We start from the raw sequence: 72,089 nt of genomic DNA, 5'->3' as shown, positions 1-72,089 counted from the left end.
AGAGAGATACAATCGAAAATGCAAGAGCCAGAGAGATATAGCACAAATCACAAGAGCAAAAAATTCAACAGAAAACATAAGAACGATATTGAGACAGCTGAAATTACAGGCAAGAGGGAGAGCGTTAAGATTGCAAGCCCAATCAGAGAGAGAATGTCAAGATTGCAAGCCCAATCGTGAGTGCAGATTGTGAGTGCAGATCGCAAGTGCAGATTGTGAGTGCAAATCGTGAGTGCAGAGATTGTCAACACCAGGATCGCAAATGCCAAGATCATGTACCACAAGATCCCCAATCACCTTTCTCTTTTCATAACCAATATTTCTTTCTATTTTGTGCCTATTCCTATATTTTGCAAATTCTTACTATTTTTACTAAAATTCCCCTGCAATGCTTAACATAACAGTTACTTCTTGTTGAGGGTAAAATATAAAGAATATAAAATTGAGATGAAGTAATAAGATGTTTTTTAAAATACAATTTTCATTTACTTTAAGCATCAAAATAAAAATATACTTTTCGTGTATACCTTTGCCCATCAAGTTAAATTCATCAAAATTCCTAAACCTTAATCTTGACTTCGACCCTGTATTAAATTCATCAAAATTCCTAAATGAAGATTTATGCTTATAGATCTATCTTCAAAATGGAGAGAGGTAATGGAAAGTGGTATGGTGAGTGGGATGAAATGGTATGGAATTATGAATGAGATTACCTGGGGTTACAATAGTACAAACGAGTCTGGAATTAGGTGACTAAATAATGTGGAAGTTTGTGGAAAGGCCAATTATATAAAATAGGTAAATAAAATATAAACTCTATGCCTTCTTTAGAGGAGTTGGAGTGGTAGGTAATCCCTACGCTAAGTAGGTTCGGCTATCATAAAGGTAGGAAGAAATCCTCACATCTCTCAAATAATACAACATAATACTCCTATAGCAAGTCAATCCGTAGAGACTGACTTCAAAGAGACAACTACTAATCACTCTAGATCTCAGAATTAGTGCAATAAACAAAGTCAACTATCACCCCTTCACTGACAAGGATCTCAAATCCTACCTATCTCCAAGGTAAACATAGGGGATTCTAAAGAATTCATATTAAATGTGTAGATTTAATTTTACAACATGCATAAAATCCTAGCTATTCTTTAACTTATGAATTATCTCCCTTCCAACTAAGGCATGCATTGACCCCGATGCATAGGATGATTGGATAAAGAATTCAAAGTCCAAGAATTGCAAATAGTGGGCACGCACAATTGCACATTAGAAATAACTCAAGCAAACAAAATAAATAGAAAAATTAAAAGGAACATCTACCAATCATGAGAATTGTTGTGGTGCGAGATGCTTTGATGGCTCCTCAAGAGAGATGGATATGGGCTGAGGTAGTGAAGACGATTCGATGTAGGGTTTTAGCCGTTGCCCGTTGACTTTGAACTCTGTGCTAGTCTGGGGATCAAATTTTGACCGCGCCATTTTCAAAGATCTCAACAATTTTGAAAGACACATCGCATCACAACTTTAGTTTCCCTGGAAAAAGTTTCAAACATGAATCGTAAAGCCAAACCTGTTGACCAGCTTTGAAATCTTGTCGGTTGAGGTACGTGTCATGAAAGGCCTACATTTTGTCTTTCTAAATTTGCTACAGCATTCTCTACATAAAATTTTTGATATCTATATCCTTGATATCAATATCAAATTCTTGTATAAGCAAGATCCACCTCATTAACCTAGGTTAAGTCTGATTTTTAGAAAGTAAAAGCTTTAAAGCAGAATGATCGCTATAAATAACTACTTTACTACTTAATAAATACAATTTAATTTTTCTAGGGCAAAAATAATTGCTAGAAATTCCTTTTCAATAGTAGTTAAATTGATGTGAGCTCTACCAAAGGTCTTGCTAGCATATTAGATGACCTAAAACTGCTTGCACTATGAAGTCAGAAGCATCTCAAAAGCTCAAATGGTAGACTAAAATTGGGTGCTTGTAAAACTGGAGCAAGATTGAGAGGTTCCTTAATCTAAAAGAAGGATCTTTTAGCACAATCATCTAAAGTAAAATCAACATCTTTATCAAGAAGATGGGTCAAAGGTTTGGACATTGTAGTGAAGTTTCTAATAAATATCCTATAGAATCCAGCGTGGCCAAATAATCGTCTAAGTTGCTTGTATTGTTGGAAGAGGAAGGCCATTGATCACTTTGACCTTGGCCTTGTCCACTTCTACGAAACTCTTTCTGACGATGAAACTTTTCTCAACTGAGGACTAACTTGGTCTCCATGCATATCTGTAAAGCTTTAGCTAAATTAGCTAAACATGCATCAAAAGAAGAACCAAACACAGAGAACTCATCCATAAAAATGTCTAAACAATCCCCCGTTAATTCTGAAAAAGTCACATTCATACATTGTTGAAATGTAGTGGTGCATTGCCTAGATTGAAAGGCATGTGCCTGAATGAAAATGTACCTATTGGACATGTAAATGTGGTTTTCTTTTGATCGTTCTCATGGAAATGTGTCGAATTATTGCCTGTGTTTGACATGACAACCTGTTAAGGATTTCGTCTATGAAGGGGAGGGGATAGTGGTCTTACTTTGTAATGGAGTTAAGCTTCCTATAATTGATGCAACCTCTCCAACTTGAAGCTACACTAGTCTGAACCTTATCTCCCTCTGATACTTACTTACTGTAATCGATGAATTCTTAGATACTACATGAATAGGACTTACCCAAGGACTATCAGAAATCACATAGATCAGACCAGCTTTTAACCACTTACGAATTTCTTTCCTCACTACCTTTTAATCGCATAGATAGACAATGAGGTTGTGTAGAAGGTTTGGAATCCTCCTTTATCAACAACTAGTGTTGCGCCACATGTCCCTATAAGAAAAAAGACAAAAGACAAGAATAACATTATATCATAAATAATAATAAAATACATGTGATGCCAGCAAACACCAGGTCAACAAGCTTTTTGTCAAATACCAACGCTTTCACAACACATCCGTACCATCTGTACACATGGCACCATGTGTTTTGTGACAAGCAGGGTAAGCACTAGCTTTGTTGACCTGTCAAGTTAATTAAATATGGTAAAAAAATGATGAAATGCACCTCATTGGTCCACTCAAAGCATTTACTAAGAATAAAAAGATGTCCTTTTCTTGGGTCATTGTACTGCCTATAATTGTTTTAAAATAGAAAACTATTAGTAATCATTAGCTGTTATGGCATCCTAATTTATGATGCCATAATGGAAGTTTTTGACAATCATTACCAACCTAATCATTGTGGAAAGTTTGGATTCATCACCTTTCATCAATTTTATTTTATTGATGTGGCATGGCATACGATAGACGCTAAAAGTATATAAGTTATTCATATAAAATAAAATATAAGTTCAAAAGATAAGTAATTCTTCTATCATAATTAATTCTTTTATAAGATATACCTCTATCACATCACTAGTGGCGATTCCCCTGTTGGGTTCTATAGGCCTAGATCTGGATGAACAGAACAAAACGATGCACTGCGGAAGTCTTTTGCGAATCGAACGGCATCAACGAAAACATTGAAACAATGTACCTTTGCACGAATTTCATTCGTGATTTCTTCGATCCCGGAGCGAGACGAGTTGAGCTGCTCAAGTGTGCAGCCTCTAGACGTATCAACGCGGCCCTCGACACGTCGGATCTCCTCCTTCTCGTTGACGAGCCCCGTTCTTTCTCCGTCGGCGTTGTTACGTCGTCCCGATCACATCAGGGATGGAGAGGGGGTGTGGGGAGAGTGGAGAAGAAGGGGAAAGGCCCCTGAAAAATTCTGGCCTGGGTGAATTTCGTTCAGGGCCTTCCCCTATTTATACTAAGTGAGTATTTTTCATAAAAACCCCCAAAACTTAAGTATATCTTCCAACGTCCAAAAGACCATTTGCGTGTGACCCTCTAGGCCCATGTATCAGTCTAGTTAACGACTCCAACGACCCAATAACCTTTATTGACCTTCCAAATTAATTAAATATATCATCATATAGATTAATTAACGTCGGATCGATTTAACCCAATCGATAGGTCGAGACTCCGACACGTGGAGTGCCAAGCTACACCTCGTGTCCTAGAAGATACAAAGGAGTGTGTATCGACTCACTCATGGAAGCTGTTCGTCATCGGTTACTGTGTATGTATAATCCCTCATCCACTTGACGCTCCTTGGACAACTTAGGGTATGGTCAACTGTCAAACCCTAATCGATCATCCAAGTTAGTACTGATGCATTCGGAAATCATCGGAGAACTCTTCTCCGATATTTCACTGCCTTGGCCATGGACTTCGTTGCATCGTCTTCCTTGAGCTGTCACCTCTTATACCGAAGGTGGACGATCCCATCTTGACCACTCAATCGCCTCCGTGTACTTCTTGATGCACCCGAACTAAGACCGTTTAGAATCCCATGATTAGAGACTCGTTGGCCATAGCCAAAGTACAACCGTCCGTCCACAAGACGTCTTTGGTGTCTCAGGTCTAAGGACCACTTACACAACCGTGACGTGAATCAACCTGATTGACAGTTCGGTATAATACCATTCAGGGATTCGTACGGATCAATTCAGTGAGCTCTTTCCACTAAAGAGCACCCACTATCTATCCTTAGTGTCGCCACACTAATGGCTACGAGACTGGCCATACTCATATAATGAGTGAGGCTAGATAGTGCTATTCTATCTGGATACTTCGATGTCCTTCTCGTGTATCCTTCGAATAGGAGTGTTTAGAACACATGCTTAAAGACTAGTGATCTCCGCATTACGATCTCATCATAATTCACTAAGTCCGATCATGTATTCATGGACTTCATTATACGCATCACACGTGCACTATAATGAATATGTTCTATTAATGAATATGGAACGAGATGTGGAATGTGTGATTGGCTTGACGGCCACATATATTTCCATCATCCCCCACTAACAGTTGTTACGTAAGGTGCTAACATGATGAAGTCTAAAATTATCACAAATTGGTGAAATTTGATATTTCACCAGACCCCTTCATGGTGGACAATGAGGGTTTATGGTAGAGTTACATACAATACATTACACAAAACCACAAAATAGGATATATTTATTATTGAAACCTATTAAATTAAAAAAGCAAAATACTAAATAATTTATTTTTATATAATTTATTTACAGTGTATAAGGTCTTCATCAGCTCAATTACTTCAACACTTGAATGTCATTAGTATCTTGATGCTCTCTCCCATCAACCTAGAACGGTTATAGTTGATGATGACATAATCAGCGGATAAGATTTGTTCTAAGTGTGTACTCGTCATTGACACCAATATGCAGTCCTTTGTAATATTTACTAACCTTGGATTGGATGGTTTCACCTTTTATCTTTCACCCATACAATGTCTGTGGTCGCTTGATAGGAGGGGAGTTTATGGACAAATTAAACTCATATCCTAGATCAATTGTCTCAAATGGTTTCCTCGTTGAGTTTACCCAATGCAAATCGCTTTCCAAAAGGCACTCTTGTTCTACAAAGTCTACAAATCAAGCATGCACAACATTGGCCAATTTTTCTCATATTGTCTTCTTCATCTCCTTGTTTAAAAATTCTGCATTTTCCTTAACTGATCTCACTTCTGGAGGGATATCTCTTCGTGTGACAGAATGTTCCGTGACAAATAATCCATACATAAGAATCATACTATTTCATATTTTTTCTTCATTCAGTCTGCCCTATTAAAGAGATATGATCCTAACCAGTTAGTTACCCTCAAATCCATTTCCCCTTAAGGCCATCATACACTTTTAATGTTTAAAGATGTCTCCAAGCTGGAGTGTTGGTTTGATATTTTTCTATTTGACATTGGTAATGCAAATGTTACAGATGAACTTACTTCATCATACCGATATAAGAAATATGAATAATCATGTGCTGCTTTTTTTGTAAAATCAAACTAGTATTTATTTTTCCGTATTTTTTCTCCTCCTATTCAAGTCATTTTCTGAGAGATACATGTACAGAATTTGTTCGTTGGGACGAAACCTTGATGCATCCTATAATGTTATAAGCATTCTCCCTCAATTTTTCAATAAATAATTAATGTATTAACACCAAGGCATGAAACATCAAGGATTGATGGAGCACACCCAAACGACATTGGCAGAACAACATCGCAGCCATCCTCGCCGTCAACAACATGACCATCGGTCTGTGTCCAGCCCAACCAGCATGCCAAAGCATCATTGAAGATACCCGCATTTAAATACCCTAGGTACTGCATGTCCGCGCACGTGCTCGTGTTTGAACTCTCCGCTTTTTCGTTGGTTCGATTTCATGTTTTGTGTTTGTCACGGCGAGTACATTGATTTCTTGCATTGTTCTTTTCAGATCTGGATTTCTTGCATTGGCAGTTATTTCTCGTCCAGGTCTCACCATAAAGAGAGGAGGAGGAGAAGTGAGGAGAGGAAGAAGAAGGAAGAAGGAGAGGAAAGTGTGGAAGGAAAGTGGGAGAGGGCTTTGATTCTTCTGACAGCCCTCCTCCACGACCTGTCAAGTCGTCCACATTTTTTGAATGCTGCCACCATCGTGCGATCAATCAAGTCCACGGTGAGACACCCTTGGTCTTCCCGCGCAAACATCTGGCTTGCCACCTACCGAAACCCTTGTCAACCCAGAGACGTCGACTAGCCAGTCTCATTCTTCTATACGCGCGGGGCTGGTAAGAATTCCATCTCTTCAACTACGGAATTCTCTTTGTGATTCACCGAAGTGCTCCATTGCCCGCCGTCAAGTCCCGTGGGGTAGTTCCGCCCACGTTGCAAAGTGAGGGATTCTCTTTTATGCGCGTGGACCCGCTGGGTTGACCGACTCGTATTGAAAAGGGGGGGCGGGTTGTGATCCTTCCTCCTTTAGCATGCCGGGCCCATACGCCTCCTGGACGGTTGAAATTTCAGCCGCTAGTAGTACCGTGGGTCAAGTTCTGTTTCTGTTCAACGCACGAGCCCCTTATGCCTCCTGGTCGGTTGGATCTCGGTTGTTGGTTGCACCGCGAGAAGAGTCCTGATCAGCGTGCGATGGAACCCTGCGTTTACTTGGACGGGATTGCCAGCATTGCGCCGCCCATTTCTTGTGTTGCCCTGGACCATTCTTGTCACACCACGCCATGCCCCTGGAACCATGAGGCACTTGTGGACCCCTGTTTGGTCATTTTTTGCCCAGTGATAGTATGATGTAATACGATAACGCCGGGATCGACGGCTCGTATTACGTCACAGCAATGCGGGATGCGTGTTCAGATTTGATAATGAATGCGCCTTCAAAAATTCCTTAAGAGCGAAAGTACGGGCCGGCGGAGGGGCGCCGACTCAGTAAGTCCTACAAAGACGAACAGATCTGGATCGACTCCAAGTGACCCACCGAACCCCACGAGCGAGCACAATGAGAGGGGGCGTTTAACGGCCCCGGCGGAGTTCACCCTCGACGGGTATGACCGGGTCGTCAATCTCAAAGAAAATCCTATCTCTCGTGAGATGGTGGCTAGCCTAACCAAAACGTGACGATAACAAACGGCAGAGGAATAGATAGTGGGTGACAGCACTGCAAGAAGTAATTTTACTGTAAGGGTAGAGGGGCGGGAGTGCACCTGGGTACGCTTCGTCAGTAAGGAATAATCGGGGAAGATCGGCGCCAATTGCACGAGTTAAGCAGCTGCCGGGGAGTGAGACGTCACGACTCCGGGAGCGCCCAAGATCGATCGGCGCTGCTCAGCAGCCGAGGGTTCTATCGCGGGCGGCAGCGCTGGCGACACCGTCCGCAAGGGCTAGCGCACGGGGCGGCCTCGGGCAGCACAGGATGGCAGATGGGTAACACGGGGCCGTAAGGGGCACTCAAGGGATGGCAGACGGGCAGCACGTGTGTGGCCCGAGGGGTGGCAAGCAGCGCCCAACAGCGAGGACGGCCGGCCACGAGCGCAGATGGGCAAGACTGTGAGCCGAGCGGTGGGAGGGAGCGCGCGATACACGGAGATGCACTTGGGTGCGCGTGCAGCTACGAGCCAGTACGGACCAGCGGTGCTGGAAGACCAAGGGCACGCGAGCGGGTGCGCTCGGGCAGGGCGAGTGGCGTACATCCGCCGCACACGCGAGGACGGGTGGAGCAACGGTCGGAGCTCCTTGCGCGGGAACGACCTGGAGGTCACGCGAGAGGGCAGGCGACCTCAAGGGCGGCCGGCGGTGATCGTGGCTAGCAGCGGACAGGCCGGGGAATTCGACGGTCGCCGGTGGGAGCTGGACGGGCTGCTGGAGCTGGCGAGAGGTAGGGGATAATCCCCTGCTATTTTTGATACTAACAAAAATGAAAGAAAATGAACGGAAATTGAACTAAGCAAACTGGGTGTTTTTCTCAAAGACTCTCCGCTCGCCCTTGGGCATGCCTTCCCCTTATATAGGGGGGGGAAGGGTGCCAAGAGGCCATAAGAGAGGAGGGGTCTGTCGCATGACGTGGCCCTCCTCTTTACACATAACGAAAGAGAACGAGACGTAAAAAGGAACGGACGAGGCCTAACACACGACCCAATCCGAATGTCTATCACGAATAAGAAAATAATAAAGACTTACGAAGAGTACTTAAATTCGGGGTCGCGTGCGTCGGCACGAGCGGCTCGGAGTGGTCGAACGCATCCTGTGGCGGTGTCGTGATGATGGTCCCCCATCATAGTATCCCCTGCATCGCTAGAACAACGTGTTGAGTCCAGGTTTGTCTACTCCTGCTCGCCCTCACTGTCGGATTCGCCACGCCTAACTACTCAAGGGCGCGCCTCCTGGAATCGGTCGACACTTTGAAGTTCCTCGCCGACACCATCTTTTCCTTGTCTCATTCTCACCTTCAACCTGTGACATCTTGCTCCTACACAACGACACTGTCACCAATCAAGCCATCTCCGTGCTCATCTACGACACGCATCCATCTCTTTGCTCACACCGATCGTGCATCACCGCAGATGCCACCAACGAAGGGCATCACTAACGAGGTACGTCGTTCCCCTTTGCTCGACTATTATATTCCTTTCTACAGTATACTTTCGACTGCACTCCACCGCGCTCAAGTTAGAGATTAGGTGAGAGAAAATTACTGAGAAAACTATGATTTGAGCGAATTCCCAGGTACAAGTCAAGCCTGTCCGTTACATGCGAGCCCCAACAGAATTATTCCATTCAGCACCGTAGTCGCCATCGTCGTTCTGAGGATGGTCAGAAGGTTACCGTCATCGTCATCGGTCACCCACCCGGGAGCTTGGGACTCGGCCAAACCCACAAGTCAGACCTGCATGTACTCCCATCTAGGGTTTCATCGCATCACGTAGTTACATTTACCTAGGGAATTTTCCCATCTGACGATGCCATCGACGACGTCCGACATCATACATGTACAGAATTTGTTCTTTGGGACCAAACTTTGATGCATCCTTTAATGTTATAAGCATTCTCCTTCAAGTTTTCAAAAACACTTACTGTTAGGGCTCGCCCGTCCCGATGCCGGTATCGAATGCCGGTGTCGGGACGGATGCTGAACCGGATACCGGAAATGAATTTTCCGGTATTCATTTTTTTCGATATACGGATACCGGATATCGGTATCAGATATCGGTTGCTATAGTGCCGATATCTGATACCGGTATCCGTCCGATACCCGCATCCGTCTCCGTCTCAGTGGGACAGATGACGATACCCGATATTCGATGCGGATAACGGTTTTCGATATCTGCATCGAATAATTTATCTCTCTCTCTTTCACTCGTTCTCGCTCTCGTTCTCTCTCTATCTCTCTCTCTTCTCTCCCTCTCCCCTTGATGGGGGACCATTGCGACGACACCGCCACGGGGCGCGCCCGACCTCTCCGAGCCGCTCGCACCGACGCCCGCGACCCTGAGTTTAGATACTCGGCGTAAGTCTCCTTTTATTATTTTATGATTTTGTTGTTTGTGATGAATATTCGGACGGCCAGGTGTTAGGCCTTGTCCCCCCCCTTTTTTCCTTTTTGTCCGTCTCATCGTTTTGAGTAACGAGGAGGGTCACGTCAGGCGACGTACCCCTCCTCCCCCCCCTTTTGGGCTCTTGGCACCCTTCCTCCCCCCTATATAAGGGGAAGGCATGCCCCAAGAGCAAGGGGCCTTTTGAAACCCTGACTCTCATAATGTCTTTTTTTTTCTCTTACGCCCGTTTCTTTTGAGTGAAATTAGGAGGGGTCTTCCTCCCCCCCGTCGCCCTACCCAGGTCATTCGGCTGCCTCTCCTGCCGCCCGCCTAGCCGCTGCCGACCCTTCTAGAGAATACAGTCTCTCTTCTCGGTCGTCGGTTGCCTTCCGCTGAAGAATCCGACCAGGGGTTCCGGATCGATTCTCTTCAGGCTGCGCCAGGAGTTTGTTGCCCGCCCTGCCCCTGCCGATCTGTCCAGAGCTTACTGTCTCTTTTCCCGGCCAACGTCCTCTCTCTGCTGAAGAATCCGGCAGCAGGTCCTGGGTCGATCTCCTCCGGTTACGCCAGGAACGTGTTGCCCGCATTGCCCCTGTCGTCCTTCCAGAAGCATCGCCTCTCCTCTCGACAGTCGACCATCTTTCCGCGGAAGACTCAGCCGTAGGCTTCGGATCGACCCTCCTCAGGTTCTTGCGGGGAGATTCCGACCTACACGGTCGTTCTTCTGTGATTGCAGGCGGCCATAGCCGTCGGGTCCGCCCAGGATTCTCGGGTCCCATTTATATGTTCTTCCCCGAGCGGGACCGCACCGATCGATCCCGACATTTTCTTCTCCTGGGAAGCCTCTTCGCGCCGGTCCTGCCTACCCGTGTTCTTACGCGATCAGCGGACGATCTCCCGCGCCCTGCCGGTCGCCCAGGCCCTCAAGGCCAGCACACTCCTAGGCTAACGCCTTATAGCTCCTGCGCCCCGTGAGCACGTCCACGACTCGACGTCGCCCGCGTTCACCCGGCGCTCTCGGTCCCGCCTTCCCCGCACCCTCCGTGCGCGGGCGAATTCCTGACGGGCACCTCCCATCTCAGAGTGAGGGTGCTCTCTCCCCGGTCTTCCCAGGTCGCTGCAGCCTCCAACGCGCCGCCTTGCGCGCTCCACGCCCCGTGCAACCTTCCTAGTCAACCACTGCCATATTGAGGTTCCTTCTCTCTTCCCCGCCCATTTTACAGTATTATTACATTTTGCAGTGCTGTCTTCTGCTATCAGTTCCTTGCTGCTTTGTGTTGTCGAAATTGCGATTAGGCATAGCCACCTACGTTGAGTGATTGGGTTTCCCTTGCGATTGACGACCCGATTACAGTCAGAGAGGCTGAACTCTCGCGGGTTGTTACGGGCCTCTCTCGACGGGCACGATCGTGTGATCTAGCGGGTCACTTGGAGTCTTTCGGTTCTAGTCATCTCCTTGGAGTCTACTGGTCGTCGACCCCTGTCGCCCGTCCTCGTCACTCTAAGAGGGGACTTTTAAACGTGCATTCATCCGCTTTATTGGCACACATCATTGTATCGCTGTGACGTAACACGAGCCGTCGATCCCCGCATTACCGTTTTACATCACCCCCTCCCTCCCTCTCGCTCTAACTTTTCATGTCTCTCTCTCTTAAAATTTGAGAAGCACATTTAATCCAGGTTTCTCTCTCCTAAAATTTTGATCGACTGGGATCTCACACATCGCAGAAATAACGTGGGCAAGGGGGTACCACAGGATATTATTACTTAATCATACAACTTAGTTATTATATACAAGCGACTATTTTGATTTGTTCCATAAGGGATAGAGGGATTCTGATTTTGTGTTAAATTCGGAATCCCTTTATCCCATATGGAAGAAAAAAAATATTTGCAACCTATATAATAACAAGTATTGAATATATATCAAAATCGAATAATACGATGTAAAGTACAAGCATAATGTCTGAAGGTTGATTATTTTATCGGTCGATATCCGGATATTGAAAACCGGTATCCGGCATCCGGTATCCGTCTCCGACATCCGGATATCGGAAAACTGATATCCGGTATCCGATATCGTATTCATCCTCAACCCCCCGATATCCGGTACCGATATCCGTGTAACCCCTGATAGACAGATATCGCCCGATATCCGATATCTGATATCCGGAACCATCCGATTTTTTTCCGGATATTGGATATCGGTTGTCCGATACCGGATATCGGACGGATATCGGGACGGGTGAACCCTACTTACTGTATTAACACTAAGGCATGCAAAATCTATCAAAAGAACATGCCATCCCTAATTCTTAAGAAAATGAAACCATAGAATGATAGGCGCAGTAACAATAGAAGAATAATACAGTAATAAAATACAGAAAATAAAAGACAAATTGCATAAAAGAATTAAAGAGAAGAAAAATAAAGATAATGCTAAAATAAGTAATTAATATGATAAAAGTGCAAAAGAAAGAAAGTCAAAGAAGAAAAGAGAAAAAATAGAAGAAAGTAGAAAAAGAAAACAATAAAAAGTAATGACAAATTAACTAGAAAAATTAAACATGAGTAAGAAAATACAAAGAAGAAAAAACAACACAACAAAAAATTAAAGGACGAGGAAAAAAGAAAAAATGTATGAAAATAAAAAAGGCCAAAAATAGTAAAAAAACATAAAAGATGTAAAACAAGAACAAAAAATACAACAAGACGAATAAAGCATGATAAAAACAAAAGAGACAAAGAAAATAAGATTAAATATAAAGAAAAGGGAGATAAACACAAATATTGAAAGAAGTAGAAAAGAAGCAGAAAAGAAGAACAACAAAATAATGAAAATAAATAAATAAATAAGTAAATAAATAAAAAAACAAAAAGAAAAAAGAAAAAGGTAAAAATCAAGAAGAAATGAACATTAAAAAGATATAAAAATAAAATTAATAAACGCAAAAGAGAATGAAAAGGAAAAAATGCAAAGATGAAAAAACCAATAAAATATGAATAAATTATAAAGATATGAGGAATAAAAGATAAAGAGAAGAAATAAAAAGGCAAATAACAAAAGAAGAAAAAAAAAGAAAAGAAGAAAAGACGTTAGAAAAAGAAGAAGAACGAGCAAGAAAAAGTTAGAAAACAATGAAAAAGGATGATAATGGGAAAAATAAAGAAGATAAAGACAAAAAGAGAAACAAAAAATAAGATAGAGAAAATAAAATTTTAAAAGAAAACAGGAACAAAAAGTAGAACAAGACAAGAAGAAGAAAACAAGAAAAAAGTGATCAAAATAATGATAAAGGCAAACAAGAAAAAAATGGAGAAAAATAAAAAGTAACCAAACAAAAAATAAGAAACCTAAAAGATGAGGAACAACAGTACAAAGAACAAAAAGGTGAAGAAAAGGAGACAGAGAAGAGCAGTAAATAACTAGACATTTAGAAGAGGAGAAGAAAAAAATCTAGAATAAAGCAACAAGAAAAGAAGAGGAAAGCGGAAAAAGAGAAGAAACAATAATATCAAAAGACAAAAATAAATCATATGAAACAAAAAATAAGACAAAACAGAAAAGGAGAAAAGAAGAAAGATGGAATGAATCAGATAAAAGCGGAAAACATAAATAAAAAATAAAATAAAAAAGAAAGAAAAGACGAAAAAATGATAACAAAGAATAACAAAATAATAACAAAAGTGAAAGAAAAGGATGAGACCAGGAAACATGAAAATGAAGGGAAAGTAAATAATTAAAGAACGAAAAAAGACAATAAGAGAAGAAGAAAAGAAAAGAGTATAATAGGAACAATATAAATGAAGGAAAATAAAAGAAGGAAAAAATAAAGGTATGGAAGTGGCGAAGAACAAATCAAGAAGAAAATAGGAAGTAAAGCGGAAAAAGGTGCAGAAGCAAAGAAAAAGAAAACAAAAGAAAAAAGAAGAAAAATGAAAGAGAAAGAATAATAAGGAAAAAAGACACGCATGAAAGAATACCGTAAAAGAAGGAAAGTTGAAAAAAGATAAAAAAATAGAACAACAAACTAAAAGAAGGAAATAATATAATCATAAGGCGAGAAATAATATAATTGAATGAAAGGAAGAAAAGGAGAACTAAAGAAGAAGAAACATAGAAGACAAAGGAGAATACACAAAGAAGGGAAGGATAAGAAAGCAGAAGGAGAGAAAATAAGAAAAAAAGTAAATTAACAAGAGAAGAAAGAATAACCAAACAAGAAAAAAATAATAAGAAAAGAAAAAGTGGAAGAAAATAAAAATAAGAATATAATTGTAGATAAAATAAAAAAGATACAAATAATACAAAACAAGAAAAAAATAGTAAGAAGATAGCAGAATGAAATAAAATTAATTAAATACGAAGGAAAGAAAAAAAGTAACATAATAAGAACGAGAGAATAAGAAAAGAGGAAAAAAATGAAGAAAAAGAACAACAAGAAAAATGAAAATAATCAAGAAAATAATAAGAAAATAAGAAGATGAAAGAAGAGAAGTAAAAGAGAGAAAATGAAAGAAGAAACAAAAATAGAGGATAAAAGTAGAATAAAAACATGAACAGTAAAAATTTAAAGTAAAACAAAATCAGTAGGAAGCAAAGTAAGAAAAGGTTAAGAAGAAGTGAAAGGTACAATGACAAAAGGAAAGTTAGAGGCATCAAATAAAAGTTAGAAGTGAATTAACGTAAGAACATCGAAAACAGGAACAGAAGAATCAAAGAAAGAAAAGAAGAACAAAGGAAGATCAAGACAAACAAGAAAAGACAAAAATATCAGGAAAGAATGATAAAAAAATATAAAGGAAGAAACAACATTGATACGAAAAGTAAATCAAGAAAAAACAATTTAAAAAAGAAGAGAACAAGACCAAAACCAAGAACAGTGAAAAAAGGCAAAGAATAAGAAATGTAGAACAAAAGAAGTAAAAAAAGAAAGCAAGAAAAATAAATGCATAAGTGGAGGATAATTAAGCAGGAGAAAAAATAAATAAAAACTAACCCAAAAAACAGGAGAGGAACAAAAAGTGGAGGATAATTAAGCAGACAAAGATCAACAAAACAAGATGAAAATGAGCAGAAATAAAGACGAAAGAAACAAACAGAGGAAGAACAACATAAAAATAACAACAAACGGCAAATAACACTAAAGAAGAAAGAAACACAAAGAAATAAAAAAGAACAAAAAGTCATATGCAAAAAAGATGAACCAAAAGGCAAGAACCAATGGAGAACAAAAATAAGAAAAATACGTAAAATATGAAGAAAATAAAAAACAAAGAAAAGTTAAATGTTAAAAAGGCCAATAAAAACAATAAAGAAACAAAATAAGAAAAAGAAGAAGAAAAGAAGAAAAAGTCGAAGTCTAAAAAACGGAACAAGAAAATTATAACAAAAAAACAATAAATAACATTAAGAAAAAAATAATAGAAGAAAAGAAGAATAAGTAAAATAAAAAAATAAGGAAAACAAGAAAAGAGGAAGAAAATGAAAAAAGACAAGAAAAATAAAAAGGTGAAAAAAAGAACCAGAAAGGAAAAAAAAACAATACAGGAGGAAGAAGTTGATGAAAAGGCAAAAAAATAAAAGATGAAAATGCAGAAAAGAATAATACAGAAGCAATTAAGAATGCAAACATATGAAAAAAAGAACAAGGAAAGAAAAGACAAAAAAGTACAAGAAGAAGAAAATGCGTTTTTCATATTGGAAGGAAGGGGTTTAGACTCTAATTACTCAGTGGGCATAGATATGTAGTCACGCATGATAGCACACTCCTTTCCTTCTCCTTCGTCGTCTTCCTCTTCAAGGGTACTATCCTCTACGACCAACATATCATAAATCATATTTAATATGGATTCTTCATCATCATCTTCTAAAAAACATGTATAGACATCTTCTTGGCTTCTATCAGGACATTTCATCAATTGGGAAATTGGTAGTTCAATCTCCTTTTTTCCCATTCTCAATTTAATTTTACTTTCATTCCAAACGGTGTTCACTCTTGTTGTAGCCAAAAATGGGCGTCCCATAATACTAGGCGCATGACTAATTACCCTGAGATTTTTACATCTACCACGATAAAATCCACTGAAAATGAGTATTTTTTTACTTTCATAACTATATCCACTAATCTCCCACATGGCGTTTGAAATGATCCATCCGCTAATTGCAATTCTAAATTCACAGGTTGCAATTCTCTAAACATATAACTTTCAGCTAGGGTCTTAGGCATAATATTAACACTTGCCACTGAATCAAGCAAGGTTTGCTGAATATTTCACCTCTAATTTCGCATTTGATCACCAGTGCCCCTAGATCTTTGCGCTTTTGAGGCAATTCATTTAAAAAAACTGAAGTTATGTTCTCTGAAAGTTGAATCCTCTTTTATATCCTAGGAGGTGTACATAGATTTTTCACAAATTTGGAATAATGAGGGAGGTATTGAATTGCATCTAACAAAGGGATTTCAAAAATGGCATCCTTAAAATATTCAAGAAGTGGACTCTCTTTTGATTTTTTTTTCTTAGAGTTCAAAGAACAATGGAAAGGTATGGGTGGACAGTATGCTTTTGGGTTAGGTTCCGTCTCATGATCTTCCTCCCCTACAAGTTCATCGTGGTTTTCTTGTTTATCTTGATTTTCTTCAACTAATTTTTGTTTTTCTCTGGCCACATACAGATCGGGTAATTCTCTCCCACTCCTAAGTTTGGACGCTGCATTTATATTTTTTTCTTCATTATCTTCTAAAGTATCACTCACATCAGGAGTGTGTTTACTATCTATGCTACACATATTATCAACATAAAGTAAATTACTTGGATTAACACAAGCTTAGGTAGAGATTTTTGTAGAGTAAATAGTACCTTGTGGTGCTCCACCTTGCATAATTGGTTGACTTGTTTGATGCCCCATCTTCGCCTTGAGATTGACCATCTCCCGTTGATGCCTTCCCTCCATTTCTTCAATAATATTGAGCATCTTCTTCTTTCCCTCTTGGAGTTTTTCAGTCACCCAGGTGATTGCATTGGTTGGATCTAAAAAGTTGTTGTAAGGTTGATAAGGCGGTTGTTGAGGTTGGTGGTTCGCTCTTGGTTGAAAGTGTTGTTGAGGTCGGCGGTTGTTGTGGTTCCATTCCTGCCCCCTGAAATTACCTCTTGGAGTCCATTGAGTATTTTTCATCTCCTGCCTACCTACTGCATTAACTTCTGAGATCATTGAGAGACTTGTCCAGTGTGGTCACCACTCCAACATATATCACACGGGCTTATTGGATTAGCCAAAGATTGGTTGTGTGATCCTCTTCTACTGTCCTTACCATAGAGAAATTATTTTTTCATTCATATTTTCCACAGCTTTTCCCATCATGAGCCCAATCTGTTTTTCAAGTCTGTCCATGGTAATCTGAGGTTCGACTCCTCTAACATCCAAAAATCCACTTTTCCAAGGAGTGACCCGTACATGATCAAAAGCATCTTGGTGGTAGGCTAAATTGTTTGACATTTTCTAGAGGAGGGCCATAGCTTCATCTTCATACATGTCTCCTAGTGCACCTCCGCTAGAAATATCCACTCTTCCCTTTTCAACATCATTCAACCTTTCATAAAAGATCTGCACCAATTCCCATGTGAGAATGCCCTGCTGTGGGCATTTTCATATGATCCCCATCAATATCTCCCAAGCTTCACTAAAGCTGTCATTGCCCCGCTGAAAATATCTGATTTCTCTTCTAAATGAATTTGTCTTTGCCACTGAATAATATTTCTTCTAGAAACTTTTTTCCATCTTTCTCCATGATTAAACGTTTGTTACCAATGTTCTAAAGTAATCCTTGGCTCCATCCTTCGGGGCATGAGGGAATAATTTAATTCTCACTGCCTCTTTTGAAATCCTAGGGTAACTACAACGATCACAGGCTTCATAAAATATTTTGAGGAAATCATATGGTTCCTCATTGGCTTTCCCCAAAAGGATGGTAGCAGTTGGAATTGGTGGGGATCTGTTCTAAACATCACATCATCTTCAATGGGGGCATATATCCTGGTCAAGATTAAAGTTTCAGATGGGGTTAAGTATTCTTTAATCCTCCTCCTTCCTTTATTGACTACTTCAGGATTTCATACGCTGTTTCCTGCAAGGTCCATTGGTGGGATTATAGTGATTGTCGCTTCTACGGGTGCGGGTGAAGTGAGATGTAATTTGGTTGAGTCGGCATTTTTTATTGGCTCAGTTCTGTCACTATTATCTGATTCAAACCCTGACCTAAGGTTCATACAGAATCACTAATTCAAAAGCAACGCACCAGTTAGTCGCTAGCCACAAGAAAATTTTGTAGTATTAGATTAATAATAATTGTCTATTATAAGAATAAAATGCAGTGCAAGAATATATTAGATTAATAAGTAGCACTCTCTAAAAAATTATTCAAGAATTTGAAATACATCCAAGAATACTCAATTGATATAAAAGAAAATGAATTGAAATTCATTAGTGTTGCTTCCCCGGCAACGACGCCAATTGATAAGTTAAAAATAGGGGTGAATTGTCCAATTAACATCCCTTATCATTGTTAATTTTAGCTTAATACAAGAAAATTTATAAAACTCTAACTTAAGATGTATAGTGATAAGTATGGGTATCGTCCAAGGGAGGCTAGTAAGCCAATTCAATTAGTGATCTACTTGAATAATTTAACCCTAATTAGAGTTAATTTCATCTTCAATGAAGATAAAATCACCCTAGTTAGATTAAGAATTTGGAAAGGAGGGTAGAAGAGATGGGAAGAATGTATAAATCAGGGATCTCTAAATTGACTTCTTTGATCCAATAAAAAGGATCAAAGGAGTCAAGTAGAGGGGTTAAGAATAGAAGATGATTTTAGTTTGTTTGGGGTAATTGGGTATCCAAATTTACTTATTACCATCTCATAAACACAATATAGTCTTTCCTAGAAATAAAGCTTCCTTTTTTATTTTTTAGTTATTAAATTGGAAGTGGAATGGTTAGATAAATTCAATAATCGCTGCTCTTAATTCTCATGAGGGTTTGTACATGCCACTCAAGCCAAGCAATTTAGAACAACAAAGAAACCCATAAAATTTGAGCTCAATCTGACTTCAGGGTTAAAAGTTATGAATAAATGAACATTGACCAATCATAGCCTTCGTATTAATATTCATTTATTTAATTAAAATTTTTCATTACACGCAATCGCATGTTGCCTCATGATTGGCTGGCAAATTTAAAGTCCTTTGGGCACCTTCTCTCTTGGCGCGCCACACACCCCTGTCTTGAATTTAAAAGATAGAAAAAATAACCAAAAAAAAAATTTTAAACGCATTTACGTGCGCATTTTACTAACGCCACCCACTCACAAGCTGCGACGTCACCTCCCGTGCATGCGCATTGTATGCGCAGCATGGGCGGTGCACTTACCGCCCAAAAGAGAGATTCTGTGGATGTATTCAATCCCTCAGATTCTTTTTTCGACGGACGAGATCATGCTACATCTCCTTGTGAAATCAACTTCTTGAAAAATCTAGATTATTTCAATATAAGCCTCAAACTATTTTTAATTGGGTCTTTACGCCTGCAATGCGCGACTGAGACCCGTTTAAAGGGCATATTTACAACCCAAATCTCACAAAAGTCCCTCCGCCTTTAGACATCGATTTAAAGTACTATTTTGTTTATAATTATATCCTCTTTCAATTTTATTTCTTCGTTGAAAAATTCCCAAAAAATTTAATAAATTTCTATAAAAATCTAAAAAATTTTGTAAATCATCCCAACATTAATTAAAATTAAAATTAATTTTTAAACTTGCTATTTCCATTTCAATAGTTTTATTCCAAGCTTTATAAATTTCATACAATTCATAAATCAACAGATAATTAGGGTAAAAATCAGAATTCACTTGGAATATTAATTATCAGGTTAATATATGATAACAAGCAGGCTTTAAACTCTTTAATAGATTAAATTGTGCTCATTACTTGAATTAAGCACATAGTTTAGGGTGTTATCATTCATTTCCACAAGGAAATACGTTAGGGAAGGAATTCTCTCAACTCGGTGAAGTCTCGAGGATCGAGATGGATGTGAATCAAGAGGAGAATGAATGGAAATTAAGGTTTTATTTGGGTTTATGATAGATGAGGATGGAGAGATGGGACGTGATCTTGACGGTGGCAGTGGTAGTGACGTGGACTGTAGTAGATGGGGGGATGGAAGTAGTGAGAATAAGGTAGAATGACGGTATATATCGTAATAGATTTTTTCTGAAAGAGAAAGAAAAAGATAGATGATGAGACCATGATGGGGAAGGAAGAGACACTAAGTGGATGATAGTGGATGTTAGATAGAGTTGATAATGGATGAAGATAAAGGCAGATGAGTGATGCTAATAGTTATAGGTGATAGCTGATGATGATGAATGATCTACTTAAGTGTGTTGGAGAAGACTCAATGTAAGGCAAGAGGTTAAGCTTATATCCCTATATTCCACCAGGATCAAGGAATCTTCGAAATGCAAATCAACCTCCTCACTCCTCTATTGATCCTCTCCAAACACTAGAGAGACCAACGAACATGTGATGCACCTTAAAATTTTCACTTTCTTTTAATCTGCCTCTCCTAGAGGAAGTGAGCTTAAAGATGTTTTTTACAAAGATTGGGGGCTCAATTTTTAAATCCAACAATATGGATGAATGTATGACATAAAAACAAAGCTCCCCTTAAAGTTTCAGCTCAATATGAGTTTTGGATCTTCGGATATGAAGCTTGGAAGTTGGATGATTCTAGTCATTGGTTTAATTCAAATGTTTCTCTCTTCTCATTCTCGTCAGCGTCGTCACGGCATTTAGTAATGGTTTAGTCTCATCAAAGCATTTAATGAGATGATTGGCTGACATTCTTCCTCCTCATCTGTGATTGATGGCTCTCTTCATGCCACATGTCACCATGGGAAAAGAGGCAAAAAGAGAATACATATAGTACATTTTTAAAATATATTATAAAATAACTCACTCGCAGATGACTTGGTACCATGTCAGTGAGCGCCACATAACCTCCTTACCTTTTTAATCCAATCATGATCTGACAAATGCACGCTGCATGTACATGTGGCCCCACGTGTCCCGTGACACATCAGTACCCGCCGCAATTTGGGAGGCTGAATAGAAAAATCAAAACTCCAAAAGTCATGCCTCGATCATCGTGCATCATTTATTACAAAGAAAATAGTTCCCTTTTTTATTGGGCCATGTCACCTTGCCATAGAAAAGGTGAAAAGAAAATCATTTGTCTTAAATCCCATTATGGCATTGTGATTAGCGATGCCATAACGGCTTAGTTAAATGATTAGTTGTTGTCAATCATTATCCCTATTTCTAATGTTGTGGCGTCGCAAAATTATGACAGTAAAAAATATTCTTAAATTCATATTTAATAAAATAAAGGCCCAAAAATATAAATTTATATATATATTAACTTAGAAAAGTCATATATTTATGAATTTAATGTCAAAAAAATCCATAAATATCATATTCTGAGTCAAAAATTATATTCTTTCAGAACTTAATGTCATAAAAATCCCCAAAAATACATAAAAATTGAGAAAATTTAGAATAAAATTTTATAATAAATTTACATTTTTACCATGATAACATGCATATAATTAATTTAATGCAAAAAATATGACAATATGGTCAAATTAAGCTACTAATACTACATGTTATCAGTCATATAAGGTTACTCATGATTGAGTTAATGAGTAGACAAACCCAGTAAAGATGTGATTAGAGTATGTACGGATGCGACAGAATGGTAGGATGTGACAATTAAATTAAACACCTTCCCCCTCATATGCATCTGCATCCATGCCATCCTTAGCTCTTGTGGGCCTATTGTTGGGTTCTAGAGGCCTAGATCTGGATGAAGATTTCAAAACGATCCACAACCGAAGACTTAAACAAAATTGCAACGACATTGATAAAATCATTAAATGAAGAATCTGTGCATGGTTGGCATCTCTGATTTATTAGAATTCGGGTCGAGACGAGTCGCACTGCTCAAGTGTGCAGCCTCTAGACGTATCCACGGGGTCCTTGGCATGTCAGATCTCCTCCTTCTTGTTGATTAGCCCAGTTCACACTCCATCGTCGCTGTTACGCCTTCCCGATCGCATTGGGAGTGGAGAGGTGGTGTGGCGAAAAGGAGAAGAAGGTGAAGGCCCTGATTAATTCTGGCCTCGGTGAATTTAGTTTAAAGCTTTTCCCTATTTATACTAAGTGGGTGTTTTTTCATAAAAAACCCTCAAAACTTAAGTATATCTTCTAACGTCCAAAGACCATTTGCCTGTGACATCTAGGCCCATGTATTAGTCTAGTTAACGACTCAAGCAACCCAATAACCTGTATTGGCCTTACAAATTAATTAACTATATCATCATATAGATTAATCAATGTCATATTGATTTAACCCAATCGAGAGGTTGAGTCTCCACCACGTGGGGTGCCAAGCTACACCTCGTGCTTGAGAAGATACAAAGGAGTGTGTATTGACTCACTCATGGAACCTGTTCATCATCGGTTACCTTGTATGTATAATTCCTCATCCACTTGATGCTCCTAGGAAAACTTTGAATAAGGTCAATTTTTGAACCCTAATTAATAATCCGAGTTAGTACTGATGCGTTTGAAAATCATCGAGGAACTCTTCTTTGATATTTCATTACCTTGGCCAAGGACTTCATCACATCGTCTTCCTTGAGTTTTCACCTCTCATATCGAGGGTGGAAAATATCATTTGGAACACTCACCTTCGTGAACTTCTTGATGTACCCAAACTAAGACTATTTAGAATTCCCTGATGACGAACACGTAGGTCATAGTCAAAGTACAAGTGTCCGTCCGCAAATCGTCTTTGGTGTCTCAAGTTTAAGGACCGCTTACACAACTATGGCATGAATTAGTTTGATGACAGTTCAGTATAATACCATTCAGAGATTTGTACATATCAATTGAGTGAACTCTTTCCACTAAAGAGCACCCGCTATCTATCTTTAGTGTCTCCACACTAATGGCTACGGGAGTCGACATATTCATCATATGAGTGACAGCAGATATTGTTGTTCTATCCGGATACTTCAATGTCCGTATCGAGTATCCTTTGAATAGAAATATTTAGACCACATACTTAAACACTAGTGATCTTGCTATTATGATCTCATCATAATTCACTAAGTCAGATCATGCATTCATGGACTTCATCATAAGCGTCACATGCACACTATAATGTAAATGTTTGATTAATGAACATGTAACGAGATATGGAAACCATATGGTGGCCCATTTGGTTAAGTATTCTCCTTCAATAAGGAGAGACCCGAGTTCAATACCCAGCGGGTCCAAATTAAGAAAAAAAAACGAGATATGGAATGTGTGATTGGCTTGCTGGCCACATATATTTATGTCACCTATGTGGGATCCTTCTGGGCTTGCGTGTGGGCTCACTGATGTCTCTCACTTCTCACTTGTAAGTTCTTCATATCTAGGAATGTTATAAGTTTTTTGAGAATTCCTTTCCTTTTACAATTATCAGTAAAAGTATTCAAGGTCAGGGATTACTTGGATCCTTTTAATGTGATCCTATATACACCTGTTTAGCTAGTACAACATCAACAATGAATGTTAAAGTAGCTACAACCCATAGCAATGAACTCTAGTTGCTTCAAACCCAACTCTAGAATTAGTGAATGATACTGATAACCAAACTTTGATGAATGTTTCACCAAACACTCCTTAGGAGGTTCGAAATTTGACCCCAATAATCCTAAAAAATCTAAACTACATATCATGGAGACATCTTAAAAACTAAAACATTTAAGGACATTTATCTATAAGAAGATGACTACCTCACATGTGTAACCAATGACCATACAATCAAAAAAACCCCTCAACATTTACTTTTGACTAGCATTCACTACCACACTGGTTTACTACTAATGTTGTCAACAATGAAGAACCTCTTACCTAGAAAGTATTAATTGAGATGTGAGAAGATTGAGCGAGTGCAAGGATGAAGTGAGGATTACATGAATAATGATGCTAAGGTAAAGAGTAAGTTAACGGCAAGACAGTGACGTGAAGATGCTAAGACCTGATTATAGTTTATACAGATGCGATATGATAATTCTTATGATGATACGATGATAAGATGTAACAGTTAAATCAACTAATATTGATAAAGAACAACATAAGGTGATAATACTTACCGCAGATCCTTATGTTCCACTAGGAAAATGGCAAATTGTAGGGACAGGTGAGGTCCCCCTCTTCTGTGATCACCCACTTTCAAATTGCTATGTGATCTTGATGTCGGCCGTCGTTGGGGACGTCGTCCGGTCGTCACCGAGTATGATGGCTCGGTGCCAATAAGAGATAGTGGTATCGAACATCGACGGTGTCGTCGTCCAACGGGTAACCCTAACAGGTCGATGTAACTATGATACAAGTATGAATGTCCTATGTGTTGTACTTGTAGGCTCCGACTCGAGGGAGGTGCCAAGCTCCAAGCTTGGATGGGATTGCTGGGTGACGCTGACAGTGGCCTCTCGAACCTCGTCGGAGCAACGAAGGTGTCTACAACCGAATGGATTCTATCCGTAGGGCTCGCACCTAACAGACGTACTCGCCCAAACCGGTAAGACACTCACAGAGTCGTAGTTTTCTCTCGATTTGTCTCTCTCACCTACCTAGCCCGAGCGCAGTGGAGTCAAGACGAAAGTAAACTGCAAGTGGTAAATGAACGAGTGACGGGAGAGGACGGCGTACCTCATCATTGACATGGCTCATCATGCAGGATCATTAACGGTCAGTGGCGATCAGAGCACGTGTGGCGAAGAGGTACCGTAGAGATAATGGCGGCTCGACAAGCGATGTAGTGCTGGAGCGATAATAAAGGTCGGAGGAGAGGAGACGGAAAAGCGGCCAACGTTGGTGACCGGCTCGAGCGACTCTGCCGCCTCCGCCCAAATCGATGTAGAGCGAGCGATCCAGAAGAATCATTGCGGGTGAGAGCGTAAATAATTCAGTCATCTGCGGCGTGGATGAATTCCGAATGCATGTGGCAGTTGATGGTGGGACAAGCCATAAAACACCGGTCGCTGGCGGCTCAAAGTACCAGGGATCTATGGCCAAATCTTGTCGGCTCCGTTCGGATATTCGACGCAAAACACAGCTCCTTCCCTTCTACTTCCGGGGGGTGTTGTTAAGTGGGTATTCTTCTGTGCCGAAAGCACTGCGTCGGCCGCGGCGAGACTCTTGAGACAGACAGCCACAAGTCGAGAGCCTCACACGTTCCCACTCGTGGAACAATGGCAACATGGGGGGAAGAATTTCCCAATTGCTGGGATCTCTCCACAGCGACCGGTTCTCCCTATGGATGGGGAAGAACCAGGACACTAAAGGGAGAAGAATTGGCTCTGAATTGGTCCCACAAATACCCCACGGGAAGAGGGGAGGATTGTCGATTCCGCCGGCGACACAGGCGGATGGCATCGGCATTTCACGGATGGGCAACAACCAGAATGGTGAAATTCGACCTCGTTGAGGCCCACGATCCAGAGGAGAGGTTCCCAATTTTGGGGGATTCCTTTGTTTGCCATCAACACAGCATCCGGAGTCCTGATCTCATGTGTCGCGTCCAGAAGAAAGGACGCATCAGACGATTTGTTGGCCGGAAATTACGACGAGACGGCCGTTGCGGCTGTGAGTATTGGACGACAATTCTCTCCACGGGAAGGGAGAACCAGACGAGGAGGACAAAGAAGGGGGGAAAAGGGGAATGATCGAGAATTCGTTGCCCCTTCCCCTTCAAACGATCTCCTTCTCTGGTAGATTTTATGTACTCCTCTTCTTTTTCCCTTGTTGATTCCTCTCGATGGAGGGGGTGAGACCAGAAAACAGAACACTCTGATTTCCCTTGTTTCTTCCTGGTCTGAAACTATGGCTTGAACGGGGATGGTGGCCTCGGGCGGTGCTTCCTCGTTCTATCGCCTTCTTCTCTTCCTCTCTTCTCCCTCAACTCCTCCTCCCTCTTTCTTCTTCTTCTACAAGGTGAGACCTGGACGACGTAACTGCAACAATTCCAAAATCCAGATCTAAACAAGATGTGGGCCCATCATGGCCTTATATAGGACCATGATGGGCCCCTTACAGTGAATCCAACAAGGATAGAATAGGGTCCTTTAAGGGGCCCTTATATAATGGGCCCCAGTACACATGAAGGGAAATTAAGAAATTAAAAGAGAAAGGGGATAAGACTAGAAGCCCCCTTCCCACGACGATGAAAACTCGGATAGGGGATGTGTTGCAGTGCAACAAAAACAGGATGACGAATACACAAAACACAAAACACGACAAAACAAACGACGTAAATGAAGATACAATACTTGAGCATCTTCACCCTGCTTTTGATGACGGTGGCCGGCGGCGCGAATGGCGTCATCGATGATCCTTGATGGCCTGCGCCATCGGACCTTCACAAGAAAAGATAGAAAGACATCTTTAAACTGTTTATTTAACCATAACGTGGTGATGCATCACCCTACACCATGTCACCAACTCTCTGATGTGTGTTTTTGCTGAAGAAATTATCAATCATTTAATGATTGGGTGATGTTTTTGTGTGCCACATCAGCATCATTCTGATTTTCAACCAGTTGTAATGGTACATGTGCACACCATGTATACTACTGCAATTGGCGCATTATGGTATTGCAATTCTTGGTGCCACAATTACACATTTTTTCCCTGATTAACATACCTAATGGCTACCCATTCTTTTGATTGGTTGGCATTTGATCGAATTGGATGGTGACATGCGGTGGAGTGATTTTTAAGGCAAAATACATTAATAAATCATTATAAAATAAATATTAATTCTAAAATATTAAACATGTATATTGACTTAGGAATTTCATATCTCTATGAATATATGCTCAAAAAAAATTATAAAAATATATTCCAAATCAGAATATTAATTTCTTTTAAATATGATGTTAAAAAATTCCTCAAAAATATCATTTAATACAAAAAATCAGAATATTACTCTAAAAATAGATTTAATCATTTCAAGCTTGATCACATGCATATCTAATTATTATAGAAATAACCAAATAATTTGTGTGTTATCAATAAAATAAAAAGTTTCATAAGAGAGTTCACAGACTACTCTATATCTTTAAGGGTCAAAGGTATAGCTTTTTTTGGGGTTCTAGGGCATTGATCTGGATGAAAACTTAAAACGATTTGCAGTGGAAGACTTAAAAAAATCCTTACAACATTAACAGAAAATGAAATCAATCACATCAGCACAGATCTCAGCAATGATTACTTCATTTCTAAAACAAGTAGTGTGGAACTGCTCATGTGTGCAGCCTCTAGAAGTATCCACATGATCCTTAGCACATTAAAGGTTTTCCTTCATCATGACGAGCTCTATTCCCCCTCAGTCATCATTGTTATGACATTCTTATCGCATTAAGAATGGGGAATACCTATGGGGGAGAAGGGAGAAGAAAGGGAAGACCACTAAAAAATTCTGGCTTGTGCGAATTTGGTTTACGGCCTTCCTTATTTATGTTAAGTGGATATTTTCCATAAAAATCCTAAACTTTAAATATATCTTTCGACATCCAAAAGACCACTTGTGTGTGACCCTCTACGCCCATATATCGGTTTAGTTAATAATTCCATTGGCCCAATAACCTTTCTGGGAATTCCAAATTAATTATGTATATCATCATACGTATTAATTAATGTCTGATTAATTTAACCCAATCGATAGATTGAATCTCTAGCCCATTGGGTACAAACCATCACCACGTGCTTTGGAAGATACAAAGAGGTGTATATTGACCCACTCATGGAACCTGATCATCATTTGTGAGCATGTACATGTAGTCCCTCATCAACTTGACACACCTAGGATGACTTAGGATGTGGTCAACTGTCAAACCCTAATCGGTCATTCGAGTTAGTACTAATGCGTTCATAAATCATTGAATAACTCTATTTCGATATCTTATTACCTTGGCCTCTCAAGTGTAAGGATCACTAACACAATGATGACATGAATTAACCTGATTGAAGTTTTACTATAATACCATTTACGGATTCAGTAAACTCTCTAGGCTAAAGAGCTCTTGTTATCTATACTTAGTGTCTCCACTCTAATGGCTATGGAACCGGCCATACTCATCACATAAGTGAGGCTAGATAGTGTTACTCTCTCTGAATAGGTTGATCTCCTTGTCGAATATCCTTTGAATGTGAATATTTCGAACACATGCTTAAAGACTAGTGATCTTCGTACTACAATTTCATCATAACTTAGTAAGTTCAATTGTGTATTCATGGACTTCATCACAAGCATCAGGCGTGCACTCTAGTGAATGAATTCAATAAATGAATATGGAATGAGATATAGAATGTGTGATTGGATGCCAATCATATATATTTCCATCACTTGACACCCCATGATTTGGAAACTTAACCTATCAATTGGATTAAATCGATCCTTGATTAAATAATCTATATATTGATATAGTTAATCAGTAAGGTTGGTGACCTTTAAACTTATTACTAGATGTATATATGTGCGTAGAGGGTCATATGCGTAAGACTAAAAGACATTGTAACATATGTTTATTAATAAGGATTTTTCTTAAAAATAGTATAAATAAGGGGGGGCCAATATATAATAAAAATAAGGGGGTGCCAAAATCTGGCTGATATGAGCACCTAAAATGGGTCCCCCCCCTTCTTGTCTCAACTCCCTCCACAAGTACTATTTTATGGTGAGAAGATCCACAAAGCCTTCAATAAGAGTTGGTGAAGAAGGAGACAATTTAACGGCTTGAAGAAGCACTCTTAAGATGCAAGTCGAAGGTGGAAAAGTTCGCCACAAAGTTTTTTACATAGAACAATTTTGAATTGATCTTTTGCTTCTGCTGCATTGAATATGTTTTTACAAGCACCAAACATAGCCACATAATCCCATGAGTGTTGACTTGGCAAATGCAACATCTACTTGCAGATCCTATAAAGTATGACCACATCTACTTCCTAGGACTTTGCATAGTGTTTAGGGTGCGCCATTGCTTATACCTATAAACAGGCCCCGAGCACTCTTGTTTTATCTAATTGATTTAAGTTCATTTTTTTGAATATCTTTTTGAACAATATGTCTCTCCCTCTTTCTCCCTAGATGGTGATGATACGAGACATGATGAGACTATTGATGATATTTTTTATGCTTTCCTCATATTGTCTTGTTGGTATCCTTAGTATTGTCTGTACTTGTTCACATCAAAATATGCTTACATGAGTGAGAAATGGAAAGAGAGAAATGGAGAGAAAGAAGGAAAAAGAGAGACAAGAAAATAGATCAAGAGAGAAAGGAAGAGAGAGAGACACACATCTGGAAAAACAAAGAGAAAGAGGAGAGAGTGAGAGAGAGAGGGAAATAGGTACTGCGATAGAGGGTGAGACAGATTGAGATAGAGAGAGAGAGGGAAAGAGAGAGAGAGATAGAGAGAAAGAGAGAGGGAAAGAGATCAAGAAAGACATTGCAAGAAAGGGAGAGAGAGAAACAGTCGGAAAGATATCAAAACAGATAGTGCAAGAGAGAGAGACATAGGAAAAGAGAGAGAGAGGAAAAGAGAGATAGATAGGGATAGAGAGAGAGAAAGAGAGAAAGAGGAAGAGATCACAAGACAATGAGAGAGAGAACAATACAGAGAGGGAAAGAGAGTGCAATAGAGGGAGAGAGAGAGAGAGCAAAATAGAGAGGGAAAGAGAGAGTGTGATGGAGGGACCAATAGATAGAAAGAGAGAGAGGAAAAAAGAAGGAGAGAGGAAAAAGAGGGAGAGAGGGAGAAAGAGTGAGAGAAAGAGAGGCACACAGAGGGAGAGAGAAAAAAAGGAGAGAGGGCGAGAGTAAGAGATAGTAAAGGACAGAGGGAGAGAGGTAGTGAGAGATAGAGAGGGACAGAGAGGCAAAGAGAGGGAAATAGAGAGAGAGACAGAGAGGGAAGGAGAAATAGAGAGATGGAAAGAGAGAGAGAGAGAGAGAGAGAGAGAGAGAGAGATAAAGAGAGGAAGACCGAGAGAGAAAAAGAAGAAAAGAGACATCGAGAGAAAGAGACGTCGAGAGAAAAATAAATGGAAAGAGAGCGAGAAAGAGATGATGAGAGAGAGATGGAGAGATAAAGAAAGAGATGGAGAGAGAGAGAAATATATGAATGGATAGATGGAGAGAGATTAAAGGAGGGAGAGTGTGTAAGAGATGAAAAGAGAGAGAGAGAGATGGAAAGAGAAAGTGAGAGGGAGAGAAAGAGAGGACGAGACAAAGAAAAAGGTGGAAAGAGAGAGAGAGAGAGAGAGAAAGAAAGAAATGGTATTAGAGAGAAAGGAAGAGAGACAGAGACAGAGACAGAGAGAGAAAGAAAGAAATGGTATTAGAGAAAAGAAGAGAGACAGAGAAAGAGAGAGAGATGAAAAGAGGAGGCAGAGAGAGAGGGAGAGACGAAAAGAGGAGGCAGAGAGAGAGGGAGAGATAACAAGAGAGAGAGAGAAAGAGAGAGAGATGAAAAGAGACAGTGAGAGAAAAAGATAAAGAGAAAGAGAGAGAGATAGAGACAGGGAAAGATGGAAAGAGAGAAAAAGAGAGAGAGAGAGAAAGAGAAAGAGAGGGAGAGAAAGACAAAGAGAAAGAGAGAGAGGGAGAGAGGGCGATGGAAAGAGAGAGAGAGAGGGAGAGAGAGAAAGAGAGAGATAGAAATAGATGAAAACAGAAAGAGAAAGAGAGGGAGAGAGAGAGAGAGAAAGACAAAAAGGGAGAGAAAGAGAGGAAGAGAGAGAGAGGAAGAGATGGAAAGAGAGAGAGAGAGAGAAGGAGATATGGAAAGAGAGAGAGAGAGAGAGAGAAAGAAAGAAAGAGAGGGAGAGAGGGAAAGAGAGAGAGAGAGAGAGAGAGAGAAAGAAAGAAAGAGAGGGAGATATGGAAAGAGAGAGAGAGAGAGAGAGGGAGATATGGAAAGAGAGGGAGAGAGAGGGACATATGGAAAGAGAGAGAGAGAGAGAGAGAGAGAGAGAGAGAGAGAAAGAAAGAGAGGGAGAGATGAAAAGAGAGAGAGAGAGAGGGAGAGAGAGCAAAAGAAGGGAACAAAAAGATATCGTATGTACTTTAGGGAAAGCTATTCCATCGTATGATACTTTAAGTAATAAAATACCCAAACAAATGATCTATTTTAATGTTGAACAACTTGTGAGGTTATACGGTGAAAAATATCAGGATGCTGTGATCAAAGGCATCTTCATATATATATATTATGAAGTTGATAAAAAAACCGATTCTATTAATTCAGACTTTTTTCCTATTATTACTTTATATGATAATATGATTTCAGATATTATCAAAGTTATGTATTCTGATATTAGAAATGCTAATCTACCTGATGTTAAATCACTTAACTATAAAAAGTGTCGTATATCATCTAAGAAAAAGGCACTTAAAGCCAAATATAAACAGAAATGTAGGCCTTTCATTGTTGCCGATATAGAGACTGTAATGTTAAATGAAATTCATGTCCCTTATGCAGTTGGTTACTTAGTGGTGAATCTTGATGATGATCTAACTTCCATCCCTTACTATTCGATTAATACATTCTTTAGTGAGGATCACATATTTTTCTATCCCAAGTTTGAAGAAAGGAGTGAGAAAATATTATCTGATTTTATCTATAATTTGGAAGAATATGTGAAATCAAATAAGAAATTTTGCACTGTTTATTTTCACAATTTTTCAAGATTTGATGCTATTTTTATTATGAAGTATTATACGGATCATGGTGATAAGTATAAAATAAAAACCTTGATGAGGAATCATAGATTGTACGAGTTGAAAATTTATGTTGGCAATAAATTATTAATCCGTTTTAGAGATTCTTACACATTGCTTCCTAGCAGTCTTGAATCATTGTCTAAAACTTTATGCCCTGAATTAGGCTCCAAAGGTTCTATCCCACATACTTCTTTGACTGTCGAGAATATTAAGGATCATAAAGAAGCTATAGTTAACTATCTTCGTCAGGATATTCTTGTCTTAGGAGGTGTGATGAAAAAAGATCAAGATATTTATTGGTCTAATTATGAGATTGATGTCGAAGATGTGATGACAGTCTCAGCCCTTGCCCTTAAAATCTTTCGTAAGACATATTTTGATGATAAATTTCATATCAATATACCTACTAAAAACCATGACACCTTTATTAGGCGAGGCTATTATGGAGGGCATGTCGATGTATATAAGTCATATGGTGAAAATCTTTACTACTACGATGTGAACTCTGTCTATCCTTATATTATGAAATCCTATCCGATGCCTTCAGGGGTCCCTGTCTGGCATAATAATTTGGAAGATACTGATTTGGAGAACTTATTTGGATTTGTTGAAGCCTATGTTATATGTCCAAGTACTATAGAACATCCATTCTTGCCATATAAGGACAAGTTTGGTACTTTAATCTTTCCTACAGGTAGATTCATTGGAGTCTTTTATAGCAAAGAGTTGAAGTTCGCACGTAATTTAGGTTATGAGATAATTCCTCTTAGGGGCTATTTGTTTGAGAAAAAACCTAGTCCTTTCGAAGTTTTCATCTTAGACCTATATAAAAGCAGACTCGAAGCTAAGAAAAAAGGTGATGTTCTAATGACATATTTTTATAAAATACTAATGAACTCACTCTATGGTAGATTTGGTATGAATCCTGAAAGTACTGTCACGGAAATCTGCAATAAAAAACAATACAAGGAATTGATAATGAAAGACACATTTCAATCTGCAGAGACACTTACCGATCATTACTATATTGTGAATTCCATTACCAATTGTTACTCTCTAAACGACGATGACTGGAAAGCTCCTAAGATGTCGGCTGTTCACTTGGCAGCTGCTATCACGGCTTATGCTCGTATTCATATGTATCCACACATTGCTAGATCAGACTGTTATTATACTGATACTGACTCCATAGTTCTAGGAAGTCCTCTTTCTGACGATTTAGTATCTTCTACCGAATTGGGTAAGTTTAAACTAGAAAACCATAAAAAGAAAGGTATCTTCTTAGCACCTAAAAGCTACATGTTGGAAATAGAAGATGAGGGAACTATTCTTAAACACAAGGGGCCTGCTAAAGATTTAATCACTGCAGATTGGTTTAAAAAGCAATATGAAGATCCATCTATAACAAAGCAGATGTCCACTGAAGCCCATTTCCGAATAGATTGGAAAAAACTACAGATTGGAAAGAAGAATATGAACATAAGACTAGGACTACCAAAGAGTTCGAAAAGAGAGAATGTCTATGATGCAAATGAGGACTGGGTAGGCACACGCCCTATAAATGTCGTTGACCTAAGAACTCAAGATGCTAATACTATTCTTAAATATGAGCTATTTACTAAGAAGAAGCCCTGATAAATCTACCCTTTAACTTAATCCGACAAATGCTAAAAATAGACTGTAATGAACAACCCCGCTCAAACTGAATCCGAAAGATCGACAAGGTGGACTAGCCCCTTTCATCACTCCGACTTACTTATCTTTGGTGGAGTTATAGGTGTATTTGATTTATAGGTGTATTTGATTTTTTATAGGTGTGTGTTATGTGTTATGTGTTATGTGTTATGTGTTATGTGTTATGTGTTATGTGTTATGTGTTATGTATACTATTATATGTGTCTTTTCAATACTGTATTATTATAATAGGTGTGTTTGAGTTATAGGTGTGAGGTGTGAGGTGTGAAGTGTAAAGTGTGAGGTGTGATTTATAGGTGTGAGGTGTGAAGTGTGGAGTGTGAAGTGTGAAGTGTGAGTTATAGGTGTGAGTTATAGGTGTGTTTGAGTGTGAAGTGTGAAGTGAGGAGTGTGAAGTGTGAAGTGTGAAGAGGGAGATATGGAAAGAGAGGGAGAGAGAGGGAGATATGGAAAGAGAGAGAGAGAGAGAGAGAGAGAGAGAAAGAAAGAGAGGGAGAGAAAGAAAGAGAGGGAGAGATGAAAAGAGAGAGAGAGAGAGAGAGAAAGATAGATGGAGAGAGAGAGAGAGGGAGAGAGAGCAAAAGAAGGGAACAAAAAGAGGGAGAGAGAGCAAAAGAAGGGAACAAAAAGAGGGAGAGAGAGCAAAAGATTGAAAAAGAGAGAGAAAGAGATGGAAGGAGAGAGAGTGAAAGAGAGAGGGAGGGAGAGATATATCGAAAAGAGGGAGAGGGAGAAATGGAAAGAGAGAGAGAGAGAGATAAAGAGAGATATAGAAAGAGATGGAAAGAGAGAAAGAGAGAGAGATATATATATAGAAAGAGATGGAAAGAGAGAGAGAGAGAGATAAAGAGAGATATAGAAAGAGATGGAAAGAGAGAAAGAGAGAGAGATATATATATAGAAAGAGATGGAAAGAGAGAAAGAGAGAGAGAGAGATAAAGAGAGATATAGAAAGAGATGGAAAGAGAGAGAAAGAGAGAGAGAGAGATGGAAAGAGAGAAATAGAAATATATGGAAAGAGAGAGAGACAGAGAAAGATAGGGAGATAAGGAGAGATGGAAAGAGAGAGAGAGAGAGGGAGTGATGCAAGAAAAAGACAGACAGAGAGAAAAAGATGGAGAGAGAGAGAAAGAGAAGAGGGAGAGATAAAGAGAGAGATAGAAAGAGATGGAAAGAGAGAGAAAGAGAGAGAGATGGAAAGAGAGAAAGAGAGAAATAGGAAGATATGGAAAGAGAGAGAGAAAGAAAAAGAGAGAGGAGAGAGAAAGATAGGGAAACAGAGGGAGAGATAGAAAGAGAGAGAGACAGGGAGTGATGGCAAGAAAAAGAAAGATAGACAGAAAAAGTTGGAAAGAGAGAGAGAAAGAGAAGAAGAGGGAGAGATGGAAAGAGAGAGAGAAAGAGAGTGCTAGGGAGGGATGCTAAGAGAGAAAGAGAGAGAAAAAGATAGAGATGGAAAGAGATAGAGAAAGAGAAGAAGAGGGAGAGAGAGAAAAGGAGAAAAAGATAGAGCGGGAGAGAGGGAGGGAGAGAGATGGAAAGAGAGAGAGAGAGAGAGAGAGAGAGAAAGAAAGAGAGGGAGAGAGAAAGACATGGAAAGAGAGAGAAATAAAAAGACTGAGTGAGAAAGAGAGAGAAAGATAAGGAAAGAGGGAGAGAAGAGATGAAAAGACAGAGAGAGAAAGAGATGAAAAGAGAGAGAGAAATGTATTGAGAGAGAAAGGGATGAGAAGAGAGAGAGAAATGTATTGAGAGAGAAAGAGAAGGAGATGAAAAGAGAGACAGATGAAGAAAGAGAAAGGGATAAAAGGAGAGAGAGAAAGAGAGAAGGAGATGAAAAGAGAGAGAGATGGAGAAAGAGAAAGGGATAAAAGAAGAGAGAGAAAGAGAGAAGGAGATGAAAAGAGAGAGAGATGGAGAAAGAGAAAGGATAAAAGGAGAGAGAGAAAGAGAGAAGGAGATGAAGAGAGAGAAAGAGAGAGAGATATGGAGAAAGAGAGAAAGGGATAAAAGGAAAGAGAGAAAGAGAGAAGAAGATGAAGAGAGAGAGACAGAGAAAGAGAGAAAGAGAGAAGGAGATGAAGAGAGAGAGAGAGAGATGGAGAAAGAGAGAAAGGGATAAAAGGAAAGAGAGAAAGAGAGAAGGAGATGAAGAGAGAGAGAGAGAGAGAGAGAGACAGAGAAAGAGAGAGAGAGAGATGGAGAAAGAGAGAAAGGGATAAAAGGAAAGAGAGAAAGAGAGAAGGAGATGAAGAGAGAGAGAGAGAGATGGAGAAAGAGAGAAAGGGATAAAAGGAAAGAGAGAAAGAGAGAAGGAGAGGAAGAGAGAGAGAGAGAGAGAGAGAGAGAGAGAGAGAGAGAGAGAGAGAGAGAGAGAGAGAGAGAGAGAGAGAGAGAGAGAGAGAGAGAGAGAGAGAGACAGAGAAAGAGAGAGAGAGAGATGGAGAAAGAGAGAAAGGGAGAGAAGGAAAGAGAGAAAGAGAGAAGGAGATGAAGAGAGAGAGAGAGAGAGAGAGAGAGAGAAAGAGAGAGAGAGAGAGATGGAGAAAGAGAGAAAGGAATAAAAGGAAAGAGAGAAGGAGATGAAGAGAGAGAGAGAGAGAAAGAGAGAGGGAGAGGGAGAGAGGGAGCGAAATGGAAAGAGAGAGGGAGAGAGAAAGAGATGGAAAGAGAGAGTAAGATAGAAAGAGAAGGAGAGAGAGGGAGAGATGGAAAGAGAGAGAGAGAGAGGGAGAGAGGACAGATGGAAAGAGAGAAAGAATGAGGGAGAGAGAGGAAAAGATGGAAAGAGAGAGAAAGAGGGAGAGAGAGGAAGAGATGGAAAAAGAGAGAGAAAAAGAGGTGGAAAGAGAGACGGAGAGAGAAAGAGATAGAGAGAGAGAGAGATGGAAAGAGAGGGAGAGAGAAAGAGATGGAGAGAGAGAGAAGGAAAGAAAGAGAGAGAAAAAGAGACAAAGAGATAGAGAGAGATGGAAAGAGAGAGGGGGAGAGAAAGAAAAAGAGAAATGGAAAGAGAGAGGGAGAGAGAAAGAAAAAGAGAGATGAAAAGAAAGAGGAAGAGAGGAAGAGATGGAAAGATATAGAGAGAGATAGAAAGAGAGTGAGAGAGGGAGAGATGAAAAGAGAGAGAGAGGAGAGAGTGAGAGATGAAAAGAGAGAGGATGGAAAGAGAGAAAGAAAGAGGGAGAGTGAGAAGAAGACATGGAAAGAGATAGAAAGAGGAAGAGAGATGAAAAGATGGAAAGAGAGAGAGAGAAAGAGATGGAAAGAGAGAAAAATAAATGGAGAGAGAGAGATGGAAAAATGGGGAGACAGAAAGAGATGGAAAGATATAGAGAGAGATAGAAAGAGAGAGAGAGAGGGAGAGATGAAAAGAGAGAGAGAGGGAGGGGGAGAGAGCGAGAGATGAAAAGAGAGAGGATGGAAAGAGAGAAAGAAAGAGGGAGAGAGAGAGAGAGAATAAGAGATAGAAAGAGGAAGAGAGATGAAAAGATGGAAAGAGAGGGAGAGAGAGAAAAAGATGGAAAGAGAGAAAAAGAAATGGAGAGAGAGAGAGATGAAGAGAGAGATGGAAAGAGAGAGAGAGAGAGAGAAAGAGATGGAGAGAGAAAGAGAGACAAAGTGATGGAAAGAGAGAGAGAGAGATAAACAGAGATGGAACGAGAGGGAGAGAGAAAGAGCTGGAAAGAGAGAGAGAGAGAGAGAGAGAGAGATGGAAGGAGAGGGAGCGAGAAAAAGCTGGAAAGAGAGAGAGAGAGAGAGAGATGGAAGGAGAGGGAGAGAGAAATAGCTGAAACGAGAGAGAGAGAGAGAGAGATGGAGAGATGGAAAGAGAGAGAGAGAGAAAGAGATGGAGAGAGAAAAAGAGTTGGAAAGAGAGGGAGAGAGAGAAAGAGATGGAAAGAGAGAGGGGGAAAGAAATGGAAAGAGAGAGAGAGAGAGATGGAAAGAGAGGGAGAGAGGAAAAAAAGGGGAAAGAGAGAGAGGGGGGAAAGAAATAGAAAGAGAGAGAGAGAGAGAGATGGAAAGAGAGGGAGAGAGAAAAAGAGATGGAAAGAGAGAGGGGGGAAAGAAATGGAAAGAGAGAGAGAGAGAGATGGAAAGAGAGGGAGAGAGAAAAAGAGATGGAAAGAGAGAGAGGGGGGAAATAAATGGAAAGAGAGAGAGAGAGAGAAATGGAAAGAGAGGGAGAGAGAAAAAGAGAGGGAAAGAGAGAGGGGGGAAAGAAATGGAGAGAGAGAGATGGAAAGAGAGAGAGAGAGGTAAAGAGATAGAAAGAGAGAGAGAGAAAGAGATGGAAAGAGAGGGAAAGAGAGGGAGAGAGAGAGAGAGAAAGAGATGGAAAGAGAGGGAGAGAGAGAGATGGAAAGAGAGGGGGAGAGAGAGAAAGAGATGGAAAAATGGAGAGCGAGAGAGAGAGATGGAAAGAGAGGGGGAGAGGGAGAAAGAGATGGGAAAATGGAGAGAGAGAGAGATGGAAAGAGAGGGGGGGAGAGAGAAAGAGATGCAAAGAGAGGGAGAGCGAGAAAGAGATGAAAAAATAGAGAGACACAGAGAGAGAAAAAAAGAGATATAGAGATGGAAAGAGAGAGAGATGAAGAGAGAGAGAAGGAAAGAGATGGAAAGAGAGAGAGAAGAGAGAGAAAGAGATGGAAAGAGAGAGAGAGAAGAGAGAGAGATATGGAAAGACATGGAAAAAGATGAAAAGAGAGGGAGAGAGAGAGAGAAAGAGAGAGAAAGAGATGGAAAGAGAGGGAGAGAGAGAGAAAAGATGGAAAAAGGTTGAAGAGATGGAAGGAGAGGGAGAGAGAGAGAGAAAGAGATGGAAAGATAGGGAGAAAGAGAGAAAAAAAAGAGATGGAGAGAGAGAAAGAGATGGGAAGGGATAGAGAGGAAGATGTAGTTTTTTCGTAATTTTTGAATTTAGGTAAGCCCCACTAGCCATCTACAAACTGGAAAGTATTTAATTTCGAGTTTCTAGCGCCCCATCTATTCGCACCAAGGGTTTGATGGTCCCGGTCCGTTCTGAATTTTTAGCAATGACCTAAACCTTACTTATTCTTCAGTCCAGTTCTGGTATGTTTTTGTTTGGTCTTGGTCTGTAAGGTTTACTGGTCAATGTTAAAGTGAAGGTAGAAAATTTATGTTGATGGTTATGTTGAATATCCACATAACAAGCTTTAGAACTGCTGGTAATAAATGCCCCTTCACCTCCCTTTCCTTCTTCCCTCCTCTCACTCAATCTCCCTCCCTAGGTCTTTATCCCTCCACAGCTCCTTTTTTTCATGGAGAACTATTGGGGAGAATAGAGAAGGAAGAAACATTCAATAGAGAAAGAGGTTTTGATGGGTTCTTGCAACCTGCATTCAAAGAACTCTACATGAAGTGGGTGCCTGCAGATGGTGAAATATATGTCAGTTATGTTGAGCTCAATACAAACTCTCTAGCAAGTTGGTTTAATATCTTTATGAAAATTTTTAAAAACATTAAATAAATACTTAATAACTTACTTATGGTTCGGATCCAATTTGACCCTTTGACCTGCTCAACTAATAGGTACACCCTTAAATGAAGTACCTACTCTCCTGGTTCGGTCAAACTGGTATTCCCTGCTAAGTGTCCAAGCTTATTTACACTCAGACGCGTGATCCCTTAGGGGACGAGGCTTAACGGGTTCTTGGCAAGTTTGGTTAAGTATCGTGAGATGGTTTTTAGGGGACGAGGCTTAACGGACGCGTCCTGCCCCGACTCTCGGAGCTTCCCACGTCTTCCTATCCAGGGACGTGCACATCCCTGTCACAGACTCCGCAGTTCCCGTTCCATTCGTTCTATTTTGCATCCACAACCGGCGGTCTTCAAGAGTAAAAGGGCCGGCGAAAGCAGGATTATTGCGCTGGCCGCTGGTCTATATCATGAAGCCCTCCCCGCTGCCGATTCCTCTCAAGCCAGAATTTGGTCTCCTCTGGCGAAGCCACGGCTGAGGAAGAAGGAAATATTTCACGCCCCCGGAGAAGAAAAGAAGCATGCAAATGGAGAAAGAGAGAGAGAGATGGTTAGAAAGATGGAGAGGAGATTACCGAGGAAGAGGAATGAACTGTGCCTCTCTCTTGTTAAAAAAAAAACACTATCAAAAACAGGGATTCACTTGATTCTACTTCAAAAAGTAAACTCTTCTCAGAAAATGAGAGGCATTTAATCATGCTTCAAAGGAAAGATAAGATCTCACCGAAACACCAAGCGGCCACGGAGCTTGACATGACATTAAACTGTGAAGTCGTGGTCACCCTTAGTGTACTTCACCAAACCTTAATAAACAAGAGGAAACCGGGCCTACGGCACTTCTGGGTGTAAATTGAGCCAAGGAGCGAGCGAGGAGGCGTAGGCGCAACTGATCAGAGATGGAGATATCGTCGTCCAGAGCCGAGAGCTTCCGGGATAGCATGAGGCGGAGTGTCTCGTCGTGGCGCACGTTGAGTAACAGAGACGTGTTCGGAAGGTCGAGCCGAGAGGAGGACGACGAGGAGGCGCTGAAATGGGCGGCGCTCGAGAAGTTGCCCACCTACGACAGGCTGAGGAAGGGGATCATGACCGGCGAGAAAGGCGAGATCCAGGAAGTGGACATCCAAGGCTTGAATATCGAGGAGAGGAAGAATCTGCTTGAGAAACTTGTCAGGAACGCTGAAGAGGACAACGAGAAGTTCCTCCTCAAGCTCCGCAACCGCAGGGAGAGGTGAGGAATTCTCCGCAACCTCTCTCTCCCTCTCCCTTATGTTCTATATGTATGTATCACTGGTTCTCACCCTACTGCGGTCGACGCCAGAGTCGGGATCGAGAACCCCACCATCGAGGTACGGTTCGAGCACCTCAACATCGATGCGGAGGCCTTCGTCGGCGACCGGGGTGTGCCCACTCTCCTTAACTACTTCTCCAACAAGGCTATGGTGAGTACCCAGCCAGGATTGTCTTCCACGCTCTCTCATAATCCGAATTCGAGAAACTTAACCCTCTCGACTATCTTGATACAGTGGCTCTTGAGCTGCGTCGGCCTCGTGCCAAGCGGGAAGAGAGCCATATCGATCCTCCGCGACGTCAGCGGAATAATTAGGCCCTGCAGGTTCGGTGAATTGGTTTTCCCCATCGTCGCCGTAGATGCTGGCCGTCTTCGTCCTCACTTCGTCTGCGCGCAGGATGATGTTGCTGCTGGGGCCGCCGGGATCTGGGAAGACGACGCTGCTCCTGGCTCTCTCGGGGAAGCTCGACAAGGAGCTCAAGGTCTGCCCTCAAACGAACCAACGACGAACCAATGAACAAATGAGATCACTGAAACATATTCGAATAGACCGCGGACACTAAAGTCTCTTCATTACGCGTTCTGTTTCGGAAATTCTAACAGGTTTCGGGGAACGTGACCTACAACGGGCACGGGATGCACGAGTTTGTTCCCCAGAGGACATCTGCTTACATCAGTCAGCACGATGTCCACATCGGAGAGATGACCGTCAGAGAGACGCTGGCCTTCTCCGCTAGATGCCAGGGCGTGGGTGCTCGTTATGGTAGGTCTCCGATCCGAGGAGCCCAAGCTTTTCTCTATTTTTCCTTCTGGCTGATCTCACGTCCCTCTTCTTCACAGACATGCTAACGGAACTAGCAAAGAGAGAGAAGGAGGCCAACATAAAGCCGGACCCCCACGTCGATATGTACATGAAGGTAAGAGAGCAGACTCTCTCTCCCTCTCCATTCTCTTCCTCTTAAACTTTCGTCTTATTGGTTATTCTCCCATGGGCAGGCCACGTCCGTGGAAGGGCAGGAGAGTTTAGTGACGGACTACATCTTAAGGGTATAGATCGGTCTTGAGGATCGGAGGGACTTCGTTCCAAAAGGGCTATGGCTAATCGATTGACGTGATTTCTGCGCACAGATCCTCGGGCTGGAGATATGTGCGGACACCATGATCGGGGACTGGATGATCCGCGGCATCTCCGGCGGGCAGAAGAAACGCGTTACGACAGGAGAAATGCTGGTCGGGCCGTCCAAGACGCTATTCATGGACGAGATCTCTACGGGGTTGGACAGCTCGACAACCTACCAGATTGTGAATTCGCTTCGCCAGTCAGTGCACATTCTCGGGGGCACGGCGCTCATCGCTTTGCTCCAGCCGGCGCCCGAGACGTACGACCTCTTCGACGACATCCTCCTCATCTCCGACGGCCAGATAGTCTACCAAGGCCCCCGCGAGAATGTGCTCGAGTTCTTCGAGTCCATGGGCTTCCAGTGCCCCGAGAGAAAGGGCGTCGCCGATTTTCTACAAGAGGTGAGCCGATTACTGCTTCTTTCGACCTCTGGCCAGCGACGAAGACATCGCAGCGCTCACTCGAATTTGGCTTTCTAAACAGGTGACCTCGAGGAAGGACCAGGAGCAGTACTGGGCGCGCAAGGACCAATCTTACCGCTTTATCCCCGTCAAGGAGTTCGCTGAGGCGTTCAAGTCCTTCCACGTGGGCCGCAAGATAGAGGAGGAGCTCAGTACGCCATTTGACCGCTGTCGCAATCACCCCGCGGCGTTGACCAAGTCCAAGTTTGGTGTCAGCAAGATGGAGCTTCTTCGAGCATGCTTTGACAGGGAGTGGCTCCTCATGAAGCGCAACTCCTTCGTCTATATTTTCAAGGTTGTACAGCTCTTCTTCCTGGCGCTGGTCTCCATGACCGTCTTCATTCGCACGAAGATGCATAGGAATGGGTTAGAGGACGGGACCATCTTCCTCGGTGCCATGTTCCTGAGCATTGTCACCCATTTGTTCAATGGCTTTGCGGAGCTCGCCATGACCATTTTCAAACTACCCGTTTTCTTCAAGCAACGAGACCTCCACTTCTACCCGCCATGGGCATACGCGTTGCCGACTTGGATCCTCAAGATCCCCATCTCCTTCGTTGAGTGCGCCGTCTGGGTCGCCATGACCTATTATGCTATCGGCTTCGACCCCAGCGTCATCAGGTGAGAATTGTGGCATCAGAAAAAAACAAATACATCCTCCTTCGATTGATTGACCTCAAGATTGGGCCCGCTCCTCCTCTCGCCCATTCCGCAGGATGTTCCGGCATTACTCGATCCTGGTTCTGGTCAGTCAGGTGGCGTCCGGCCTCTTCCGGCTGATCGCCGTCATAGGCAGGGACATGGTCGTCGCGGACACCTTGGCCGCCTTCGTCCAGCTCGTGTTCCTGGTGTTGGGAGGCTTCCTCATTACGAGAGGTACGTTAGACTTTCTAAAATTCCCGTGATTTGCCCCTCCGACAGTTTCAATCTAAGTGGTAGCCCCCCTTTTCTCTCACTGCAGAGAAACTCAAGAAGTTTTGGATATGGGGATATTGGTCTTCGCCGATGATGTACGCGGAGACCGCTATCTCGGTGAACGAGTTTCTCGGACACAGTTGGAGTATGGTGAGGAGGGTTTTTATTCCTCGCGTGCTCGCTATTGTACCGGAAAGTTCTTCCTTTCAACAGGTTTGGATCACCAATGTAGGTCGTGGATGTCACGGGGCAGACGCTCGGGGAGGCGTTCCTCAGAATCCGAGGAATATATGTTGACAAAAACTGGTATTGGATTGGCGTGGGAGCGCTGATTGGATACACTCTCCTCTTCAACGTCCTATTCATCCTTTTCCTTGAATGGCTTGGACGTGAGTTTTTCACCGGACGCCGAGATATTTTGTTTCTCAACAAACCAAAAGATCATATATGTCCTTTGACCCCAATCCTGCAGTGGGAAAGGCCCAAGCTACCATCTCAGAGGATACTCTCAAGAAGAAAGAAGCCAACAAGACCACTTCAAATCTTGAGGTTGTGGACGGATCTAACGAGACTAAAAGTAAGTTTCCCCTCATATTATTATTATTATTATTTTCTTCTGTTTGTTTCTTAGTTTTTGGAGTCTAAAGATGGAAGTAGGAAGAAGGGCATGACGCTTCCTTTCACTCCTTTTTGGCTCACCTTCAACAATGTGAAATACGCGGTCGACATGCCACAAGTGAGAGCTCCCTCTCTCTCTCTCTCTCTCTCTCTCTCTCTCTCTCTCTCTCTCTCTCTCTCTCTCTCTCTCTCTCTCTCTCTCTCTCTCTCTCTCTCTCTCTCTCTCTCTCTCTCTCTCTCTCTCTCTCTCTCTCTCACTCTCTCTCTCTCTTGAAATCATGGACTGATGAAATCATGGACGCGCAGGAAATGAAAGATAGAGGCTTAACAGAAGATAGGTTGCTTCTACTGAAGGGGTTGAGTGGTGCGTTCAGGCCTGGGGTTCTGACGGCTCTGATGGGGGTGAGTGGTGCGGGGAAGACAACCCTCATGGATGTCCTCGCTGGAAGGAAGACCGGCGGCTACATTGAAGGAGACATCCGCATCTCTGGCACCCCCAAAAACCAAGAGACCTTTGCCAGAATCTCCGGCTACTGCGAGCAAAATGACATCCACTCCCCCCACGTTACCGTATATGAGTCCCTCCTCTACTCTGCTTGGCTTCGGCTCCCTAGGGAGGTCGACGAGAAACAGAGAAAGGTTGCATGTCTACTACTCCGTCAAAATCCTTATCATTCTCTTAGGCAAAAATGGCTGATGGGGCAGTTCATCTGGGTCCAGGCGTTCGTGGAGGAGGTCATGGAGCTTGTGGAGCTGAACTCGCTGAGGGGCTCAATCGTCGGCCTCCCCGGTATGACAGGGCTCTCAACAGAGCAGAGGAAGCGCCTCACAATTGCCGTCGAGCTTGTTGCCAACCCCTCTATCATCTTCATGGATGAGCCAACAACCGGGCTCGACGCGAGGGCTGCGGCCATCGTGATGAGGACAGTGAGAAACACTGTTGATACAGGCAGGACAGTAGTTTGCACCATTCATCAACCCAGCATCGACATCTTTGAAGCCTTCGACGAGGTTAGTGTCCTGGAGGGGAGTTGTGGATATTCTTTATTTCTCCACAATGAGTCACCTTATGACGACTTTTGGTTCTTTTTTTTGTCTGCAATTGCAGCTCCTCCTCATGACACGAGGCGGAGAGGAGATCTACATGGGGCCGTTGGGGCATGAGTCCTGCCACCTAATTAAGTACTTTGAGGTGACGTAGGCTGATAAACCTTTTTTCTTTCTTGTTCTATTTTATCTATCAAGATAGGGCCAGCACGCTGACACATAATCCACCATCCCGTGGGTTTTCACTGCATGAAATAGAGCATTGAGGGCGTGAGTAAGATCAAGGAGAACTATAACCCTGCAACGTGGATGTTGGAGGTGACAACCACGACGCAGGAGGAGATGTTGGGAATGAGCTTTGCTGAAGTGTACCGAAACTCGGACCTCTACAAGAGAAACAAGGCGCTGATAAGCGAGCTGAGCTCTCCACTCCCAGATTCCAATAACCTCTTCTTCCCGACCAACTTCTCCCAGCCCTTGCTGGTACAGTGCTTAGCCTGCCTTTGGAAGCAGCACAAGTCATACTGGCGGAATCCATCGTACACTGCCACTCGATTCTTCTTCACTGCCATCATGGCTCTCATCTTTGGAAGCGTCTTCTGGGACATCGGCAAGAAGAAGTGAGAAATCCGTGTCTCACTACCCTTTTATCTCCTCTCCATGGAAGGATCTGACAGAACTAATGGCTGCTCTGGCAGGGAATCCGCGATGGATCTCTTCAACGCCATGGGCTCTATGTATGGTGCAGTCCTACTCATTGGGATCCAGAATGCTCAAGCGGTCCAGCCGATTGTGGATGTTGAGAGAATCGTCTTTTATAGAGAGAAGGCTGCTGGGATGTACTCAGCCCTTCCGTATGCTTTCTCCCAGGTGGGCATTCGTGTCCATCCCCCAAATATGATTTTCTCCCCTAATCCTCATTATTATGTTATTACTCTTTTGTTATCCTCTTATGCCTCACGATCCCCGTTGTCATCTCTACACTATAGGTGCTGATTGAGGTCCCGCACATCATGGCGCAAACCATCATATACAGCGTGTTGGTCTACAGCATGATTGGCTTCGATTGGACGGTGGCTAAGTTCTTTTGGTTCTTCTTCTTCATGTTCTTTGCCTTCCTCTCCTTCACCTTCTACGGCATGATGGTCGTTGGAATGACACCTAATAGCGACATAGCCGCCATCGTCGCCGCCACCTTGTACTTCATCTGGAACATTTTTGCCGGCTTCCTCATCCCACTATCGGTAATCTATCAGAAACCTTAATTCATTGTCATGTCTTGCTCACTTTTTTCTATGGAAATATCTCACTGAGATAAATGGCTTGCCGGGCAGAGGATCCCCATCTGGTGGCGGTGGTACTACTGGGCGTGCCCCATAGCCTGGACCCTTTACGGGCTGCTGGTATCGCAGTTTGGGGAGTACACAAACACATTGGATGGTGGGGATGAGAGCGTCAAGGACTTTCTGAAGAGGTTTTATGGCTACGACCATGACTTTCTTCCAGTGGTCGCCACCATGGTTGTCATCTTCCCCGTGGTCTTTGCTTCCGTCTTCGCCTTCTCCATCAAGGTTCTCAACTTCCAGAAGCGATGACCTTCCCGCTTCCACTTGTTCTCTCCAAGACGCTTGTTTAGTTATTATGAAATGTTGAATATTATTTTTATGTCATTTTTGAAATATTATGAAAGACTAAATAAGACTAGTTTGAAGTGCGCGATAAGAATCACGTTCAATAAAAAGTCTAAATACAATGTCGGCAAAGAGAGAGGACCAAGCTGGAGGGGAGTTACGGAGGGGAGAAGATGACCACATGTAACGGAAAGACAGGGATCTGTGTTTTTTATATGAAGTGAATGCGACGAGAGAGATTTTTTTTACCCGGTGAAATCTAATCATAGGGCATCATAGATTAATTAAATCATTAAGGATAATAATAAATATAATACCTAATTCTTTCTTGATTTAATCTGATGCAGGAAACATATAAATAGTATTCAAGGTTTTGGATTCAGTTGTACTTTAAAATCAGAAATACGAACTCAAGGAGTTTGTGATATCATAATTTACTACATATGACATCTTATTTCAAATATTGTATAAAGGGAAACCAGTGGATATTTTACGTGCAAGTGAACATCGGTGTGCTTAAAAAATAATTCATAATTGATATTCCAGAATGAAGGTATTAATTTGAAAAGTCTTGAGAATAAGGTTCTCTTGGATAAATATTGTGTAATTGACATCTCGATTATTTCAGTTGACGATTTTAAATTATTCAAAATATGACCATGAATCAATTTTCTGAAATTATTATTTTGAACTGTATTTTTGACCAAAAGATTTGATATTTATTGAGTTAAATTTCGTTGTAACTTGATATGGATAAATAAGTATCCGAATTTCTTGTGGATTATACATGTATTGATTAATGGACATTTATTCATAGAAATTTGATATATTTAAGATTAAAGCTATTGGTCAAGATAAGCATCTATTGAGATTGGTATCAATTGGGTTGATTGAGGTTTGAGTACTCTACAATTCAGATATCAAATAAAGACAATAAATATGGTAATTTTTTCTCTTAGTTTATCTTTTAAATACTTCATCCAATTCTATTTTTTTTAATTTAATAAAATAAGATGTTTGATTCATGATATAGAGAAAATGAAAATAAAACTAATTTACACTCTTTTATTGTACAGAGAAAGCCCTTATAATAATCAGACACCATGATATTTTCTCTTTTAATTTCATTTAATTAATATGTTTATTAAAATTAAAATGATCATGAATGCATCTTATTTAACCTTAAAATATTTACTACATTTTTAGAATAAAGTTCTAATTTTTCCCACTTTTCGTTATTTTTTAGGAGTTTTCTGACGAATGCATTCATACATAAAATAATTTATAATTCAGAAAATATATTTTTGGATCAATTTATGAGAAATTTTTATTTGAATAAAATATAAAAAAAAAATTTCCAATTATTGGTATTATTTAGAATTTTCTGACACTTAAGCTATAAAATGTTACTGAGTCAAAAAAATAAACTTTCTGAAATATTTAGTATTTCTAAGGTTTGAAACAAATATTATATGAAAAATTGCTCTCCAGGTGTTCCAATACAATTTATTTGGATTTAGGAAAATGGTTTATTTATGTATATTATTTTAATGATACTTTTTATAAACAAGATGTAGCCAATAGATAAAAGTATTTTCGTAATAAATGCACTTATCCATCTTTAAGGCATGAAGACACAGCAGTGTGGGATTTAATAAAGCAAAAGGGTGAAAATTAAGAAATCTGATGATGTGGCAGACTTTAATGTGACGTGAAATTTCGAATCATAGGATGATGAAATCATTGGGACCATTTTAGAGAGACTTAGAAGTCATATCAACCCAGAGTTGGAAAACATGCTACTTGTAGTTTTGATGCAAAATCTTCAGGAAATTTGAGGATTCGACGTCACGCTTACTATCCCAATAAGGACAGACAAAAAATCTTGATTTTTAAATCAAAATCAAAATATTTCTCACTCCTCAATCAGAGCTTTTTTGTCTAAAGATTTTGGGTTTCCGCTCATAACACACTCATTCAAGCTCTTAAAGTCCTGAATTTTTTTTTAAGTTTACTGGGAACATTTAAATCTATTGGAAAGGATCCAAAATATCATTTTTCTTGGATAACTCGTTTTTTTTTCAAATTAACTTCTGAGATCCACGTATGTTTACTATTTTTGAAATCTTATTTTTGTTATCATTTAATGAACGATTACTATTTTATCTCAGGTTAAAATTTTCATCTCAATGATGTGTGTCTTTTGATATGCATGTTGGAATATGAAACATATTATAGTCTTGCGCGTACACTCTAACAAGTCACGATGTATGATCTTTTTAACTTCTCCCCAAGGTATACACCATCTGATCGTTTGATGAATCAGGTGATTGAATGACCATGATATCTGCCACATCACTACCTCCTCACTCACGCTTGATATTTGGGTCAATCGACAGTCCAGTTGACATGGATGATGTAGAAGAATGGGATAACACTTGTGGAACTTGGACTTTTTTCAAATAGAAAATCTCAGTCATCATAAAGTGAAATGGCTGGAGGGCCAGCTCTGTGGCAATCTGATCAAATCAACTCTGCATTCAATCATCCCAATATGATCGCACTTGATCAAGCCAAAATCACTTGATCCTACTACCCTTATCTGATGGGCATGATCAGGTTGATCAGCCTGATCCAACCAACCCTATCTAGTGCTATCCCCGACCCAAGTGACCATTGTTGAGTAGATCAGATTGACCCGATTGATCATCTACCTATCATAGTTAGTCAAGTCTTCCCACTTGCCCCAACCACTCACCAGTGGGCTAACCTTCATGTCGGCACTAATCACGGTGGGGTCAAGCTTCCTTACTACACGAATCACAAATTCAACCTTCCTAATCTGACTAACTTTAGTCTAGACCCGAATAATCACGAGAAGGTCAATCTTTTCAACCTGATTAAGCATGGTCAGGTTGACCTCCCTGACCGTACTAACCATGATCTGATTGAGATACATATTTTGGCCAATGTTGATTGGGTCAACTTACCTAACTAGCATGATCATCATCATGATGCCTTGCTACATCTGATAGTTGGCAGACATGTTGCATCATTTAGTTTAGTAAATATTGAGCAAGTGGATCTCCCCCATGCGACCCATGACTTGCTGAGTAACTTAGATGACTTGACTATTGACCTAGTCAATTTTGATAAAAACATTGAGGCTATGACATATGGACCCATGGAGACAATTAATGTCAGTACTACCACTATTGATGTTGTCATTATCATCACAGACCATTGCTTATGCTGACATGACTTTTGCACTTTCAGACAATGCAACCATGGACATCGAGAATATCATTTTGCTGGTACAAACATCGTATATCATACTCTGAAGCCACTATCAAGTTGGGTGTGAGTGGGAGATCTACAACTACATGTATTTCAAACCCCATTCAACTTTTCATCGGGCCTATGATTGTAGCCCACACGATTTTATGTGTAGTGACACATGAAGCAAGCACCTCACAAATGATATCAGATCATAAACTCTCAAGGATCATACTACATCTTGCCTATGTTGATACAATTCATATACTTTGATATACTGAATTGGATGAGATGAGACTTGTCTTGTTCTCCAAATGGGGTTTCACAAATAGCATCCCTTTCAGTTCTCCCTAGTGGTGCAATTTTTCACCAAATATCTTCTCATCAATGACATTTTGGAAATGTATTAGGCCACATGGAAATTTATGGGCCTAGTGGTCAAGCACATGAAATTAGAAGATCCACTATGCGCTCCGATTGTTGGATAACCAACACATAAGTTAGATCAAATAATCAACAATCCCACCATCCCTAAATGGATTGGTTTCCATAGACTAAATTCCCATCTCCTCACTCACAGTGCCCTTGAGGCATTGGCCAATGTTGTTGTAAATTTTATGTTTGGGCAAAAAGACATAAGATTCTTCAACCGCCTAAAGTATGCATTAGTATGTGTTGAGGATGACCTATTGGCACCTCTCCACTATATGATCTTGTTCAATTATGTTGATGAGCTGATACATCAACCTATTATACATGAAATAACTACCATGATTATATGCACCTTGCACTCTCCCGGCCCATACTCTTCATAAAGATCTAAAAGTGATGACCCAACTTTTGTTGGGATCTAGAGGCCTTGATCTGGATGAACATAAGGATTCCATCCAGCATACGACTTATAACAAAATCATAAAGACATTAACTAAAATATGAAACTAATCACCTCTTAACGGATCACATCTAGGATTTCTTGGATCCTTCATTGGGACCATTTGAGCTGCTCTTGTGTGCAGCCTTTAGAGGTATCCGCATGATCCTCAGCATGTTGAATCTCCTCCACCTTTGTAAGCTCCATTCAACCTTCGTCGTCGTCCTTATGCCAACCCGATCGCATCGATAATGGAGAGGAGGTGTAGGGAGAAGGAAGAAGAAGGGAAAGGCCACTAAAATATTTTGGCCTGGGTGAATTTCTTTCAAGGTCTTCCGCTATTCATAAAACTCTAAACTTAAGTATATCCTAAAATTGCCTAAAAGACCACTTTCATGTGACCCTCTAGGCCCATGTATCAGTCTAGTTAATGACTAGAGTAGCCCAATAACCTTTATTGGCCTTCCAAACTAATTAACTATATCATCATCTAAATAAATTAATGTCAGATAAATTTATCCCAATCAATAGGTTGAGCCTCCAACCCATGGAGTGCCAAGTTACACCTGGTGCTCTAGAAGATACAAAGGAGTGTGTATTCACTTAGTCATGGAACTTATTTGGCATCGGTTACCATGTACATATCGTCCCTCATCCGCTTGATGCTTCAAGGATGACTTAGGGTATGGTCAACTGTCTAACCCTAATCAATCATCAGAGTTAGTATTGATGTGTTTAGAAATCATTGAAGAACTCATATCCAATATTTCAGTGACTTGGCCAAGGTTTTATTGCATCGTCTTCCTTGAATTGTCTCCTCTTATATTGAGGGTGGATAATCCTAGCTTCATCACTTAGTCATGTCCATGAACTTCTTAATGCATCTAAAATAAATTAGTTTATAATCCCATGATTAGAGACTCGTAAATCATAGTCAAAGTATAATTTTCCATCTACAAGATGTCTTTAGTGTCTCAAGTCTAAGAATTACTTATGCAAAGATGATGTGAATCAACCTGATTGAAAGTTTGGTACAATAACATTCAGGGATTCGTATGGATCAATTCAGTGAACACTTTTAGCTAAAGAGCCACACTATCTATCCATAGTGTTTCCACACTAATGGCTATGAGACTGGCCATACTTATCATATGAGTGAGCCTAGATAGTGTTATTCTATCTAGATAGGTCAATCTCGTTTTCGAGTATCCTTCTAATAGAAATATTCACAACAACCAGTTAAACATAAGTAACATTCATATTATGATCTCATCATAACTTAATAAGTTTGATCATATATGCACGGGCTTCATTATAAGCTTCACACGTGCACTATAATCAATGTGTTCTATTAATGGACATGGAACAAGATATGCAATGTGTGATTGGTTTAATGGCCACATATATTTCCATAAACTTTCACATACATCTATAATCGTCTTGCTCCCCTATTAGAAATGAGTATATTTTAGAGGCAAGGAAAATAACATAGTGTTATAGTCCTGTCAAAGTGTTCTTCAATTGTTATTTCATCACAATCGCCAGCATCGCATCCACCCACATCCCCACCAATTATTTTTAGGGCCTTACCTTGACCTTTCGGAGCTTACACCTCTACCCAAACTCATCTTCCCCTCAGTTTGCTTCACCAAAGTTACATCCACCTTAAATACCATATTCTAGGGAAGAGCAATTGCCTATCGGCACGCCTCTATTCCTTCCTTCATTGAGCAAGGAAGAGATGATTCCACGGATGATTTTGAAGATACTTTGGGGGATACTTCCAAGGAGAATGGAGGATTGACATCCATAGGACAGGATAAAAATGTTAAATCCCTGTCTCAAAAGTCGGATGCTTATATGAACCCTCTTAGGGGACATCATTTAAATACCTCACCAATTCGTCATATCTACATCACCCAATTGATGGTGCATCGATTCAGCAGGTAAGTTCCATGATATCAAGACTCATTTAGAACTGTGGAGGGCATGGAAACCCTCTCACTCCATGACACCTCATGTCTTTCATCAATAAGCATAAACTTGGAATATTTGGGACTCTTTAGCTGATGATCACCTTAGAAAATTACAATTTCCTAAGAAAAACTTTTCAAATGGATGATCTATACTGTCATTTTTTGAATAAAATTTTGCAAGACAGCCTTACACACTCATAGTTATCTATGCCTCTCATCAACATCTAGGGTGTGAGGCATTACAAGGGAAACTCACACGTCATATTCATGGTCACCCTTAGTTTTTAATCTCCCCTGGTTTATTGCAGGAGATTTGAATTTGATTGTAGTTAATGTATGCCATGATGGTCGACCCCCTAAGGTTTGATCCATGTAAGTGTTGAATGACATTATATACCATATGTCACTCGTTCAGCTGCCAACTATTGGTGAAATCAATCTCAGGTTTACAATCATATGTATGAGAGTCTAGATCATTGTTTTCCGAACACCACTGCCCTAATGAAATGCTCTATTATAGTAATAATCCTATCTTTTTATTACTTTGATCACTCACCAATCCTCCAATATAAACATGAGTTTTAAAGTCCCCATGTCTAATTTGCTGATGCTTATATTAGAGATGATCATTTTTCTCTCATGATAAATGAAAACTCCACTAAATTATTCACTACCATGCATAACAACCCTATCGCACCCTCCTTTTTCATCATGGTAAAATAGGTCCTCAGTCAATAACTCACATAAATGATCACTAAGGGTCTTCATTGTAATGATAGGGCCTCTACATGGACCTATCAAACGATGAAGAGGAGCAAGTCGATGAGGGACTCCACACGTGTCGGCGACACCACACGTGTAACTCACAACTAACACTGTTAGGGTTCTTTAAATAAGGCAGTAGTCGACTGGCTGAGGTCACATAGGATATTCCAAGTAACTGACATTGCGACGGGAGACGGAGATACTCCATCTCGAAGGAGAAGCGCTGAAACTGATTCAGCTAGCCCTTCCTATTTCATTTCAGTTCTACTATTCGTCTCTACATTTCCCCTATCTCTTACAACTTCTTTTACTTTGGAGAAGGGATCTCAGTGTTTGTTTGAACATTGATATTGTGGTTAAGTCTGGTATTTCTTGGTATTTCTTGGTGTTACTAGATTGGGTACATACACATATTTGTACCCTAACACATATTGTTTGAAAAGGGGTTATCATATTATTTTGTGCTCCCTATTCGTGAATGATGTCATCCTCTTACTCATAATTCCCTTATGAGTGCACTTACTACATATAAGAAGGCTTAGACTAGCTCATTAACAATTAAAAGAAAATTTTAATGTTAGACCACTCTAATAACATAAAACACTTTCACCATATCCAAAACCATACTATGTACTCTCAACGATGTTTGCCTTTTGAATAAATTGGATGTCCCGTCTTTGTTGGAATAATACGACATCATTGTTTTGAGATCCTATTGGCGATGTATGTTTACTTAATATTTTGATCCATAATCTGTCATAATACTTTCAGAGTTTTAATAGGGATGAAGTAATAGGATAAATTTAAGGGGAAAACATGAACATCTGTGCAACATCTCATGAGTCATGTTATTGGATAACTAATAATATTCAGGATATAAGATTAATCTCAAACAAAAATTGGGATTTGAATAGAAAAGGGTTGTGAATTTTACCTCAGGGGGACAACGAGATTATGATAAGTCATAAAATGGGTCCACAGGTCATAAGTGGAAACAAGAATTTGATACAATTGTAAGTGGCAATGTTGGGTTCTCCTGCAATCTATGATCTAAACCAAAACTTACCTTTAAAATGAAATTAAAACATCTATATAAATATGTCACCTTTCACAGAATTGAATCCATCATCAAATGGTTAATTGATTTTGTGAACAATTCAAACCAAACAGATATGCAACTTCAAGGTATATTCATGTGGTCCTTTATATGTCAAATTGCATAATCTTCTACTCTATCTGCATCACCATTTTCATTGTGTAGACAACCAAAAGGGTAGGTACCCAGATCAGAGGGAGAAGGAATGGGCCCAAAAGACAACTTTTTCCACGGTTGGTTCTCAAATGAGACTTTATGCCATTCTACACCAATTCAAACATCTTTAATAAAATTGTTACACTTTTATATGTCCTTCAACGTCGATACATGTTTTGTGTTAGTATTTAGGCCTATGTACCCATTTGATTAGTAACTCCATAATCCCAATAAATCTTCATTCCCAAACTCAATTAATAAATCATATCCAATAGAGAGATAACTAATTATGTATTTCTTGTATCTAATTGATAGGTCCATTCACTAATAGCCTACTTTTCACCCCTTCATGTAATATTTATAGCACTAGTTGCCATGTATGTGCAATCAATCATATGTTGGACACTCTTGGAATAACTTAGGGCATATACATATATCGAACAAAAGTAGGCTATTCTAGTTAGGCGTCAATGCATTATGAAGTGATCGTAAAAATCCTTATCTCACATTTTGACGGACATCACCGAGGAATGCATTTCATCATCTTCCTTGACATTGGAATAAGAGGTGGTAAAAACACTAATAAGATGAGGGTTTAATTGGTGTTTTTAAAATAAATTCCACTTGTTTTCTCCAAATTTAGTTTTTATATTCAGGGATTAACACTCTGCACTCTTCCCAATATGGAAATTATTCTTTACCCTGGTACGGGGACCAAGCTACATGGTTCCATAATCCAACAAAAAAGAGTCGTCAAGAATTCTGAAAAATCTTTGGCCACAAACTCTAGATAGTCCAGGACAAGAGACCCCAGCTGTAAATCTTTCTCTCTAACCAAAACATATTAAACTCTTACCATTAATTCTTCTCCACTCGCCTTTAAAATTCTCCTCCTTTCCTTCCAATGTTAAAGTTACATTAAGTTTTTATATCGCCAATCCTCCTCCAGAGATAAGTCTTCCCAACTTTGTTACATCAACCTGCAAATTTAGTGCAATACTCAACTAAATTTTATCTTGATTTCACCTTAATTTTAAAGACCTTCACCACCATTGTCTAAATTCAGAATCAATAAATATTTGATCAAGTGGATTCCAAATATATGATCATCATAGATATCATGCTATTTTTAGTAGTAACTCCTTGTATCTATGTGCTTATATCATTTGAATGTTCATAAATTCATACTATTAAAGATTAAAATGATTTATTACAATTTAAGAATGAATTTATGATTTTGTCTGGATTTTATGGTATTTTAACTTAATTTTAAGACATTAAATCAATTTTAAATTTCATAAAAATTATTTAAGTCAACCTAAATTTTTTTCAGGGTTCACTACATTTATAGAATGATACTACAATTTTTTTGATTTTTTTATGGAATTTTATGACGCTAAATTCATCAAGAAAGTAATATAAAAGTCAGAAAATATAAATTTAAATTTACATATTTATATAAAATTTTTGACTTTCCACTCCAAGACTTGTGTGACACGGTGGCAGTCCGTCACACAAATTGGATGAGAGAGAAATCGGAGGGCTCATATTGCTCATAATTCAAACATTGATACCTAAAAATGCAGGAAGATCTTTGGGGTGAAATTTTGAGGGTATTTCCATCTTTCCTCCTCTATCCATCCAGTATATTGGATCTATAAAAAGAACCTCCCATCCTTGTAACAAAGGCACATTAGGATTTTGTTCCTAATTTTAATTATGGAAGTGTTTTCTCGTTCAAAATTCATTTGGGTATTTTCTTGCATTTCTATAGTGAAGGATCAAAGGAGTGATGTTTAGAACAAGATACATGAAGAAAAGTAGAACTTGGCCCATTGCGCACTTGACGATAACATAAGTGTGATCTTCATCTTTTTCTGACTCATGTTTTTGTCCTTCTCCTAGGATAGGCTAGGTTTTCGATATCATGCATATCCACCATCATCTCTATCACGACCAACAATGGTATCTCTTTCATACTCTGCACTCCACTCACATACATCTTTGGCAGTCAACACCTGGTATTACTAGAGCACGTGCTAACATATTTAAATCATAATTATAAGTATTTTCTTCTAGAAAATTATATTCAAATTTTCAAAATGATTGGACAAAATTTGCATAAATTAGGTTCAACAGGTTTAATCTTTTTTAACCATTGTAGAGTTTAACTATTTTACTTTGAATTAGTTTAACTACCTATTTGAATTACTATATTTCAATTACTTTAACTAGTTTACTATTATTAAATTAGATTTATGTCCTGAAACAAATATAAAATAATCATAAAAAGGATTAAAACTAAATTCCCTTATTCAAAATTAGCTCCATGTGGACTCCACCCTTGCTTGCCCAATGATCATAAGGAAAATTATAAATATTGCTGCATAAACCAGAATTCCTAAGCCACATGTTTAACCCCAATTTCTAGTTCATCAAAGTTAAATTCATAAAAGTAGATATTTTGATTCATGCATATAATTTCAGTCCCCAAAAATTATCATAATTAATTTTCAGCGGTATTACTATAGGAATCATTTTGATTTCTTCGTCTAGATCTAGGCCTATACAACCCAAGATCCTCATGTATCATTTTCTCTATCTAAGTTCTCTCTTCAATATCTCCTTTTATCTATGCCCAAATTGCACGATATTGGGCTTGTTGGAAAGCTCGTCAAGTATTATTTCCAAATCTACCTTCACATCTTACTCTTGATCTCATTTCATCTCATATTTTCCAAATTCTGTGAGACTGTTTGAAATCATATCGATAATCCCTAATTCTATGTGGATTTGACCTCAATTCACGGCTATACAAGTATCCTATTGACTCGTAATTTTGTGTTCTCATTGACAGCAAATTGTGCTTGTCAATGATATTATAAGGGTAATTCTGATCTTCTACTTCTTGATAAATTGTGAGTATATGAATTTCTCATCACTAAGTAATAAATAAAATGTACCGTTTTTAGATTTCTTTTGTGGATATGAAATTATGTTAAATATAAAAATTTTAAACGGTGATATATAAAATATGAAATACATGTGTGTTCCCTATTACTAGAACGTATGTAATTTTGATATTTTTATAATCATGTTATAAATTTCAATGTCATAAACTTTAAATTGAGAATTCATTCCATGAGACTATTTTCTTGATTTAAATATGATATTCATACCAAATCATAATTTATATGTTGTGTTACATAATTCTTGGTTTAGTGAAGAACTATTACAGAGAAAAAAACCTCTTGATGCGACCATGATATATGCATATCCTGTAGAAAAAAAGTAATATCACTATTCAAGAACTTAAAAAAAAAAAACCTCTTGGCAATTTTATTCTGTATATCCTTATCTGAGATTCTTCATCTGAAAATATGCATAAGCCAAACCTTTTGTGGACACAATTCTTCTGTCCTATAGTGAAAAGTAGGTTTTAGTTTTTTTAACTTAATTTTTTTGGTTAATTGAAACTGGCCATTATGTTATATCATAGTATATGATTGTTAATAGAATGCTACAGTGCCAAAATATATTTCAGAAATTCATATCTTGTATTAAATTTGATTTTCATATCAATAAAGACCAAAAAAATTGAACAAATATGTAAAAGTTACAGGAATTTGTTTCTACTACAAAAAATACTTTCTTTTGTGTTCTCATTCATATAAACAAACTAACAAATATTTATGAATTATTATTTTAAGGACTGTTTTTTTTATTCTCACCACTGAACGTTCACTTTTTAAATCACCGATCGAAATCTAAAATATTGGTTCCCAAAAATTTTAACATATTTCCATTAAATTATTAAACTAAAGAAATAGTTTCTAAATAATTTTTACCAATATTTTTTAATTCATCAAACTATGAGTTTAGATAAGGTGTTTAAGTTCTTACCCAAGAAAAAATGTTTCTATTTAATTTCAAACAACATAATCCTACTTAACAATTAACTAAAATATCTTCTACTATTCTTTTTATCAAAATATCTTTCACACGCTCTTGTTTTAAATTTGTTATTTCAATGAAGACCAAAAACTTTTCAACAAATATGTAAAACTTACAGGAATTTGTTTCTACTACAAAAATACTTTCTTTTATTTGTTCTCAGTCATATAACCAAACAAAGAAATATTTATGAATTATTATTTTAAGGATTGTTTTAATTTATTCCTTGATAGACTTATCTCACCTGAATAGTGCAATTTTGTCAAGGGTCGACAAATCCATGACAGTATCACGCTAGTTCATGAGTTGGCCCAGTCCTTAAACACTCATATTCGAGGTTCAAATGTCATCATCAAACTGGATATGGAAAAGGCTTTTGATCAAATCGAGTGGAGTTTTCTTACCGAAGTGCTGCGTCGCTTTGGATTCACCAAAGAATTCAGTGCTCTCGTCGGTGCCTGCATGAGAGAGAATCACTTCTCTCTACTGGTGGATGGAAACTCCACTGGCTTCTTCACGGCCACGAGGGGCCTACGGCACGGTGATCCCATCTCACCCACCCTTTTTATATTGATGGAGGTGGTCTTCAGCCGATCACGCACACGAGAGATCACCTGTGGCCTCATCCAACCATATTTTACGAAAAGGGGATGCCCGATCCTCTCACACTCCTTATTTGTAGATGATGACATCCTTTTCCTTAATGGATCTAAAAAATCAATTAAGGAACTCAGGAGTTTTCTCACTACGTACGAGCAGGCTTTTTGCCAGCTTGTAAATGCCTCAAAGAGCAGCTTTATAGATGGTCCGTCCACCACTGTAAAGCGCTCTCAGATTATGCAACACTATACCTGATACACATGAGGATGTCTCCCTTCTGATTATCTTGGACACCCTATCTTTCTCGGACGGGCTAGGCATCATTATTTTGATGCCTTGTTGGCCAAAATGAGAAAGAAACTAGAGGGATGGAACTTTGTTTTCTATCCCCTGGAGGACGCATCTAACTTATTCGACATGTCCTCAGGAGTATCTTGCTACATACCCTAGTGGTTCATTCACTATCGCTCACAGTCCTCCATTCTATGGAGCGACTTTGTGCACGTTTCTTATGGTCATGGCACCTCGAGGGAGAGAGTCGCCACCACTAGGTTTCTTGGGAGAAAGCTTGTCGGCCGACAAAAAATGGGGGTCTAGGGATCAGGCACCTTGAGGACGTCCAAGACATACGAAAAATGGCGTATGCGTACCACGCACTCCCCATTGGGGAGTTTCATCTCAGCCAAGTATGGCGAGTGGGCTCGTAGAGAGATGGATATCCGAAGCCATTGCAGATGGCGGACTTGGCAGCGATATTGGCTAGAGATAGCTAAGGTCACACGTTGGCAACTTGGCCGAGGTGCGGTTAGCGCCTGCTATGACACATGGATTGCTAACAAGCCCTTAGCCCATCAGCCCCCTTTGTACCGCATCACCTGCGACTGACCGTGGCGTAGTTGCTCACGCCAACACGCGCCACCTTTGGGAGCAGCATGGCCTCCCAATAGACATGTTTTCCCAGGCTCAGCATACTCCCATTGGTACCACTCACGACCGTGTTATTTGGACGCTTACCCTTGATGGTCCTACTCTTGTAGATCTTCTTGGGAGCATTTCCGTGAGAAATCTCCCATCTAGCCCTAGGGTCGCTGCATTTGGCACCTAGTGATCATTACTCGCGTCTCCTTCTTTCTTTGGAGACTCCTGCATCGGGGCCTCCCGATTGATGATCGAGTGACCCATAACGGTCACTCCCTCAGTTCGCATTGTCATTGTTGCCCTGCATCTCCCCTGGCTGAGACCATGGAGCACATTTTCTTCCATAGTGAGACAACCCTAGATTGTTGGTGCCAAATCACACACCATTGGCATCCACTCCTCAGTACATCCTCTACTCTGACACCGTTAGAGTGTTTTGGCAAGATGTATCTCTCGCCAGCACGCTCTAAATGGAACCCCTTCCTCCACATCATCGTAGCTTACTTACTATGGGAGATATGGAAAGGGCGAAATTCGTCTTGTTTTGTAGGAACTCCCATGTGCGCCTTGGATATCATGCAACGAGTCAAGCAATGGATACGGCGCACCCACAGCTCAGACCTCGCATGCGACCTCATTCGCTCTTGGGGCATTTCGGTAACCCTCGCCTCCATTCGCATTCGGCTACAGGTTGTTCGATTGCATCCGCTGCCAATCGACATCCTCAAATGGAATGTGGATGGTGCGGCCAAAGGGAACCCGAGGCCAACCGGGGGAGGCGGTATCCTCAATGACCATGCAGGGAGTATTATCTTTGTGTTTTTGGTTTTTTATGGCATTCAGACTAATACAGTAGCCAAGGCTGTGGCAATACGTGAGGAACAAAACCTTCACAATATCGTCGTATAATCGGACTCACAGGTATTAGTTGACATGCTTCGTGCAAGAAAAATCTCCCAATGGCGGCTTGAGCACGTATGGTAGGATATCATGCAGTGCCGCCCTCGCACAACTAGTGTTCATCACCAGCTACGCAAGGGAAATCAGACAGTAGATGCCCTTACCAATCACACGGTACACACACGAACCCCTACCTCCTTTTTCCTTTCTTGGCAAGAACTCCACCCAACAGCTCGTGGATGCTATCGTATTGAACGCCTTGGCTTGGCGGCTCTTCGCACGCGTCGCACACTATCGAAGGAGGGGCCGAGGGAGTGGTGGATTGCATGGAGCGCTAGAGGCCGGAGAGCTCATCCTCTCACCTGATAGTCCGACTTGCCTTGCACCTCAACGTTGACATCAGCGAACAGCGGGTCGAACTACGCACACTCTAAGCATCGCATCTGCTACGCTGGTTCCACACACTCTTGCTGGCACGAATGATCATCTCCTGGCGATTGGCCCCCGCGATTGGCGTATTGCATGAAGCACGGGAGGCGTGAGCGCTCACTCTCTCGCCTGATTGATGTCCTCACCACGCACCTCATCGATGCCACCTGTCGATGACGGGGAGGTCTTCACACACTCTATGCATCACCACCGCCGGGGGGGATCCGGAGAGACACCGACAGGAGCAACCTTCTCTAAGCACCTATCGGGTACCAATTATGTATCTTCTCTTTTTCCTACACATGGGCGTGGACGAGTGGGATCCGAGTATAATTGGGATATTTATGCTCGCTCCATGCCTATAAACACTGATAAAAAATCTACTTATATATAAAATTTCCCTGGGTGGCATCCAGGGCACGGCTGGATCGGTCTATGGGCACAACCGCAAGGTTGGACGTACCCAACGCCGTGTTTGTTGCCAAAGAAATAATAATAAAGGACTTTTATTGATTCTTACCACTGAACATTCACTTTTTAAATCGCCGATCAAAATCTAAAAATATTGGTTCCCAAAAATTTTAACATATTTCCATTAAATTATTAAACTAAAGAAATAGTTTCTAAATAATTTTTTACCAATATTTGTAAATTCATCAAAATATGAGTTTAGATAAGGTGCTTAAGTTCTTACCCAAGAAAAAATGTTTATATTTAATTTCAAACAACATTATCCTACATAACATCTAACTAAAATATATTCTATTATTCTTTTAATCAAAAGATCTTTCACACGCTCTTGTTTTAAATTTGTTATTTCAATGATTTTTCCATGTGTTATTTTCTGTATGTTATTCATACATTTTATTTTCTTAGTCTCTTGAAAAAGGCACATTTCATAAGGTCTTTACCATAAATATTTATCTTAATATTTTTGGATTTATTTTTTTATAATATGCGTCTTGCACTTTTTCTTTTGAAAGATCATGAATTTCCAAGGATTTCCACAATATATTTGGCTACGATTTTTAAAGGATTATAGAATTTGGCTTCTTGAAATTTGGAATTAAAATGTTATTACAGAAGGTAAAAGATTTTGGAAATCACTTTATCTAAGGATTAAAATTATGAAAATATTATTTTTATCAAGATTAAATCTTCCATACAATTTTCTATAGTTCAATTTGTGATTGAATTCTTTATTTCAGCTTACCCATTCTTCCATAGGATCATATTTAGCTTATTGCTTATACAACTGGAAAAAGTATTGCAAAAGAGTTGAATTGTAAATATTGATTTCCTGGACACCTTTTATTTTAATATAATGATATTCTTATTATTTGTTTTGTATATAGCTAAAGTATATTTTGCAGGGGGGGAGGGGGGGTGTGAATTAGGTTCCCAAATTTTGTACACACTCTGATCTAGTTTACTAACTGAGCTGTGGTGTTCTTGTCTATGGAAGGAGGAAGATGATAAGTATTTTTTTATCCAGATTTGGGTAGTAACTCAACTCCCCTAAGTTGCTTCCCAATACTATTCTTCATTGATCCTCACTCACCAGCCACCTAAATTCCAATCTAGGTACCCACTGCCTCAACCTTATTAAAATAGGTTGTTTCACTCATTCTTGGTATCCTTCCAAGGTGCCAAGATGTTCATTCCACCCTCTCATAGTTCCTTTGCTCCAATGACATCCATGGGCATGAGATCAGGTACATATCTTCACACTTTCCGTTCTGGTACATGTGATACACATACAAAGAACGCATACTACTCACTCCTAAATGATACATGTGAAGGTTATGAAATAGTCATCATAAGCTCGTTGATTTTTTTAATAAAAGGGAAACACAATTAAAATCCTTGATAAAATTTTCTTGTAAGTTGATCTTGAAAAGCAATGCTTAAAGATTAGCAAGAAAGAATATCAGAATCCTCCAGCAAACCCAAAGGGTTTGAAATGAATTCTCAGTATATGCATTGGAGGATGTTGTGTTAGGTTGTAAAACTGCAGCTGAGATCAACCATAAGAACAATAGTAGCGGGCTAGATAAGGTCCTAATTTAGGAAAGAGTATATTAATTGGTTACCACAATCTACGTATAAAGAAATCATAAATTTTGAAATATCCCTTAAACTACTCATTGGGTATATTATTTTAGTGCCCTATTTAAAACTTCATTGGAAACTAACAGGTCAGCAGCAAGACTGAGATTAACTCTATGTCTTTATAATAGTAATCTTATGTAATCACACTTGGGTTGTTATTTAAGTAGGGTGTTGAATGGCCCACCAGGTTTCAATGGGATTATCCCACGCTCATCAATATGCATTGACCACCGAGTAATGTTTGTGCATGAAGAATGACACTGACCCAATATTAAGATAATATACAGATTCTGAAGGATCTTAATGCTAATATATGTTTTCCAACAATCGAGTTGTAAATCCTACCACATCAAATCATATTTTTTTCATGAATTACATAAAGACATTGAAATCACCATTCCTTTTTTATATGATGATGTAATGGAGGGATATATAAGGTCAATTAACAAACCACCCAACCTCTTCATCAAATTATTGTCTGCATGCAACTTCTAAGACTCAAAATCTCCTCTTCATAGGGAAGGGGTTGGGGGTTGGGGGTGATGTAAAGAATAGAGCTATGTTTCTAATTAACAAGTGATTTTTACGTGATTTGTACACCTAAATGACTCATTGAACCATTTTAGTTCGTCAAAGTTATTCATGGTTCAACAAACTGTACTTCCCGGTCAGTGAGGATTGATGATGATAAGATCCTTCTATTGGGACCTGTTGGGAACACAAACATCCAATTTAAATTAGAACCCATTTGTGCTAACCCAGAATTGAAATCTGTAATCAAGGGATAGTGTTAGTTGCACTCAGAGATAGAAGATTCCATGGTATTTATAAGAAGGGTACTTGACAAAACATGTGATTATTATCTGAGGGACAATTCTACATCTGTGGTATCCTATAATTGGGCCTCTGTTAACCTCCCACGTTTGGCCATGAAAACGCTGCAGTGGCTACTCAAGCATCCAACTATCAGGAATATTTTAACCAATTCAGTAGCCCACCACTAGCCTGCACTATATTGCTCACGGGGAAGACTTGCTGGCCATTGCCACGTGTCTGGTTCTCTCTACCACCAACAGTTAAGCAGTGCCAACAATTATTGGAGTTGACTACAGACAGGGTAGCTCCATCTGCCATCTCAACGAATGTGTTATTAATCGCGGGTAGTGACGGCTAAACAACCAGTGGACCCAAGGCCATGCACCTTCATGTCAGCCGTCAGATCAATAGGCCCCCTCCGCGCGTCGTGGACAGCTGTCGCACATCCAGCTCGCTTCCCCCATTCCCTCGGTCGCAAGAGAGCCGAAGAGAGACAGAGAGGGGGAGGCGCAGAGCCATTCTGAGCCGTCGGATCATGAATCAGGGGCATAGAGATGGAGAACAATCTGCATCAGCAGGAGCAGGAGGATTGATCCTTCTTCTTTGTTGCACTCTTCCCGCCTCCGCAGGCTATGGCGCCCGCTCAGTCTCATCAGAGAGAGCCGACCCACCTTCCACGGCGGTTCAACTCCTCTCTTCTTCTCCGTTAGTCGCGAGGAGGAGAGGACGCCGGCAGCGCCTCTCTGCTCCTCTCCTGATCAATGGCGCTCCGTCGTCGTCTCCGCCTGTTCTTCCTCGCCGCTTGCTGCCTCGCCGGCGTCGTCTCCGAGCCGACGGAGGACAAGGTGGCGCTTCTGGACTTCCTCGATCGGACCCCGCACGGGGGGAAGCTTCAATGGAGTCCCTCGAGCTCGGCCTGCCAGTGGCGAGGGGTCACCTGCGACGCGAACCGAAGCCGAGTGGTGGCGCTCCGCCTCCCCGCGGCGGGGCTAGCCGGGCCCGTCCCCCCCGACACGCTCTCCCGGCTGGGCGGCCTCCGGATCCTCTCCCTCCGCTCCAATCTCCTCTCTGGCGCGCTCCCGCCGGACCTGGCCAACCTCGGGCTCCTCCGCGCTCTCTACCTGCAAGAGAACCGCCTCTCCGGCGAGCTCCCGCCGTGGCTCGCCCGGCTCGGCGGCCTGGTGCGGCTGGACCTGTCCGGGAACGGCTTCAGAGGCTCCATCCCCCTCGCCCTCGGCAACCTGACGCGCGCCACCGGGCTATTCCTTCAGAGCAACAACTTCTCCGGCGGCATCCCCGCCCTCGACCTCCCCCGCTTGGTCCAGTTCAACGTCTCCGACAACCGGCTCGAAGGGCCCATCCCCGAGCCTCTGCGGCGGTTCCCGAGCTCCTCCTTTGCCGGGAACCTCGCCCTCTGCGGCGATCCCCTCGCCTCCTGCGCGCCCTTTCCTCCCGCGCAGGCGCCGTCCCCAGAGGAGAAGGACGCGGATAAGGAGAAGAAGACGAAGAAGAAGAGAAGGCTACCCGCGGCGTGGATTTTGGCGATCGCCATCGCCGGCGGGGCCGTCCTCCTCGCGGCCCTCCTGCTGCTGGCCGTCTGCCTGGTCCGGCGGCTGCGGCGGCGGCGTAGTCAGGGGAAGTCGCCGAAAGCGGCGGCGGCGGCGGCGGCGGCGGCGGCGATTCCGAGGTCTCCGGGGAGAGCGGAGGAGGCGGCCGAGGAGCAAGTCGGGGAGGAGGGGAGCAAGGTGGTGTTCTTCGAGGAGGGGCTGTATGAGTTCGACCTGGAGGATCTTCTGCGGGCGTCGGCGGAGGTTCTGGGGAAGGGGAGCATGGGAACCTCCTACAAGGCGGTGCTCGAGGACGGCGTCACCGTCGTGGTGAAGCGGCTCAAGGACGTGGCGCTCTCCCAGCGCGAGTTCGAGGCCCAGATGGCCGCCCTCGGCGCCGTCAAGAGCCCCCACCTCGTCCCCCTCCGCGCCTTCTACTTCTCCAAGGACGAGAAGCTCCTCGTCTACGACTACTTCCCCGCCGGCAGCCTCTCCGCCTTCCTCCACGGCCGCTCTCCCTCTCTCGACTGGCCCGCCCGAGTCGGGGTCGCGGCGGCCGCGGCGCGCGGCCTGGCGCACCTCCACGGCGCGGCGAGGGTCGTCCACGGCAACGTCAAGGCCTCCAACGTGCTGCTGCTCGGCGACGGCGCCGCCGCTGTGGCGGACTACGGGCTGGCGGCGCTGTTCGGGGCGGCGTGGCCGTCGCGGCGGGCGGCGGGGTACTGGGCGCCGGAGGTGGCGCAGACGCGGCGCGCGAGCTTCAAAGGAGACGTGTACAGCTTCGGGGTGCTGCTGCTGGAGCTGCTGACCGGGAAGGCACCGGGGCAGGGGCACGAGGGCGCGGACCTGCCGCGGTGGGTTCGGTCGGTGGTTCGGGAGGAGTGGACGGCGGAGGTGTTCGACGCGGAGCTCGTCGGCCGCGACGGCGCGGAGGAGGAGATGGTGCGGGTGCTGCAGGTGGCCATGGCCTGCGTCCAGACCGTGCCCGACTCCCGCCCCGACATGGCCGACGTGGTGCGCATGCTCGACGAGATTCGGGGCCCGGCCCAGACCGAGCCGAGCCCGCGGTCCTCTCCCGACGACGACGGCCCATCCAAGAGGCCTCCGCGCGGCGCCGCCACGCTCGTGTAAACTGCTTGGGGTGGGTACAGAACGGAGAAAACGGAACGGGGACTTTGAGTCGAGGGTGGGGGGCCCCCCATGCGCGCGGCCCTGAACGGCGCGCCGCGACGGGGCCGGACGCGCGTCCAGTCGCTTCCTTTGCCGTCTCTTCTGGTGTGGGCGTCGCCAGAGAGGGCCGGTGGCTCTCACATGAATAAAAATTAAACAAATCGGACCTTTTTTTTTGGGTTCCCTCTCTCTCTCTCTCTAATTCTCTCTGTACGTAACTATCTCTCTCTATCAACCTATGTATGTATGATTCTGTCGATCGATCTATTTACCTATCTATGCATCTTTCTACTGATATAGTCTTCTTTCTATTTCTCCATCTTGGACTCGGTCAATATATTGATCTATTCAACTTTTTGCCAATATGACTCAAGGAATTAAATATTTTCTTTGACATTTTGAATTTTTATTTCGTTACAAAAAATGTAACGTGGTACTCTTCTACGAATGGTCCTGGTCTGCTTCAATTCCCTTCCAGCCGTATTGGTCGGGCAACATGAATTAGACATATCACATCACTTTCACAATTTAGTCTGAATCTGAGTTTGCTTCCAATAATTCTTTTTGTTTGGCACAAAAAAGCTTTTTCAGTAAGAGTAAGTGCTAAAGAGTGATAGAGCCTAGGAAGCCGATCACTCTTCTTTCACGACCGCCATTTCATTAAAGCTTCTTAACAAAGTTTTACACACAACAAGATTAGGATTTACAATTACAACATGAATTTAACTCAGTGGTGAGTTCTCTGCACGAAAAATTGATGTGATGTAACTCTAATTTGATGCATGTATTCAAACACAGTTTAAGTCTACATTGAGGTCAATATATCCATATTAGTTCCAGGTATTGAGAAATTACATTTGATGTATTAATTGGGCCATTCTGTTAAAGTTGCAATTTTTATTATGAATTTTACATGATTTACAGTCCCAGTAAATTTCCCTTCTGATTTTAAGAGGCGGAACAGATTTTTGGGCTGAATTCTTCTATTGAACTTAATATTTTATATTTTTAGGGTTAAATTTAAATTTAAATAAAAAATTGAAGAGAGAGGAAATTTTGGTTCATGCAAATTGTGATATTATTTTTACTATCATTGTAATTTTAATTTTCCTAAATCAAATAATTTTTTAAAATAGAAAACTCACTCAGGTTTGTATAATGGGAGTGAGATTGTCTCCATAGGGACTCGCCTTTAGAGATGAATATGATAATTAAATGAGGTTAATGGAGAATTGAGTATTTGAATAAGGGTAATTTAAATAGATTCGTTAGAGGTTGAGTAGGGGAAGTAATAATAATAATAATGAGGAGAGTGAAAATAGTAGAAGATAAGTAATTAGTAAGTGGGAGGAAGTATTTAATGGATCACAGAATTAAGATAATACGTAATGAATAAGGAATAGTAAATGGTGTGAGGGAGAACTAGAGAAAGAGAGAGATAACATAAGGTATTATTTATATATTTTAATAGATATTAGAGATAATAAGGAAGTAGGATATTGAAATAAATTAATGGTATTATAATTAAGGATGATATTTATATAGGTAGTGGAAGAAGTATATAAGATTAGTAAGATAGAGAGAATAATAATATAAAGATTAGTAAGATAGAGATATTAATAATATACTACTCTTAATAGAAGTTGAGAAGGTTATTCATTCGATTAATGGTATGTTATATAAAATATTGGAGGTAGATATAATAATGATGTATATTAAGATTTAGTTAGATAGTGAATAATATTTTATTTTAATGAGGTTTAAGAAGTCAATTAATACACATCTTTATTTTATAGAGGCGAGAAGAAGAAGAATGAAGAAGAAAGAGGTCTACAAAATGTTTTCAGGTCTTCTAGTTTGCCGTAGATAAAGCTGCCTGGTCAGGGAGATCCTCCAGGAGTCTTCAGATCACATTTAACAGTCCCCCTTGCTAAAAATTGCCATCCGCCTGACGATGTCGATGGACAGGGGTGGAGATAGACAAATTTTCCCTTGGTCGTGCGATCTCTATGGTACATGCTCCAACAAATGTGATTAAAGTGCAGTTGTGGACCCCTCTTAATCTGGTGGACTCACATTTGTCATGTCAGTTTCCTTGCAAGCATGCCAAGTCATCATCCACCTGCTTGATTCATCCATTGAAGGGTCCTTCCATCCTCATCATTCTCCACAGCCAATCAGGAGCCTAGAAAATAAAGAAATAACAAAGAAATTATGTGTTTTAAATCTAATCATCCAATCTTCTTTCATAAGATTAAATGGTCGAGATTATATCCCACCACTTAAATTGGCCCGTTATGACACCAGCTTTGGGCCGGCTTGGCTCGAAGCCCCTGTCATGCTTTCATCCTAATTCTAATCAAATCGCACCCTGTTGGGTCGTGATCTGTTTATTATTTCCTTGGCTCATCCCGTGCAATCGTGGAACTTAAAGAGACCGTCGTGAATCCCTTATCAAAAAACTCTAGAAACTAAAGTCATATTTAAATGTCAAGTGGAACTAAGAATTAAAGAAAATAAACCATTCCGCTTTGTGCATGCGTGGGCCTTTGACTCTGGCCTGCACATGGCATTTGGCCTTGTGCTCTGCTCCGAGTGGCATTTCCACTTGCGTTCCAGTGCTCGTCTGCACGCAGCCGGCTTGAGTGCGACTATGCTTGAGGCGCTCTGTTTCTAGCACTTGTTAGGAACCATTTTTTTGTCGTTTCCTTCCTTTTTTCTAATTTGACTTGATCCCTGCAGAATATATCGTATCAAATGAGAGAGAGATATTTAACTTTTCAAATTTAATAATGTTTAAATCTATTTTCAATGGAATTAATGGGTTAGTAAAATATGCAAAACATTATGTTAAAAGTGTCATTTTGACCTAATGCTCCTTTTATGCATGAAATGAGGATCCATATAAAAGTGAGTGTAACAACAATAAGCTGATGCTAAAATGGCCTTAAAATATGAATAATTTCATGCCTTATTTTGGGTTAATCACTAAGCAAGTAGTGCAGAAGCATTGAAGCCAGTCACAAGGTAGCAAAGCAAAGTGCCCAAGCATGCCAGCAGCCAACGAGCACCAACACACAAGCAAATGAAGCACATCCAAGGCACCAAAAGGGAAACACCTTATTAACGAGTCCGACATTAAGCCCAAGAGACCCAAAGGGCTGGAGTAGGGTTCGAGTAGGCCCAATATAGAGGAATGCACATGTTGCACACACACACGGGGGAAAGCTTGTAATTAATTGAAGAATAAAATTTGAGAAGAATTTACTTAATGATAATTTTTTATTCCTTCGATATGGGATTTTACTCTTCCTTGTTTTCTAAGTCGCAAGAGGGTTGGGTTAACGTGACAAAGAGACATACCATGTCCTTAAGAAATAATGAAGTTAAAAAAATGACTTTGCTTTGGGCTAAATCATCCCAAATCCCATGTCATAACAGGCTGACTTCAAATATTACGACATAATCTTGGCCATTCAATCTTCTTTAAATAGATTGAAAAGTGATATTTAAAAAAATATATTATATTCTCTTTTCTTTCATTTTTTAGCATGCGGTTTGGTGGCTATAGTTGGTGAGGATGGTAGGGCCCCTAAACAACCAAATTAGGAAGCATAATGATGATGGTGTGGCCCACTGAGCAATCTCACAAGGATGCTAGTGCACTGATAGTAGAAGGGGTCCACCTCTGCAGCTTAATTGTAGTCGTTGGAGCTTGTATGAAAGAGATTGGAAAGCTAGTGACAGACTCAACTAGAGCTGGAGGACGGATGACGGTTTTGTCATCCATCATTTAAATTTTGTCATCTGTCTTTGTCCGTATCGATTGACGGATGCCTAAACGGTCCTATTTTCGTCATTCGTCATTAGTCATCCATCATTCAAGACAAATGACAGATGACAAAAATTACAGACGAATGATGGAAACGACGGATGACTATATCGGTGACAAAAATTTTGATTTATAATTTTTTGCCTTTATTTTTACATAAAAATATGTCAAATTTTTTAACCTTGATTTTCTGTGTGTGATATTTATTACAGAACATAAAATGTATCTAATTCTATATTGGTAATCTTTCTTTTTTTCAACTTAATATTTTGATCGTTGAGAGAAGTGATCACGTGGGTTTATTTTTTAATTAAAAAAACAAAGTTGGGCGAAATGTTTTCCTTAGAGTTACATGATACTTAAGAGTTTGGATTTTTTCTATATTTTTGTCATATTTTTTTGTTTGTTAATGATAATATTCCACCTTAAATATTGGGTGATAAGGTTAAATCTTTGGCTGTAATGGCCAACAAATCTGTAACGGCATGGAAGGACATTAAACAGGTAGGTAAAAGACTGCCGACCCCATTTTTTGTCATGTTCCTTAGTCTGCAGTAGTGGAAAGTACTTGACGTGGTGTATATGTTTGTTTTGCACCAAATTAATATCCCACGTTTTTAGTTCCATCTTAAAACTGAGTCAGGGTTGATAAACATTGCATAGTTGAAACAGTTTTATTTTATCTACTTTAAAATTCGAGTTTAAACATATTTCATTTTTTTCTTCAATTATCCATTCTTCTGTTTCTTCGCAGTCGTGATTGAGGATCTTAAAGAATAAATAATTGATGGAAGGATATAGCTTGTTTTTGTGTTATGATCCGAGAAAGTGATGCGGGGTTAAGTGACGCAAAAATGACTGCAATACAGAGAAATATTGAGGCCTTGATTGTTCTTTGTAAATTAGAGGAAACAACCAACCGTTTATCTTGTCTAACAGCGAATGAAAGAGAAAGAGAGAAGTTGACAAAGAAAATTGATTCCTTGGAAGATATGTGTATGAGATATTCAGAAGATTTTTTTAATAAGGATCTCGAACTGTGTGCTGGAGTCTGAGTTGAAAGAGAAGACTAAAGAGTCTAGGCTCAAGTCTGCACGTGCGATTTGTGTACTCAGAATGTTCACCGCAATGAAGGAAGAGGTTATATTATTGGCAGATGAGGGGAAGATGAGAGAAGAAGTCATGCGAGAGCTGGAAGCTGATAACATCATCTTAGAGAGAGAAGTCGAGACTGCAAGATTTGAAGACTCTAAGGCTTGAAGAGTAATGCAAAATTGATGAATGTGGAATGATACATTGTTTTGAAGGAACAAGAAGAAAAGTCAGAAAAATGAAGTGAATGTAAAGATATTGGAAATGCATGAGGTTGAAATTTTGATACATTAAAATAACACACCAGAGAAATATCATCATCATCCTGGTGACTTGAAGAATATGTTATGTCATCATCATCATCATCCTGGTATCATCATCATCGTCATCCTAGTGGCCCCATCGATGA

At 40.7% G+C, this 72,089-nt stretch overlaps 1 protein-coding gene and 1 pseudogene across 1 annotated transcript; both read left to right on the top strand.

The window, feature by feature from the left end:
* The first annotated feature begins 39,934 nt into the window (after nucleotides 1-39,934).
* LOC144709173 (pleiotropic drug resistance protein TUR2-like) lies at nucleotides 39,935-46,209 on the top strand. The gene is made up of 21 exons (XM_078582606.1): nucleotides 39,935-40,318; nucleotides 40,409-40,529; nucleotides 40,614-40,702; nucleotides 40,776-40,860; nucleotides 40,982-41,141; nucleotides 41,219-41,295; nucleotides 41,375-41,425; nucleotides 41,507-41,899; nucleotides 41,982-42,580; nucleotides 42,675-42,835; nucleotides 42,921-43,024; nucleotides 43,107-43,263; nucleotides 43,347-43,451; nucleotides 43,522-43,610; nucleotides 43,799-44,131; nucleotides 44,213-44,503; nucleotides 44,601-44,684; nucleotides 44,798-45,159; nucleotides 45,238-45,409; nucleotides 45,529-45,783; nucleotides 45,874-46,209. The coding sequence occupies exons 1-21, from the start codon at nucleotides 39,987-39,989 to the stop codon at nucleotides 46,132-46,134; spliced, it is 4,281 nt and encodes a 1,426-aa protein (XP_078438732.1). The 5' UTR covers nucleotides 39,935-39,986; the 3' UTR covers nucleotides 46,135-46,209.
* An 18,411-nt stretch (nucleotides 46,210-64,620) lies between these two features.
* On the top strand, nucleotides 64,621-67,051 carry LOC144709453 (putative inactive receptor kinase At2g26730 pseudogene; annotated as a pseudogene).
* The last annotated feature ends 5,038 nt before the right edge of the window (nucleotides 67,052-72,089 follow it).

Source organism: Wolffia australiana, chromosome 11, assembly GCF_029677425.1.
Source record: "Wolffia australiana isolate 7733 chromosome 11, ASM2967742v1".
Taxonomy (NCBI): domain Eukaryota; kingdom Viridiplantae; phylum Streptophyta; class Magnoliopsida; order Alismatales; family Araceae; genus Wolffia; species Wolffia australiana.
Note: the sequence above shows the minus strand (reverse complement) of the source record. Positions and strands in the feature narration are given on the sequence as shown.

Excerpts from the sequence above, each read along its gene's own strand:
- LOC144709173 (XM_078582606.1), top strand. The coding sequence starts at position 39,987 with ATGGAGATATCGTCGTCCAGAGCCGAGAGCTTCCGGGATAGCATGAGG. Across the intron at positions 40,319-40,408 it reads CTCCGCAACCGCAGGGAGAG|AGTCGGGATCGAGAACCCCA; the intron begins GTGAGGAATTCT and ends GGTCGACGCCAG. Across the intron at positions 44,132-44,212 it reads TCGACGAGAAACAGAGAAAG|GCGTTCGTGGAGGAGGTCAT; the intron begins GTTGCATGTCTA and ends ATCTGGGTCCAG.